The following is a 72,089-nucleotide window of genomic DNA, read 5'->3' on the forward strand; positions in this document are numbered from 1 at the left end:
ACCATCAGTGGCAGTGAGGTATAGAAAAGCAGTTATTGAAGCCACACAAATGGTATGGTGTTCCCAAATATTTCATGCAGGCCTGTTAAACCGTAATCAACACGCCCTCGAGCAGGACATGTGATCGCTCACACCAAACCACTGTGTGTTACCGATAATGATCAGCGCAGCCCCAAAAGAGCTCCCTGAAGCCTTTTTTAGCGTCGACAGGATGTGAGAGTGTCTGTGCTCCCAGCATGCATCGGGACAATGGTGTGGGTGCATTTTCTTGCAGGTAAACAGGTGGCCGTTCCTGCCTGGAATAGTTGGTGAACTGTCTTGGATGTAAAACCTGCAGGAGCTGCATAAACTGGAACCTAATATGCCTTGGATTAAAATATTACTCGTACTGTGCTCAACGTACTATACATGAAGCCCACTTACAATACGGCAAACCCCGATATATTTACATTCAGACACAGTCCAAAAAGATCACGGGGCAGATTTACAAGCCCCTTGTTCCCGGTTTACGCCGCCGTTGCGTCGCTTTTGTGACGCAGCGGCGTCGCAAAGCCAGCTCCATGCTGTGGGGTATTTACAGAGATGCGTCACGTTGTAAAGCCCTACGCCACATGTAGGCGTTCTGACGCAGGGGGGGCCGTTCCGGCGCAGGAACGCATCCTAAAAGTGACTGAGTGAAATCTACAAGATTTCACTCAGTCACTTTTGAGCCCGTGCTGCGTCAAAACCATGCGCCTGCTTGAAGCAGGCGTAAGGATTGACGCAGCATGTTAGGGATAGGGCACCCGAGCCTTGTTGGAGCTGTGTCGCGCTTGCAACGCAACTCCAGCAATGCGCCACATGTGTCACGCATCTGTCCATCCGTGCGGTTCGATGCACCGCATTGTAAATGCGGCGCATCAGTGGTGGCGCACGGTTGCTGATTAGCAGAGATGCACCAGAACTCGTAAATCTACCCCCACTTGTTTAGCCAAAGCGACCTAGTGCGGCAAAATGAGGCTGTAAACTCTCAATTCCAATACATTAGAGAAAGCGAAACGTGCGTGGATAAAATTCCTGAGTGCACATTACCAGCTTATTGAAACTCAGCGACACGTAACAAGTCCCCATGCCGACCCTCATGCAAAGAAGTCAACCCGAGTGCGTGATGTGCACACCTTTTAACAAGCCAGAGTGCGTGACGAGAGCTCCAAAAGACAAGATAACAAAACAAAAACAAAAAAAAGTACATAAAAAAGTCTCTAACCCGAAACATAAAACATGGTAGAATTGAGATAATTCTAATAAAGACCCAAGCATCGGTATTACTTTAAGTTCAAGAAAACTTTATTGAGTAAAAACAAGGTGTCAATGCAAAATACAGAAGAAAAGGAAACAGGTCATAAATGAAACAGTAAATAATCAAATAAAAGCAAGCATGAGGAACATGAAAAGGAATTAAATACAGGGAGAAACAAGTGCAGGTTTTAAGATTAAACAAGACATACAATAGTTATAACTGTATATCAAAGCATAAATATGGAAAACAATATAATAGTGCAGAAATTAGGAACGACCAAGGTGTTTAAGGAGGTTTGAGAACCTCTTGCTGGGTAGGCTGCAACTGAAAGGAACGCTTAGCACAAACATCCAAATAATGCGTGACTGGAAGCCACAGGTCCAGACGTTTCGTTGCCAGATTAGCAGGAAAAACAAAAGCAGTGTCTAGTCTGTGGTTATGACAAACATTATACCACCATGCCTTAAAGGAGATACATGAAAAATCTTTCTAATTAACAGTAATCTGTTGAAACGCAACAGCTAGTAATAAATCAACAATTTGAACATTAACAGAGGTGTCTTCCCAGCAAGAAGAAAGACTACCCAGGAAAACATGACTGTAAGAGAAAGGAATGTGAGTATGAAAAATGTCATTAATTTGGTACCAAACTCCCACCCAAAAACCATGAACAGGTTTGCATGAGAATAGCATATGAAAAAGGGTGGTGTGTGGGGAAGAGCAGGTCCAGCATAAATCAGGAGTGGTGGGAGACCTCTTGCTGAGGGCAGATGGTGTTAGGAGAAGCCTATTGTAAATGAAAAATAGGGATTGTGTCAGAGTAGCGGCTCTAGATGATTTACGAATTTTGTTCCAAATTTTAGTCCACAAAGACGTTGGCCAAGAAGTGGCAAAGTCACATTTCCATTGTTCCTCTACTTTAGTTTTAGGTCTAAGGGACTTTGTGTGGTGAAGGAATTTATAGATGGCAGAAGCTGTTGGTGTGGTGCGTAAAAAGGAGTGAAGTTGTGAAGTAGGAGTAGGAGGTGAAGAGGGACTAGAAGGTGGTGAAAGTCGAGCATATGTGGACAAAACTGCTTCTTTGAGCAAAAGAAATTTCTGAGCGGAGGAGGCAGGGAGATGAAAGGATTGGTGAAAGGCAGGGAAAGACAGTAATGAAGAGGCAGAGAACAGCTGGGAAACCCAAATTAATCCCTGCTGTCTCCACGCCTTCCAATAAAAGGGTTTACCATTGATTAGGATGAGTAAATGATGCCAAACAGTGGAATTAAGAAAAGCATCCGACGTGGTGGCAAGGGGAAGGAAATATGATAAGAGAATTTAGCCGTGAATTTGAGTAAGGGAGAAGATATTGAGGACGGTTTACGAGAAAAGGATAAGTATTCAGTAAAAGAAAAAGGTGATATTGAGAGGCGTTCAATAGTAACCAATAAAGGGCAGGGGTCGTCATGATCTTGTAGCCAGAGAGAGGCCTGTCGCAAAAGGAATGCCTTCTGATATGCCGGGAAATCCGGAAAATTGACTACGCCTTCCAACTTTGAACGCCTTAGTCTGCTGAGAGACATTCGGGACTTCTTTCCATTCCAAAGAAAGGAGGACAGGATTGAGTTGACCTTTTTAAAGAATTTTGAGGGAATGGGTACAGGGATATTGGATATTGTGTACAGAACTATAGGGGAGAGCATCATCGTAATAGTGTCGAGTCAGCCCCACCAGGAGAGGTAAAGAGGGTGCCATCTGGACGTTAGATCAGATCATTCAAATAATCCTCCCCCCTTTCCTAAGCGCCTTGAAACCCTCTGGGTATGTAGTGCGCTATACAAATTTCATGACTTGACTTGACTTGACATTCCTGGATGCATTTGTTCATACATAAAGAAACAGTATCTGAGAGTGAGGGGGTAACATGCAGGCCTAGATATTTGATGTGGGAAGAGCTCCAGGTAAAATTGGATGCAATAAAGTCGGATTTGAAGTTGAACTTCGTCAGGGGCAGGGTTTCACATTTGTCGTTGTTAAGTTTATATCCAGAAATGAGGGAGTATTCATCAACTACGTCAAGAAAGGCAGGTATTGACTCGGAGGGGTCGGAAATAAAAAGTAAAATATCGTCAGCGTAAGCAGCCGACTGCGATGTATGGAAACCATGGATGTTAGGATGCTGACGAAGTTCGGAGAGGAAAGGCTCTAAAGCAAGGTTGAAAAGAGAAAGAAAAAGAAACGGGGATATGGACAACCCTGATGGACACCACGTCCCAGGGCAAAAAAGGAAGAAGTTAGACCGTTAGCACAGACTGCTGCGCGAGGGCTGGAGTAAAGGAGGGAGACCAGAGAGATGAATTTTGGACCAAAGCCAAACCATTGAAGGGCCGCAAAAAGGTAAATCCATTCGACCCTATCAAACGCTTTCTCAGCGTCCAACGCAATTGCTGCGAGAGAGTGTTGTAAGCGCGAGGACTTTGATAGGACATTAAACAGGAGTCTGGTGTTATCAGTGATGAGGCTTTTGCCTAGTCTGGCCAAGGTCTGTGAAAAGGCGGGCACCTTGCAGTTAACCAACTACGTGACGATGTTGGGCACGCTACATCCTGCGCAATCCGGTTTCTGGGCCGCCCACAGTACAGAGTCGGCACTGTTGGAGGTGGCTGAGTCTATCAGGGACTGTTTGGATGCTGGCGGGAGAGCAGCTCTGGTGATGCTGGATCTCTCGGCAGCATTCGACACGGTTCCCCACTCCCTCCTCCTGGATCGACTTACTGACATCGGCATTGCGGGTTCATCGTGGAGCTGGCTGCAATCCTTTTTGGAGGATAGGTCACAGCAAGTCTGGCTCCCTACGTTTGCCTCGTCCCCCTCCCCTCTTTCCACTGGTGCCCCTCAGGGCTCCTCCCTTAGCCCCCTTTTGTTTAACATCTTTGTGACTCCCCTGGTTTATCTGGCGGAGTCACTGGGGGCTAGGGTGATGGCCTATGCAGATGACACGCAGTTATTGTTTACCTGGAAAAGGGGCGAGGACTCGGTCGACACGGCTCAGCGCTGTCTTTCTGCGGTGTTTCGCTGGTTGGCCAATGCACAACTTAAGTGCAATGAGGAAAAGTCGGAGGTGCTCCTGTTTGGAGCTTTTCCTGCGGGTTTTCGATCCAGACTGTGGCCTACTGACTTTCCACCTCCACAATCAGACAAGGGCCTGGCACAAAACTTGGGTGTCTGGTTCAAGGAAAATTTGAATTTGGCGACACATGTAAAAAAAACTGATAGGGACTTGTTTTGGCATACTTAAAACCTTGCGTAAATTCCTCCCCCTTCTCCGGGATGAGGCTAAAGAAACTGTAGTCCGAGCATTGATCCTCTCCCGGCTGGACTACTCCAACTCGCTTTTAGTGGGATGTCCAGGCTATCTGATAAAAAAATTACAGGTAGTCCAAAATGCGGCTGCGCGCCTCCTACGTGGTCTTTCTTCCAGGCAGAGCGTGCGGGTCCTTCTCCGCCACCTTCACTGGCTCCCTGTCGAGGGCCATTTGAAATTTAAAATGCTGGTGATTGTCCCCCGGGCCTTTTATGGTTTGGGCCCACTATATCTACAGAAGCGCTTTTCTTTTTATGTTCCTTCCCGGACCTTGCGGTCTTTGGACCAACTTCTTTTTCAGAACCCGCGCTTTTTACGCCAGAGGCTTGGTGGCTGCTCTTTCTCCCGTAAGGCTGGTTTAACTTGGAATGAGCTTCCTCTTGCCCTTAGGAGGATTGCGGATCCGGCTGTCTTCAAAAAGAACCTAAAAACATTACTATTTTAAGCCTATTTTTCTGTTCAGCTGGTGGTGGGGGTTTAGGGTAGCAGCGCCGGGATACTCTGATTAGCTGAGCGCTTTAGAAATGCAGTATAACATAACAGGCGCCCTTTAACAAAACCCAATTGTTCAACTCCCAACAAATCGGGCAGGAGAAGATCCAATCTTATTGCAAGTGATTTGGCAAAAACCTTATAGTCAATATTAACCAGAGAGATGGGTCTGTAATTTTTGCAATGTTTAGCATCTTTCACTTCTTTGGGGATTAGACATATGTGAGCATCAAAGAAGGAGCCAGAAGATTTACCCAGGGTGAGAAATGTGTGTAAAAGGGAATGTAATTTTGGTATGAGAAGTTTTGAAACGGGTAAGTAGAAATCAACCATGAAGCGTCCGGTCCGGGGGACTTATCTTTCTGGAGATGTTGAAGGGCAACAAGCAACTCTTGTTGGGAGATGTCTGCTTTGAGGGAGGTGAGATCAAGAGGAAAGTGGTGGGGGTTGTGAATGCTAGAAAAGAACTGGGATAAGGATTCAGAGGAAGGTTGAGTATCAGAGGAGTAAAGAGAATTATAGAAACGGGAAAATTCAGTTAAAATGTCGACATCCTTATGTTGAAGATTAGAATCAGCATCATAAATAGACTCAATATTCAACTTATTATGTTTTACTTTCAAATAATTGGCTAAAATTTTCCCAGCTTTATTTCTACCCCCATAGAATTTGGCACTGGATTTCAAAAGATACAAGGAAGCATCTTCTGTGGAGTTTTTATTAAACTGCATTTTGGCCTCGACCAGGGCAGTCAAACTGTCTTGGGAGTCTGAGGTATAATAAACGTGTTCCAACCTCTTGATCTTCTGAAGAAGGTCACCCGTGAATTTCCGGGCAGCCCTTCGTTTTGTAGCTACATGTTGTATCACAAAGTCTCTTGCTGAAGCCTGGAAAGCATCCCAGATAGTGTGCTTAGGAATGGAGGGGGTGTCATTGATCTCAAAAAATTCGGCAACAAAAGCAGTGAATGATGTGGTGAATTTAGGATCCAATAAAAGAGCGTTATTGAATCGCCATCTTTTAGGACCATCTGCCTTGGGGAGAATATCAATAGAGATATGGACAGGAGCATGGTCCGAAAGTAAAACGGGCCCAATCTCAGCATTAGTGAGAGTCTGGGCAATGCTATGAGAAACAGAAATGTAATCAATCCTAGATTGGGAGCGATGGGAAGGTGAATAAAAAGTGAATTATGTTGTTGTCGGATTACAGATGCGCCAAGCATCGGTAAATTTATGTTGCGAAATGGTCTGAGCAAAAAGTTTATGGGACCTATTTGGGATGAAAGAAACGTTGGAATTTCTATCCAGGAAAGGGTCGAGGAGCTGATTACAGTCACCTGCCAAAATAAAATTGTCATCCACAAATTTGGTAACATGGGTGGAAAACATGCGCCAGAAGGCAAGGTCACCACCAGTAGGGGCACAGACATTTAAAAGCGAGATTGGTACTCCTTTGAAAGACAGTTTGACGTGAGCCCATCTACCCTCAGTATCAGATTCCTGAGTTAACACAGTATAAGAAAGGGATTTGCGAGATAAAATTGCAACCCCATTGCGCTTACCATCACCAGGAGAGTAAAAGACGTCACCCACCCAAGTCCTTTTAAGTTTAGATGATTCTACCCCTGAGAGATGAGTTTCCTGCAGAAATGCAATATCCACATTCAGTTTAGCTAAATGAGATAAAATTCTTTGTCTCTTAATAGGAGAGTTAACACCCTTAACGTTCCAAGTAACAACTTTCAATGACATGCACAACAATATAAACAATAATGAAAAAATCGAACAAGTTCAAGAAAAAAACCCGGAAACAGAGAACATGTAGAAGATAAGAAATTGTGAAAGAGAAAGAAGTTGAGTAACATAAACAATGCATTAAGGCACAACGCGTAAGAAAAACATGGTGCAGTGGAAAGAAAAGCGTAGGAGTGAAAAGGAAAAGAGGAGAGCAAAATGAGAAAGAAGAAGTCAAAATGGAGAGTGAGAGACCTGGAAAGCGGATAACGAAGAGATAAACATGAAAAAGAGGAGAACAGAGGAGAAGGGAGGAAGGAAGAAAAAATGACTCCCAGTACCTGAAACCAGTGGAGGAGAAACATACTTACAAGGGAGAAGGGTGTGGGAACACAGTCAGGAGTGAAACCAGACGTGGAGGGAGGAGGGAGTGGAACCACATGGAACAGGCGAGACATCCGATGTCAGCGAGACGCGTCACTGGGAGAACGACACGGGCGAGGAACAAAATCTAGGGACACGGGAGGAAGTAGTGTGGCTCACTGTGAAGTAGTGTAGCTCACTGGTTAGAGGCGGCAGACCCGAGAGCAGAGGACGGCCCGGGACCAGGGTTCGATTCCTGGCGCGGCAGGTTTCTGGACCAGGGTCAGCGGACTCGATAATTCTCTCGCCTCGGTGCCCACTCTGATCAGCGATCACACTCGGCAACTCTGGGCATTAGCTTGCCTCATCTTCACTAACGGCCCCACTAGACCGCCGGGGATGCCTGGTCTCACCCTGGAGATACCCATTAAGGGACCATCTCTCAGGGAAGCCAGGAAGGGTTTCTCAGCGGTCGAAGCGCCTTGTGACCCTACGGGTAAGTAGTGCGCTATATAAATGCCAATACATACATACATACAGGAAAGTGTTAGGAGAGTGCGCAAATGAGCTAAAAACAAGAAGAATATACAATCAATGACCAATTGAATTGGTAGACAAGAACATACAAAAAACAATTGCAACAAGAAGAAAAATACTATCATCACATCAAGGTTTGGAAACAGGTAGAGGCACAGAGCACAATCCGAAGAAACGGAATAAAGGGCAAAGGAGATCAGAGCCAAAGAGAAGAACAAACATGTCAAAAAAGAAGTCAAGGGGGGAAGGAAGAAGAAGGACCATATTCGCTGCTTGGCAGGAATTTAGGAAGCTCTGGAGGCGTACAGGATCCTCATATGTCGTAGTCTTATTATTGGAAGTGACCGTAAACAGACATGGATGGAAAAGTCTGTATCTGGCTCCGATGGAACGAAGAGCAGGCCGCAAGTCTAGGAAGGCTTTACGACGAGTCGCCGTGGCTTTAGCGTAATCTTGCGCAAAAAACAAGGAGGATCCTGACCAGGTGAGACGAGGACATGCTCTGGCAGCTGACAAGACTTTCAGGAGATCAGTGTATTCCAGAAAATACATGATGACGCCTCTTGGTCTGGACGCAGTAGAAGTTGAGGAAGAAACTCGACCAAGCCTATGAGCCCGTTGAATGTTGAGCACAGTGTCCTCTGGCAAATGCAGAAGTTTGGGAAGAAAGGATTTTAAAAAGGCAATGGAGTCAGACCCCTCGCATCCCTCCACCAGGCCGTAGATACGCAAATTATTGCGTCTGTTTCGGTTTTTGAGATCCTCAACCTGCTTATGAAGAGAGGAGATCTGTAAATGCAAATGAGACGCTTTGGTGGGTGATTCCTGAAGCGAGGAGACACTCCGCTCCACTGATGTAACTCTTGCATCCATTTGTGACCAATTGTCCGTCAAGAGTTGTAATTTAGAGTTGGTTTCCTCCATAAAGGGACGGAGAGCTCGTATTTCCTCCAACAAGAGCTCGATGGAGATTGGTGATGCAGACTTTGGTGGTGACGGTGGATCTTTCTTTAGTCTCTTGGAATTAGCCTTTCCAGAGGGCGGCGCAGAGTGCTCCATCACTGACAATGTGTCGCTAGGGTAGGACAACTGAGAGGCCTCAAACTTAGTAAGTGCAGAGAATAGCCTTGAATTTAAAGGGAAGGAGCCCTTAAAAGTTGCGTTAGGACGCAATGACGAAGTTCTGCCCATAAGATATTAATTGGTGCTGAAAAAATACTTGAGAAGCAAGACAAAAAGACCTTTGAACATAAGTCACAGTATTGAGGAAAACAACCAAAAAAAACCAGCAGAGGGATACAAGGATGTGAGGCAAAAAAGTTTAATCCAGTCAAAAGTGAAAAAAAAACTGTGCCAGTGAACAGCTCAGAGGCTGGTCAAGTGATGAGATATTGATGGCCACAGCAAAACTGAGGTGACATTAAGAATAAAAAGTGAAATGCCATTGTCCAGGGGTAAGAGACGCCATATATTAGAGCCACGCTGAATTAAAATGCAGATATTAAAAGCAAAAAGTCAGAAAAATGCTTGAGGAGGCTGCCATGCATGAGAAAAATAGCGGGCTATCAAAAGGTGATGAAAGGAACTTCAGAATTTCAAGAGCAGCTCACCTTGCTTGAGGAAGGCATTTTAGCGGTCCCAATGTAGAGAAAAGCCGTGCAGGAGGCATGAGGATCTAAGGTGCGTGTTTGTTTAGTCAGGACGCGCCTCAGATGCGTCCAGGCGATCCAAAATGGCGGCCACGTCCAGCAAGAGCCGCGGCCGAAACTGCAGCCGCAGCTGGAGCCTTTGTGGAGGTCTCAGGGACTCTAATTCAGACCTGAGACATGTCTGCAGCCTTCCGACGTCCAAGCCTCCCGTCAGCGCGAAGAAAGGAGGACTCGAACCGCTAGTTCTCAGCAGTAGTCACGAAGCGCTCACATCAGCGCCGCCATGTATCCCGGGTGCCAAGCCATGCCCCCCATCGGTATTACTTTACATGCTATGAAATACTCATAACTCAATTACATTTTGCAACAACCAGAAAGATTGCAATGAAATGTAAATAAAGTATTATAACTATGACTTCCTGAAGTAAAGCACCATCTAATTATTATAATATTTTAATGCAACCATGTTTCAAAAATCTAAACATGAAGTTTGAATGAAGATGAACACATGTTCAACTAGACCCCAAGCTTCGGTATGTCGTCGGTGGTGGCGATGGCGGCGGTTTCGGTGCTGTGGTTGCTGTGGAATCCCGATTGGGATGGGTCCATGGTGTTTTTTTACTTGAGGAAGTGGGTTAGTTGCCTGTTAATGATCTTCTCAATGAATTTCGCCGGGAACGGGATTAGGGAGATGGGCCGGAAGTTCTTGAGGTCCTTAGGGTCAGACTTGGGTTTCTTGAGCAGGGTGTTGATCTCAGCATGTTTCCAGCTCTATGGGAAGGTGGCGGATTCGAAGGAGCTGTTGAGAATCTTCGAGAGGTGGGGTGCGATGATGGAGCTTGATTTGTTGAAGATGTGGTGGGGCAGGGGTCGGATGGCGACCCTGAGTGGATGGTGTTGAGGATATTGATGGTGTCGTCGTTGTTGACGTGGTTCCAGGAGAGCACGAGGCTGGTGTGGCTGGGGGCAGTGAGTTTGGGGTGTCGGTGGCTGTCGGCGGGGTCTGGGTGTTGAAGCTGTCGTGGATGTCAGTGATCTTGCGGTGGAAGAAGGTAGCTAGAGAGTCGCAGAGGTCTTGTGATGGCGGGATGTCGCTGGAGCTGGGGTTGGCAAGTTCCTTCACGATGTTGAATAGCTCTTTACTGTTGTGTGCGTTGTTGTTGTCGATGCGTTCCTTGAAGGAGGTCCTTTTGACGGTTCGAATGAGTTGGTGGTGCTTGCGGCTGGCGTTCTTGAGGGCAGCGTGGTTGTCCGGTGTGTGTTTCGTGGCGCTACTTCTTCTGAAGTCTTCGACAGGTCTGCTTGGCTGCTTGGAGGTCGGTGGTTAACCAGCTGGCCCTTCTGTTGATGCGTCTGTTTGAGAGTTTCTTGATCGGGTCGAGAGTGTTGGTGCAGTCGTTAAGACATTGTCTGAGGTTGCGGGTGGCTGTGTCTGTGTTTGTGTGGTCGGTTAGTGAGTCTCAGGCGAGGGTGGCGATTAGTTGATCTTTGGTGACCTTGTTCCAGCTACGGTGGGGGATTTGTTGCGGGTGGTTGTGCGCGACATGATTCCTGAAGGAGAAGTCAATGCAGTGGTGGTCGGTCCAGTGGAGTTCGGTGCGGTGGCTGAAGGTGACGTGGTTGCTGCTGGAAAAGATGGGTTTGAGAGTGTGTGTAGTGGAGTGGATGGGAGACATAATGCGCACCTCAATGTAGCATACCTGCAGGCAATCACGCAAAGACCATCGTGAATATATGGTAAAATGTAGGAAATAGAAAATAAAAGCATTGATAGGAGGTGGGGGGCTCTCCATCAATTTGTCTGTAAAACGTAACTTTTGTCCTGAATTTTTTACAGTCCACTTCCAGAATTTGCCTCCATGAGAGCAGCCAGGCGCGGCCCACACACGGAGGGGAGGGACCGACCCCTGCGCCCCACCGGAGGACACGAGCCCGGTCCAGCCTGGGTCTGTCCAGCTGTTCTCCATTAAAAGACAGGGGGTGCGGGGAGCCCCCCCCGGCCTTCCCCCTCACATGTATCCAGGTCACCCCAAGGGTGAGCCCGGCGCGCACCCCACAGCGCCAAGATTGGCCAAGGATGTGGCCTACGGTCCAGATCTGCCGGCTTTGGAACTGGGGAAGCGGGTTCGAGTCTCGGCGTTGGCTTTACAGCCCGTGATTCTGGGCAAGTCACTGAGCCCCCCCGTCCCCCCAGTGAGGGCTCGTGTACATGACGTCAGTGTCGTGTGAAGCCCCCACTGCCTTGAAAGGGGGGGGGGGAGGGGGCTCCTGCGGGGTAAATACACGAATCTCCTCAATAAATGGATGGGACGTAGAAATGCAAAGGGTCCGCCCTCAGCAGAGGGGCCCGCAGGCAGTAGGGGCGCGGGGTCCAGGGTGCAGCAGGTGCAGCGGCACCGGGGACAGAGACCCCGGACTCTTGCTGAATCTTACCCTTGAGAGGACAGCCAGGGGCCCTTCTCCCTTCTCTGCGTGAGGGCCCCCAGGCCCCCTCCTGCTCGTGTTACACCCTGGAGGAGGCGCAGCCTGCAGTGAGCAGCACTGACCCCCTGCTGGACGGGGCCCCGGCTCGGGCCCTCGCACCCCGGGGGGGTGCCCCCTCTCTGCAGGGAGGGGCTGCACCGGGACAGGAAGAAAGGCGGAATAACCCCCCGCGCTTTATAAAAATGCATTAAATAAACAAATAAACTCATCGTCGGGGTGGGGAATACCCCCGAGGTTTCAGCCTCTCCCCCTCCCTCCGATCCAGCAGGAATGAGGAATAACCCAGCAGGAGGCGCGGCCTCCCTCCCCGGCAGGATCAGTGTCTCCCCTCCGCGCACGAGCGGTTATTCCTCATTCTGGGCTTTAAACGCGCACAAGTCTCCCCCCCCCCCCCCCCCCCACCCGACTGAGGAGATGTTCATGGCCCCGGCTGTGCCCAGGGATGCCCGAGACGCCATCAACAGCATCATCATCTGCAGAGGATCACGTGGCGCCCCCTGCCCGGGAGGGGCTGAGATCAGGTGAGAGCCATCACTGGGGGGCCCTGGGGGGGGGGGGGGGGGGGGGGGGAGACAGCATAATCTGCACAGGATCACCACCCCGCCCGGGGGGAGCTGGTGTCAGGTTAGAACCATCACTGGGGGGGGGAGACAGCAGCATCTGCGCAGGATCACCGCCCCGCCCGGGGGGAGCTGGGATCAGGTTAGAACCATCAATGGGGGGCCTGGGAGGGGGGGGGGGCACAGCAGCATCTGCACAGGATCACACCCCCGCCCGGGGGGAGCTGGGATCAGGTGAGGGCCATCACTGGGGGGCCCTGGGGGGGCACAGCAGCATCTGCGCAGGATCACACCCCCGCCCGGGGGGAGCTGGGATCAGGTGAGGGCCATCACTGGGGGGCCCTGGAGGGGCACAGCAGCATCTGCGCAGGATCACACCCCCGCCCGGGGGGAGCTGGGATCAGGTGAGGGCCATCACTGGGGGGCCCTGGGGGGGCACAGCAGCATCTGCGCAGGATCACACTCCCTAGGGTGACCAACTGGCATGGGTACAAATTCAGGACAAAAGGTACCTTTTAAAGACACATCAGAGGAGGTTGAGCAATAGCATATAAGTAAGAAATAGACAACCACTTAAGTACAAATAAACATAAGGTTATATTAGGTTGAGCAAATTGTGCACTTCATGGTTTGTCAGTGTGCGCGCAGCTTTGAGAAAAAGTGCAGGTCTTTTTGTGGTGACAAAACCGCCCCCCCCCCCCCCCCCCCCTTTTCCAGCCTCCTAGGAAAACGCCCGATCATCCCGTCCGGCTCGTTCGGCCTTGCAACCCCCCTCCAATGGCGCCCCTCCTCTTCGCAAAGACCCTCTCTCATGTGTGTTTAATTTCCTTTATAGTGCTGCTCGTCCCATGTAAGTAGGACAGGGTGTCAGAGTGCCTCACATCACACACATCTTATATAGAGACAATGACCCAGATACATGTGAAAGTCAATGTATAGGAAATGTTACTTTAGATAATGGGGGCTCAAAGGTGTAATCATTCTTTCATCCATCATTCAATCTTTCACCATTCATTCTGTCCTTTTATCTGTGTGCCATCCAGAACAATATTCAACCATAAGCAAACCTATCCATCATCTATCCTTGCATCCATCCATCCATCATTCCACTCATCTATCCCTCCATCCACCCTTTCACTCATCCATCCCCCCATTCATACTTTCACCCTACCCACTCTTCCACTCATCCATCCATTCACTTATCCATCCAGTCATTTCAACTTTCACCGATCCAGCCTTCCTTTCACTTACTCATTCATCCACCCAGTCACTCATCCTTCGACCCTTTCAGTCAACCATCCTTCCTTTCGCTCTCCATCCCCCTTACACTGAGTCATCCATCCTTCCATCCACCTACTCATCCACTCATGAATGCATCCATTGGACCTATCACTCATCCGTCTATCCTTTCTCTCATCCATCTACCCTTTTACTCCTTCACTAGTCTAGCTACCCTTTTGTCCATTGCCCTGCCTTTCACTCACTCATCCAGCCTTACATCCGCCCTTTCACTCACTTATCCATCCATACATTCATCCTTCCACTTATCAATTCATCAATCCTCCCATCAGTTCACTCATCCAGCCTCCATTCACTCACCTATCATCCACCCTTTCACTAATCCATCCACTCATCCATCCACTCATCCATCCATTTACCCGTCCATCTACCCTTCCACCCATACATCCATGTATTTAGCTCAGGCGGGGTTGTACGGTGTCTGTAGCGTGTACCTGTAGATTCAGCAGCAGGACGGGCAGGATTGTAGGGTGTCTGTAGAGTCTACCTCTAGATTCAGCAGTATCACAGGCAAGGTTGTAGGCTGTCTGTAGAGTCTACCTGTAGATTCAGCAGTAGCTCAGGCGGGTTGTAGGGTGTCTGTAGAGTCTACCTCTAGATTCAGCAGTAGCTCAGGCAGAGTTGTAGGGGGTCTGTAGAGTCTACCTGTGGATTCCGCAGTAGCTCAGGCAGAGTTGTAGGGGGTCTGTAGAGTCTACCTGTGGATTCCGCAGTAGCTCAGGCGGGGTTGTAGTGTGTCTGTAGAGTCTACCTGTAGATTCAGCAGTAGCACAGGCGGGGTTGTAGTGTGTCTGTAGAGTCTACCTGTAGATTCAGCAGTAGCTCAGGCGGGTTGTAGTGTGTCTGTAGCGTGTACCTGTAGATTCAGCAGCAGGACGGGCAGGATTGTAGTGTGTCTGTAGAGTGTACCTGTAGATTCAGCAGTAGCTCAGGCGGGTTGTAGGGTGTCTGTAGAGTCTACCTGTAGATTCAGCAGTAGCACAGGCAGGATTGTAGTGTGTCTGTAGAGTGTACCTGTAGATTCAGCAGTAGCTCAGGCTGGGTTGTAGCGTGTCTGTATAGTGTACCTGTAGATTCAGCAGTAGCTCAGGCGGAGTTGTAGGGGGTCTGTAGAGTGTACCTGTAGATTCAGCAGTAGCTCAGGCTGGGTTGTAGTGTGTCTGTAGAGTGTACCTGTAGATTCAGCAGTAGCTCAGGCGGGTTGTAGGGTGTCTGTAGAGTCTACCTGTAGATTCAGCAGTAGCACAGGCAGGATTGTAGTGTGTCTGTAGAGTGTACCTGTAGATTCAGCAGTAGCTCAGGCTGGGTTGTAGTGTGTCTGTAGAGTGTACCTGTAGATTCAGAAGTAGCTCAGGCGGGTTGTAGGGTGTCTGTAGAGTCTACCTGTAGATTCAGCAGCAGGACGGGCAGGATTGTAGTGTGTCTGTAGAGTGCACCTGTGGATTCAGCAGTAGCTCAGGCTGGGTTGTAGTGTGTCTGTAGAGTGTACCTGTAGATTCAGCAGTAGCTCAGGCGGGTTGTAGGGTGTCTGTAGAGTCTACCTGTAGATTCAGCAGTAGCACAGGCAGGATTGTAGTGTGTCTGTAGAGTGTACCTGTAGATTCAGCAGTAGCTCAGGCTGGGTTGTAGTGTGTCTGTAGAGTCTACCTGTAGATTCAGCAGTAGCTCAGGCGGGTTGTAGTGTGTCTGTAGCGTGTACCTGTAGATTCAGCAGCAGGACGGGCAGGATTGTAGTGTGTCTGTAGAGTGTACCTGTAGATTCAGCAGTAGCTCAGGCGGGTTGTAGGGTGTCTGTAGAGTCTACCTGTAGATTCAGCAGTAGCACAGGCAGGATTGTAGTGTGTCTGTAGAGTGTACCTGTAGATTCAGCAGTAGCTCAGGCTGGGTTGTAGTGTGTCTGTAGAGTGTACCTGTAGATTCAGCAGTAGCTCAGGCTGGGTTGTAGTGTGTCTGTAGAGTGTACCTGTAGATTCAGCAGTAGCTCAGGCTGGGTTGTAGTGTGTCTGTAGAGTGTACCTGTAGATTCAGCAGTAGCTCAGGCGGGTTGTAGGGTGTCTGTAGAGTCTACCTGTAGATTCAGCAGTAGCACAGGCAGGATTGTAGTGTGTCTGTAGAGTGTACCTGTAGATTCAGCAGTAGCTCAGGCTGGGTTGTAGTGTGTCTGTAGAGTGTACCTGTAGATTCAGCAGTAGCTCAGGCGGGTTGTAGGGTGTCTGTAGAGTCTACCTGTAGATTCAGCAGTATCACAGGCAAGGTTGTAGGCTGTCTGTAGAGTGTACCTGTAGATTCAGCAGTAGCTCAGGCGGGTTGTAGGCTGTGTGTAGAGTCTACCTGTGGATTCAGCAGTATCACAGGCAAGGTTGTAGGCTGTCTGTAGAGTCTACCTGTAGATTCAGCAGTAGCTCAGGCGGGTTGTAGGGTGTCTGTAGAGTCTACCTGTAGATTCAGCAGTAGCTCAGGCAGAGTTGTAGGGGGTCTGTAGAGTGTACCTGTAGATTCAGCAGTAGCTCAGGCGGGTTGTAGGCTGTCTGTAGAGTCTACCTGTAGATTCAGCAGTAGCTCAGGCGGGTTGTAGGGTGTCTGTAGAGTCTACCTGTAGATTCAGCAGTAGCTCAGGCAGAGTTGTAGGGGGTCTGTAGAGTGTACCTCTAGATTCAGCAGTAGCTCAGGCTGGGTTGTAGTGTGTCTGTAGAGTGTACCTGTAGATTCAGCAGTAGCTCAGGCTGGGTTGTAGTGTGTCTGTAGAGTGTACCTGTAGATTCAGCAGTAGCTCAGGCTGGGTTGTAGTGTGTCTGTAGAGTGTACCTGTAGATTCAGCAGTAGCTCAGGCGGGTTGTAGGGTGTCTGTAGAGTCTACCTGTAGATTCAGCAGTAGCACAGGCAGGATTGTAGTGTGTCTGTAGAGTGTACCTGTAGATTCAGCAGTAGCTCAGGCTGGGTTGTAGTGTGTCTGTAGAGTGTACCTGTAGATTCAGCAGTAGCTCAGGCGGGTTGTAGGGTGTCTGTAGAGTCTACCTGTAGATTCAGCAGTATCACAGGCAAGGTTGTAGGCTGTCTGTAGAGTGTACCTGTAGATTCAGCAGTAGCTCAGGCGGGTTGTAGGCTGTGTGTAGAGTCTACCTGTGGATTCAGCAGTATCACAGGCAAGGTTGTAGGCTGTCTGTAGAGTCTACCTGTAGATTCAGCAGTAGCTCAGGCGGGTTGTAGGGTGTCTGTAGAGTCTACCTGTAGATTCAGCAGTAGCTCAGGGAGAGTTGTAGGGGGTCTGTAGAGTGTACCTGTAGATTCAGCAGTAGCTCAGGCGGGTTGTAGGGTGTCTGTAGAGTCTACCTGTAGATTCAGCAGTAGCACAGGCAGGATTGTAGTGTGTCTGTAGAGTGTACCTGTAGATTCAGCAGTAGCTCAGGCTGGGTTGTAGTGTGTCTGTAGAGTGTACCTGTAGATTCAGCAGTAGCTCAGGCGGGTTGTAGGGTGTCTGTAGAGTGCACCTGTGGATTCAGCAGTAGCTCAGGCGGGGTTGTAGGCTGTCTGTAGAGTGTACCTGTGGATTCAGCAGTAGCTCAGGCGGGGTTGTAGTGTGTCTGTAGAGTGCTCTTGTAGATTCAGCAGTAGCATGGGGGGTTGTAGGCTGTCTGTAGAGTCTACCTGTAGATTCAGCAGTAGCATAGGCGGGGTTGTAGGGTGTCTGTAGAGTCTACCTGTAGATTCAGCAGTAGCTCAGGTAGGGTTGTAGGGGGTCTGTAGTGTGTACCTGTGGATTCCGCAGTAGCTCCGGCGGAGTTGTAGGGGGTCTGTAGAGTGTACCTCTAGATTCAGCAGTAGCTCAGGCTGGGTTGTAGTGTGTCTGTAGAGTGTACCTGTAGATTCAGCAGTAGCTCAGGCTGGGTTGTAGTGTGTCTGTAGAGTGTACCTGTAGATTCAGCAGTAGCTCAGGCGGGTTGTAGGGTGTCTGTAGAGTCTACCTGTAGATTCAGCAGTAGCACAGGCAGGATTGTAGTGTGTCTGTAGAGTGTACCTGTAGATTCAGCAGCAGGACGGGCAGGATTGTAGGGTGTCTGTAGAGTCTACCTGTAGATTCAGCAGTAGCTCAGGCGGGTTGTAGGGTGTCTGTAGAGTCTACCTCTAGATTCAGCAGTAGCTCAGGCAGAGTTGTAGGGGGTCTGTAGAGTCTACCTGTGGATTCCGCAGTAGCTCAGGCAGAGTTGTAGGGGGTCTGTAGAGTCTACCTGTGGATTCCGCAGTAGCTCAGGCGGGGTTGTAGTGTGTCTGTAGAGTCTACCTGTAGATTCAGCAGTAGCACAGGCGGGGTTGTAGTGTGTCTGTAGAGTCTACCTGTAGATTCAGCAGTAGCTCAGGCGGGTTGTAGTGTGTCTGTAGCGTGTACCTGTAGATTCAGCAGCAGGACGGGCAGGATTGTAGTGTGTCTGTAGAGTGTACCTGTAGATTCAGCAGTAGCTCAGGCGGGTTGTAGGGTGTCTGTAGAGTCTACCTGTAGATTCAGCAGTAGCACAGGCAGGATTGTAGTGTGTCTGTAGAGTGTACCTGTAGATTCAGCAGTAGCTCAGGCTGGGTTGTAGCGTGTCTGTAGAGTGTACCTGTAGATTCAGCAGTAGCTCAGGCGGAGTTGTAGGGGGTCTGTAGAGTGCACCTGTGGATTCAGCAGTAGCTCAGGCGGGGTTGTAGTGTGTCTGTAGAGTGTACCTGTAGATTCAGCAGTAGCATGGGGGGTTGTAGGCTGTCTGTAGAGTCTACCTGTAGATTCAGCAGTAGCATAGGCGGGGTTGTAGGGTGTCTGTAGAGTCTACCTGTAGATTCAGCAGTAGCACAGGCAGGATTGTAATGTGTCTGTAGAGTGTACCTGTAGATTCAGCAGTAGCTCAGGCTGGGTTGTAGTGTGTCTGTAGAGTGTACCTGTAGATTCAGCAGTAGCTCAGGCGGGTTGTAGGGTGTCTGTAGAGTCTACCTGTAGATTCAGCAGTATCACAGGCAAGGTTGTAGGCTGTCTGTAGAGTGTACCTGTAGATTCAGCAGTAGCTCAGGCGGGTTGTAGGCTGTGTGTAGAGTCTACCTGTGGATTCAGCAGTATCACAGGCAAGGTTGTAGGCTGTCTGTAGAGTCTACCTGTAGATTCAGCAGTAGCTCAGGCGGGTTGTCGGGTGTCTGTAGAGTCTACCTGTAGATTCAGCAGTAGCTCAGGCAGAGTTGTAGGGGGTCTGTAGAGTGTACCTGTAGATTCAGCAGTAGCTCAGGCGGGTTGTAGGCTGTCTGTAGAGTCTACCTGTAGATTCAGCAGTAGCTCAGGCGGGTTGTAGGGTGTCTGTAGAGTCTACCTGTAGATTCAGCAGTAGCTCAGGCAGAGTTGTAGGGGGTCTGTAGAGTGTACCTCTAGATTCAGCAGTAGCTCAGGCTGGGTTGTAGTGTGTCTGTAGAGTGTACCTGTAGATTCAGCAGTAGCTCAGGCTGGGTTGTAGTGTGTCTGTAGAGTGTACCTGTAGATTCAGCAGTAGCTCAGGCTGGGTTGTAGTGTGTCTGTAGAGTGTACCTGTAGATTCAGCAGTAGCTCAGGCGGGTTGTAGGGTGTCTGTAGAGTCTACCTGTAGATTCAGCAGTAGCACAGGCAGGATTGTAGTGTGTCTGTAGAGTGTACCTGTAGATTCAGCAGTAGCTCAGGCTGGGTTGTAGTGTGTCTGTAGAGTGTACCTGTAGATTCAGCAGTAGCTCAGGCGGGTTGTAGGGTGTCTGTAGAGTCTACCTGTAGATTCAGCAGTATCACAGGCAAGGTTGTAGGCTGTCTGTAGAGTGTACCTGTAGATTCAGCAGTAGCTCAGGCGGGTTGTAGGCTGTGTGTAGAGTCTACCTGTGGATTCAGCAGTATCACAGGCAAGGTTGTAGGCTGTCTGTAGAGTCTACCTGTAGATTCAGCAGTAGCTCAGGCGGGTTGTAGGGTGTCTGTAGAGTCTACCTGTAGATTCAGCAGTAGCTCAGGCAGAGTTGTAGGGGGTCTGTAGAGTGTACCTGTAGATTCAGCAGTAGCTCAGGCGGGTTGTAGGGTGTCTGTAGAGTCTACCTGTAGATTCAGCAGTAGCACAGGCAGGATTGTAGTGTGTCTGTAGAGTGTACCTGTAGATTCAGCAGTAGCTCAGGCTGGGTTGTAGTGTGTCTGTAGAGTGTACCTGTAGATTCAGCAGTAGCTCAGGCGGGTTGTAGGGTGTCTGTAGAGTGCACCTGTGGATTCAGCAGTAGCTCAGGCGGGGTTGTAGGCTGTCTGTAGAGTGTACCTGTGGATTCAGCAGTAGCTCAGGCGGGGTTGTAGTGTGTCTGTAGAGTGCTCCTGTAGATTCAGCAGTAGCATGGGGGGTTGTAGGCTGTCTGTAGAGTCTACCTGTAGATTCAGCAGTAGCATAGGCGGGGTTGTAGGGTGTCTGTAGAGTCTACCTGTAGATTCAGCAGTAGCTCAGGTAGGGTTGTAGGGGGTCTGTAGTGTGTACCTGTGGATTCCGCAGTAGCTCTGGCGGAGTTGTAGGGGGTCTGTAGAGTGTACCTCTAGATTCAGCAGTAGCTCAGGCTGGGTTGTAGTGTGTCTGTAGAGTGTACCTGTAGATTCAGCAGTAGCTCAGGCTGGGTTGTAGTGTGTCTGTAGAGTGTACCTGTAGATTCAGCAGTAGCTCAGGCGGGTTGTAGGGTGTCTGTAGAGTCTACCTGTAGATTCAGCAGTAGCACAGGCAGGATTGTAGTGTGTCTGTAGAGTGTACCTGTAGATTCAGCAGTAGCTCAGGCGGGTTGTAGGGTGTCTGTAGAGTCTACCTGTAGATTCAGCAGTATCACAGGCAAGGTTGTAGGCTGTCTGTAGAGTGTACCTGTAGATTCAGCAGTAGCTCAGGCGGGTTGTAGGCTGTGTGTAGAGTCTACCTGTGGATTCAGCAGTATCACAGGCAAGGTTGTAGGCTGTCTGTAGAGTGTACCTGTAGATTCAGCAGTAGCTCAGGCGGGTTGTAGGGTGTCTGTAGAGTCTACCTGTAGATTCAGCAGTAGCTCAGGCGGGGTTGTAGGCTGTCTGTAGAGTGTACCTGTGGATTCCGCAGTAGCTCCGGCGGAGTTGTAGGGGGTCTGTAGAGTGTACCTCTAGATTCAGCAGTAGCTCAGGCTGGGTTGTAGTGTGTCTGTAGAGTGTACCTGTAGATTCAGCAGTAGCTCAGGCTGGGTTGTAGTGTCTGTGGAGTGTACCTGTAGATTCAGCAGTAGCTCAGGCGGGTTGTAGGGTGTCTGTAGAGTCTACCTGTAGATTCAGCAGTAGCACAGGCAGGATTGTAGTGTGTCTGTAGAGTGTACCTGTAGATTCAGCAGTAGCTCAGGCGGGTTGTAGGGTGTCTGTAGAGTCTACCTGTAGAGTCAGCAGTATCACAGGCAAGGTTGTAGGCTGTCTGTAGAGTGTACCTGTAGATTCAGCAGTAGCTCAGGCGGGTTGTAGGCTGTGTGTAGAGTCTACCTGTGGATTCAGCAGTATCACAGGCAAGGTTGTAGGCTGTCTGTAGAGTGTACCTGTAGATTCAGCAGTAGCTCAGGCGGGTTGTAGGGTGTCTGTAGAGTCTACCTGTAGATTCAGCAGTATCACAGGCAAGGTTGTAGGCTGTCTGTAGAGTCTACCTGTGGATTCCGCAGTAGCTCAGACGGAGTTGTAGGGTGTATGTAGAGTCTACTTGTGGATTCCGCAGTAGCTCAGACGGGGTTGTAGGCTGTCTGTAGAGTCTACCTGTAGATCCACCAGTAGCGCAGGCGGGTTGCAGGGTGTCTGTAGAGTCCACCTGTAGACTCAGCAGTATCACAGGCAAGGTTGTAGGGTGTCTGTAGAGTGTACCTGTAGATTCAGCAGTAGCTCAGGCGGGGTTGTACGGTGTCTGTAGCGTGTACCTGTAGATTCAGCAGTAGCACAGGCGGGGTTGTATGGTGTCTGTAGCGTGTACCTGTAGATTCAGCAGTAGCACAGGCGGGGTTGTAGTGTGTCTGTAGAGTCGACCTGTGGATTCCGCAAGTGGCAAGAGTGGGAGGAACATCAAAGCTCCTCTCCAACCATTCCCTGTTGCTGGGGCACCCTTTGAAAGGGTAGGGATGGACATTATGGGGCCACTGGATCCCAAGACAGCCATGGGCAACAGTTATTGTAGGAGAGTAGGGTCTGCCTCCTATGTTTACCCCCACTTTTTGCTGTGTTTCACTGTTTTTTCGACTGTAATATGGCTGTGGACCTGCTAATCAGGCCAACAGCCTAGCTGTTCTCTCTCTAAATTGATACCATGTACTTTAGGTACATAACAGATTGGTTACAGGGTCACTCTTGTCAGCCCCTGTATCGTGTACCCAGGGCATAGGTGCACCCTAGGCCTTCCAGGGGCTGCAGCATGTTTTATGCCACCCCTGGTTGGACCTCCAGACTGTCACCACAGGTCTGCACCTGCAGCCTAGGTAAGGTGGTGTGGTGAAATGATTCACCTAAGGAGACTGTGCAGTAATGATACAGAGTTACACGAGGCACAGGTAGCAGCACAGAGAGGTTTTTAGAAAGAGGTTACTCGAGAAAGATCATTGACAGAGCGAGACAGAAATCCATGCTGATTAGCCGGTCCCAATTGTTAATCAAATATGATATCTCGGACGAGGTATCTACCAAGGAGCCGGAGGCCAATGCTGTAAACATGAATTCTACAGATCCATTTAGAATCATAATTGGTTATTGTAATTGTTAGAAATGGTATCTCTGGCTGGCCAAGGCTTGCGCCAAGGTCAGTCAGAGACCACCACTCCAAGTCAGGGCAAGGGAGTTACACGCCAAAGATAACCCCAGCTCACCCTCTAGGTAACGTGACACGAGCAGCAAGGCTAAACTCGGAGGCTATGTAGGTTAAGTGTTTGCGTGCGCACCCAGCAACAACACCCAAGGCCCACCACAAAAGAAACTCCACACAAGGTTATATATAAAATTAGCCTTTGTATTACACCAAAACACATTAGATAAAAACACACACTTTACAATGTGCCAACAGGCGCGGGCAGAATTTACAGGGGATTATATGTACATGGGACAGGGCCACATGGACCACTGTCAGGAATCAGCACTTTTAGAACTAGCACTTAGAATATAGAATAGACAATCACTGTAGCACAAAATAGCACACAACCAGTACTCACTGGTAACCGGTAAGTACCACCTACGCAACCCTAACCACCTTAGGAAAATATTACGCAGGGAACCAGGCCCTCACTAGCAATAACTGTACTAGCAAGAAGAACTACCTAAGTATCACCATACATGTAGGGGTATAGGCATATTGCACATGATGCATCACAACACATTCGAGGTGTAGGGAAGGAAAACACATGATGCAGAACCTACATTCAGCGGTGTGAGAAGAAGGCACATGACGCATAAAAACACATTCAAAGGGGCAGCACAGTAGAACACATGATGCATAAACAACACATTCAGAGGTGTAGGGAAGGAAAACACATGATGCATAACCATGCATTCAGCGGTGTAAGGAAGGAAAACACATGATGCCTAAAAACATTCAGAGGTGTAAGGAACAAGGCACATGACGCATCAAAACACATTCAGAGGTGCAGCACAGGGAAACACATGATGCATAAACCAACACATTCAGAGGTGTAAGAACAAGAACACTTGTGCAGATCTCACCTAAGTCACCACTTGTGACCGTCCCTAGGCCAACTGGCTTTGTTGGGGCTAGGACACACTGTGTCCCAAAGTCAGGGGGGCCTAAACGTAGCAGCTGCCCACTAAGTGCTGGGCAGCTGTGTGCCTTCTGGGGCCGCTCTACCACGCCTGACGAATGCCCCCTTGAGCCTCTCTGGGCTCTCAAAACGACTGGAGTGCTCTGGAGCCTCTCGGGGCTCATCAACAACTTTGGCCCCTTCGTTGGAGTCCCCCGTGGGGGGGACTTGAAATACACAAAATGCCCCCGGAGCCTCTGGGGCTCTAAACACTGAGGCCGCTGGGGCCTCTCAGCGCCCACACAAGAAGGCTTGCACCACCTGGGGGGTCGGGCACCGGCAATGTGCCCCGACACCCCCCTTGCATCACGCTGGCACTCACCGGCTCTTCCTGCGGCGGCAGCTGCTTCTCCTTCTCGGCGGCGGTAGCGGGGCTCTCCCGACCCCTGGGAGCCCCGCCCGTCAGCGCCTATGTTAACCCTGTCCCCCATCTCGGGACCGGGACTCAGGGTGAGGCGGCCCCGGGGCTCTCCCAAGCTCACAGGAGCCCCGGGCCGCGGGAGGACTCTGTTTCCCCTTCCAGCCAGGCAGGCAGCCAATCACGGCACAGCAGCGGGCGGGACTTCCCTCGCAAACAGGAAGTCCCGCCCAACATCAGGCACGCCGGGGCCTGGATTCCTACTACGGTAGGGACTGCATGTTTGTGGACGGCATAACTGTTGGGATGGTGCCTGACTGATTCCATGCACCCCCTCTGGATGTGTTGTCCTTTAGGCCAGCTAATTCACAGTGCCACCACAAGCCCCTCTAAACCTAGACGAGTCGGCATTCCAATGACGCCTGCCCATCACAAGTTCTTCCAGTTACCTGTTTAGATTCTCTCACTACCTGTCTGCTCTCTCGTCTGTCCAGACTCCTCTTTAAAGTAGGTCGACATGTTTGGCCCCACCATTCTGGTTTCTGCCAATGGTATCTCTGAGAGGTTGTTGTTCGAGAGCAGGTGCTTCCACTCTTAATCTGTTCTACGTTTGAAACACAAAGTAATCAGTCATTATTTTTACAAAACACTTAAGTGTAGAACTTAAGGAGCCGCATTAGACTGGATGCAACATTTTGCCTTCATTGTCTCGTTTTAAAATGTTTCTGTTCTTTTTTCATCCCCTTTGCAGACACTGGGACGCAGACCTTCAACATTCAGAATGTGGAGAGCGCAGGCTTCAGAAAGGGACGAAAAAGTCCCAAATTCCCCTGAAGGTCTAAGAGCAACACTTGCAGCCTTTCCAAGTCATAACTTCTCCGCTGCAAGACCACGACCTCAAGATCTCCACAGGCCTGGTGGCGCAAAGAACCTGGGGTCCCAGATCTGTGGATGGACCGCCCATGAAGAGTTTGGAAAGCTACCAATGTCAGACACTCTGATTTTTGGGTCCTGCCATGAAAGCATCCTCATAAATGCTTTGGAGAAGGATGTGAACAACTACAGCACAACTGTCAGCAGGACCCGCACACCTCCTAACATGACCTCCGATGCGCACAGTCGTCCAAATCCAGAGTCCCATATGGGGCACTCCCCCACTCTGGTCGTGTTAGCCATGCTAGAGCGGCTGGAAGCCAAACTCGATAACTTGCAGGATTCAGTGGGAGAGGTCCCTTCTCAAGTTGCACATCTTATGGAAAAGATCTGGGTAGAAAAGGGTCGAGATTTCCTAGAAGGCGGTGCAGTGTCTTTGGAGGCGGTGAGTCCAGCAGGCATCGGAGATTGTAGCTTCACCAGGTCCTCCCCAACCTCTCGTCCAGCGAGCCCAGGGGAGCCTGGCCCGAGTCTACAAGCATTCTTTCCTAATAATCATGACCCAACGCGGGTCCCCTGCTTACCACCAGTGTTTTCAAGTGAGCCGGAGTTAGATGAACCCTTGAAGCAAGAGCCATTGTCTGTTGATAGTTGGGACCCACAAGACAGCCATTTCATGAAGCCACCATCTCCAGGGGTGCATGACTCGCAGAAGGACCAACGACCAGGGCCCGTCTTTCAGACTCGGCTGGACCAGCAGGAGGACCTGTGCCTACAACCAGGTCAGCTGGGGGGGCAAGACCTCCGCATGCAACGAGTGCTTCCAGCTGGACAGGGACTGCAGCGGCACACATGCAAGGAACCAGGGCATGAACCACAGCAGCACCACAGCTTGCAACGAGTGCTTCCAGATGGGAAGGAACCAGATGAACACCTAAAGCCAGAACCATTGCCCGTTGGTGACCGTGGCCCACAGTGGGACCAACGCACGCCGTCGGTGCGTCCTGAAGCCGAGGAGGCAGATGTGGATTACAAGGTAGTGTCACCATGTACTGATGCACACAGTCCATCCGTGCCCACATCATGCCTCGGGCAGGACACTCTCCGTGCAGGTGGGACTGCTCTCACAGGCTCATTGGAGAGAAGAAGTCTGGAATCGGATCTACTACCAGCCATGCCAGGTATTTGTTTCTCAGTCTGTGTGTACGCAGAAGGGTGCATGGCTGTGTGGTGGTGGTTTGTTGGTTAATGTGCACACTTCATGGTGGTCTGTAGGTGCAAGGCATGGTCTGCGGGTGCTGGGACAGGCAATGCGCACCCTACAAGAACCTCTGAGTACAAGCCAGTGCCTGTGTGATGGTGTGTAGGACAATAAGTCCAGTGCGAGGGTCCTGGAAATTAAGAAGGGGCAGTGGTTGTGGAGTGGTTTCGGGCATTGTCCACTGTACAAGGGGGTCTGAAACCAGGAAATGTCTTTGGCTCTGTTCTCGGCCTGGCAACGTGCTCAGTGCACGTTCATCTTTATAGCCAAACTGGTCATAGTGTTGGAGTGGGAAAGTATGGACGAGACCAGATCCTCTGAGAACAAGATAGTCTGTGTGTTGTGGGGTCTGCAGGAACCCATAGTGTACAAGGATACTATTGTACCCTGTGACACAAGTAGACGCTGGTAGCCAAGAGGAGTTCATATGTACCTTTATTCAGTGGCTGGTCCAAGTACATCAGATAGATAATCCAGGTAAACTGGTGATGGTGCTGTAGGTCTGCCTGTATCATCCCTTCCTTCCATGTAACAGCAACCCCACCAGCAGCAGCCTGCCTGCGGCTCAGTCCATCTCTAATGCTCATTCCTCACTGACACAGACAGCCAACGTTCCGTGCATCACTGAATTTCCAACATTCGACACTAAACACACATTCTGGCCGAGCAGCAGGAAGATTGGTGAACTTCAGAATATGGGTAAATTATGCGGGCATAACACCCCCCCTCCTTTTAAAATGAAAAACGAAAGTTGCAAAAACAAGTAAAAATTAACAGAAAAACTATACACAAGAAAAATTACAAAGGCAATAAATAGGTCAAAACCCAGGGATGTGCAATTATGTAAACATCACGAGAGGTCAGTGCCACTTGAAACAGAACGAATGGATACCTTCCAACCAATAAAGAGTAAAATAACCCATCCTCGCCCAATAAAATAAAATGTGAAAACGACGTTGCAAATGGCAGAGGGCAAAATTTCACCCTGCAACTCCGATCCTTACTGCAAGGGAACAAATGAGTGGACGAAATTCCACTCGTAAGGAAACCTACGTACGTTGCGAAGATGGAGCTAAAAACCCATCTTCGACCCCTCATATGAGGGACAAACACTTGGGACTATGACTCATAAAGTCAACCCACCTGTAGGGGTCTAAGACTTTAACCATGTATATGAGACCATAAACAATGAAAACACACCCTGTGTGGGGGAACCGTACCCATGAAGCAAAACCAACCCAGTGTAAGGGAACCGTACCCATGAACCAAAACCAACCCAGTGTAAGGGTTACATGTAATATTAATTGGAACAGACCCAATAAACGGGGTATGACAAACCATTTGCAAACCCGAAGAGATGATTCTCCACAGCAACGTACCAGCACAGGCTCAAGCATCAATAAACTTTATTTAAACGACAACGTGGCTGGCAAAACAGGGACAATGAAGCCTTTAAGCTGCAGGAATAGACATCGATCGCTCCAACTGCAAGATGGCAGCACGCACTGGTGACGCCCCGCTGGATGGCTCCCGACATCACCGTGCGCCAAAACGTCACGAGGCATCGCCAGAGGTACGTGTAGAGCTGGAAATGGAGCAGTCACAGAAGAGCTGCCCACGTCACTATGCAAGTAGGTGCGCGCACTGGAGGTGACACGTGCCACTCTTTTGAAAAAGAGTGAAGCAGTTGAACTGGCGCTGGCTCAAAGGTGGCTCAAATGATGCCAATAATAATAGACAAAAACGGCTCACCTCAACAGTTCAATCCAATGCTCCAACGCCAAAGTACTCCATGCCTCTATGCAAGTAGAGTGGATATGCAGGGCATAACAGATACTTTAATGACAGGCAGTACTGCTGAGGCATGGCCATGTGCCCAGTATATGGGTGTCTGAAGACAAGACCAACTGTGTTGAGCTGTGGAGCAGAGCAATGTGCAGAGTACAGGGCCCTACGGCACAAGGCAAACACTGTGCTGTGGTGTCTGTGTCTTAGGTGTTTGTTTATTTTATGTATTTATTTATTTTAAAGGGTTTATATAGCGCTGGCTAGACCCAAAGGTATCCGAGCGCTTTACATGAGTGTCAGACTATAGTTGCAGGTTACATCGTTACAAAGCTTACACTGTTATTAGAGCTTGGCAAACATTTTTTTTCTTTTTTGTTGAAAAACCTTTATTTTAGCATTCAATAAAAATACAAGCATGGGCCTACAACCGCGGGGGCCGGCCGCTAGACAAATTAAAATCGCCGATATCACAGTACGACACAGCTCATCAGCCGACAACCCAGAGGTCCGGCAGCGATTCAGGATAAAACTTGTATTAGAATGCACAACTGGGTTCCAGGATGAGACAGAGGTTTCATTTTATATTATATAAGAGAGGATCAGGTGCCATACAATCAAACAGAAGAATGCGGGGTCAGGGTAAGAGACATGATATGCATGTAATAACCGCTATAATGGAGCATTTGCGCCAAAGCATATAGATCGGTACAAGCGACAACACAATATACATTCAATGTTGCGCCAGTACTCGGGCCTGCCCACCCAGAAATCAGGAGTTCATAAAAGCATAAGCACCAAATACGAGCACACGATAAGAATCCAAATGATTCGTAGCTATACTGATCCTTTAAAGAAAGAAAGAGAAGGAAAAGAAAGGCCATAAAAAATAAAAAAGGCAAAATAAAAAACCCCCTCCAGCCCCCCACCCTGCACCCCTGCAAATGGCTACAGCCTGACCCCACTAGCAGCGTGCCTGTCGCCCCTAATAACTAAAACCCCAAAGGTAGGAAAAAGAACAGAGGATGGCATATCCATGTGTGCTCCCAGCCCCTTTAGACCCCCGCCTGAAACAGCCACCCCCTATCACTAAAATACAAACTTATGACATCAATATAGAAAAAAATTAGAGGGTACCGTGAGACACCGCCCAGCCTCTTAGAGCAAACAGTTGCAGGTCCAACACTTATGAAAGCCACTACAACCCTTCCCGACCCAGTCGATCTTAACCTTGGCCCTTCCGAGCGAGAACACGACCCCCCCCCCCAGCGAGACCCAAAGGCACACAGAGAAGCAATAAAGTAGAAGAGAGTCATCAGAAGGCAGTCCATGGCTACTGGCAGGCAGTGAGTCCACAGGAACTGTAGACGCAGAACAACTCCCTCCTAGATGAACAGTCCCAATGTATCTTGCACAGGAGTCGTAGCGTCACCAGGAAAGGAGAAGATGTCCACAAAATGAATGGAAAGTCACAAACAAAAGTCTCCTGGAAGGGAACGCCTGACGATATCTCCAAAGCCGGTAGTGGTGGAAGGTTCAGCAATACCATGACATCCTCGGGAACACAGTCTCCCAGGGCACCGTCCGATGGTTCCAATACTTGTTTCCTCACGGGGTTCTCGCACAGAGTCAAAATGGCCGCGTTTTGAATGGCTGCAGATTCCTGTTCCAACAGTGAGGCCGGGTCCGGTTCCACCAGGAGCATCTCAGATAGGCGCGTGTCCAATTTGCTCAACAAAGTATCCACATCCTCGGGGAGGAGCCAAGATGGCGACCGGGTCGGACGTGTAGTCCCTCGGCTCCGCCGATCGATTCTCTCATCGCGCCTATCCTGTCACCGATCCTGCGCTCAATCGGCACGATGCGGTAGCCGAAATGCCCCGGCGGCTAATGGGGAAATCCTGGAGACCGCGCTCCTCTACAACCGGGAGAAATGCTCAATTGAAGTTCGAGGCCTGCGGCAGTCCTCAGACCGGGGCCTCGAGTAGATGTTGGCGCCGGCGGTGGAGTGAATAATATCGGACGTCGGCAGCTGTACCTCGCCGGCCGGATCACTTGAGGAACTCACGGTCGGTTCTGGGCCTCCCGCTTCATCGGACTGCAGGTAAAGGGTTGGTTGTGCCCGGCGCCTGTGTCTGGAGTCTTCCTAATTGCGGGAACCCTTATCGTTCATGGCCGATTGTTTGCCCTACTGCTGCCCTGCTGCCAGCGATAGGTCTCCTATCTATCTACCCCACCGACTCCAAGCGGAACGACTGGCTTGTGTGATGTCGTCAACTGTTGCTTCCTGGTGTCTGCTTGCCACTGTATCTGGGCATAGCCCTCCTGCGTGTTGCGAGCGACCGGTCCCTGGTTTGGAGGGCTTCCATGTGCAGGGAATAATGGCACACAATCCTGAGGATTCGGGGCTGGCGAGTGGACACGGATGCGAAGAACTGGGGGATGCGAGTGGCTGTGAGCGTGGGGGCACCCAAGACTATGGTGCTCTAATGGCGGCCATTGTCTCCTTTTGTCAAGAAATTACCTTCTCCGTGCTCACCCTGATTGGCAAGGTTGACGGTATACTGCTTGCACCGGGGTGCTCAAACATGGCGGACCTGCTGGACCACAGTGCAGCGCTTCTCCATGGGACCGACTACCACAAGATGGCGGCCCCGCATCACAGTGGTTGCATTGAGACTTCAGTATCAGGGGAGGCCCTTGCAATGAACGACGCCAGCCTGGACCGTTGCCTGACCCGTGGCTTGCGATTGAGACGTGAGTCTTCTCCCAGTGCCTTGCCCCTTGAAACCCGGAGCTCGCTCCAACAGGAGCTGGACATCGAGACTCTCCTCCCCCGCTCGGCCCCGAAGTCTCCTAGGGGGGTTGTGCACTCCTTTGTGGAACCGTTGGCCCTCAGTGTCCTCGCCTTGGTGGAGTGTGGGATTGGGTGGTTGAACCGATTTGACATTTTTGGGTTGCTGTTCACGTTCTTTTGGGACACTTTGGTAAGCTGTGGTGAACGAGCCAAAACGGGACAGTATTGACTGATGGGTTCCTCGTTGCTGACCGAGCCAGATATGCGATGTTCTGATTTCTCTGATTGTGCAATGTGCCGGTTTCGTGCTTTGTAAATTGCCTTGCTAGTAATGTTTCTTGTCACCGGCCTTTACGCTACTATTGAAACTACGGGGGGTTATACCGGGGGACTGACATGTGGGATGTGAATTGCTACCCTTCCTTACGCTGTGGGCTGCTTTTGTGCTTTCAACTTCTTTTGCTTGTAATGCTTGCCGCCGCCGGACGCCATGCTGTGTGCTGTTATTGGCCTTACGGGAGGGTGGAGCCGAGGGACGGGTGGTGGACTCCTCCCCGCCTTTCTTTCTTTATTGAGAGTTTTAGATTAGGATTCTTTTCTTACTCTCTATATTTCGGGACTCCTTTTATTGGGCGACAGGCACACTGCTAGGGGGGGTTAGGCCGTAGCCATCTGCAGGGGTGCAGGGTGGGGGGTGGACGGGGGGGGGGGGTTTGTTTTTATTTTTGGTTCTATGGGCCTTCTGTTCTTTTTCTTTTTCTTTCTTCTGGGTTTAGACGTTTATCTTCTAGGTGATGCGCAGCGATTCTGGCATTTTTGTTGCATTGTGCATTTGTCTATCCTGATCGTAATGGGCCGGATCAACCTGTTGTGCTATGATATCCTGCTTCTGTCTATCCTTCGGAACAAAAACCTTAAAATTAGACCTTAATACTCCTGGACTAGATCCTTTGCGCTTCCTGTGTTGCAACGTATTGTATCTGTGAGCCCTTGGGCTCTTTGATTTGTTGTATTTGCGATTTTCTATCAATAAAGGTCTTACAAAAATTAAAAAAAAAAAAAAAAAGTATCCACATGTGAGCGACATGCCCAAAGTTCTGCCAGTATTGACCTCAGCGATGGCTCATGCTCCGTTCGATCCATATTCTCATGTCCGATATCAATCACAACCACCTCCCCGGGTGAATCTGGCATCCTCGGGGGGGACAAACAGGATTACGAACGTGCAAATGCGAAGGGTGAACAGTCTTTGTTTGCAGCCACGGTCTACCCGTTTAAGGCCGCAGGCCAGAGACCCCGAACCCCGGCGGGCGCAAACCGGGTCCGTGGGAGGGGGGCCCCCACCCGCAGCCAGCAGCAAGCAGAATCACTCCTCCATCGATGCTGAGCAATGAAAATGATCGCCGCCAAATTAGGGCTTAAACAAAGCATCCACTCCGGTTGACCGGACCCAGCCTGATTCTCCTGGCCGATGTTGTTGCACTACAGCCTGGCCGTGAAAGTACTCCAGGCCCTGGCTTCACTGCTGGAGCAGGCCGCAAACTTCAACTCGATGAAACTTCGTCAAACAAGCCGATAAAAGTTTCCGGATTTCACCATCGGAGTGCGGAACAGTTCATACACACAGAGACAAGGCGTAAAGTCAGGATAATATACAGGATATCGTGGCAGGTTACGGAGGTCGGCGGAGCCGGGAGCCTAAGCAGCCATCTTATTTGCTGACGTAGCTCCTCCTCCCTTGGCAAACATAGTTACATGTAAGGTCGAGACAAACAAAAAGGATATATACGTAAGGGAAAAGTAGGAAAGGGGAGAGATTCAGGGTAGGGGGTATGAGCAGGGGAAGAAGACCGAGTGGAGGAGGGAAAGACACAGCATGGCAAGAGGAGAGGAGGGTGATGGGGACACAAACCGGTTGACGAGTCAAAGCTGCGTCTAAAGTCCAGTAAGCTGTGATCCCAAGAGAAAAGGTATCATTTCCCCATCTCTGTTGCAAGAAGCTCGCTTTAAGCAGTGGACTCTCTCAGAGGGGTTATTATCAAAGAAGGGGGGGTGGAAAGGGGCTATTTCCACTTATCAGAAGTGGGAAGTCCAGCACAACCAGGTGCCCCAATCAAACCGTCAAAGAAAGATTTGTGGTGCTGTTCCTCTGGAAGGGGTTTTGACAGTCACTAAAGAATAGGGACCCACTGTGTCTCACTTGGATTTACAGGGGATTCGGCAGTGTGGGTAGGTCACCAGGAGCCACACAGGTCTGCAAAACCTCTACATATGTGGGAGGACTAGCCTGATGTGTTGACTGCCGGGTACTGTTGATGCCTGGATACTTGATACTGTTAGGCAGTGTATCACAGGTACATTCACACTTTAGAAATGTTCTAATTGTATCCCTGATGAACACACCAGCTAATAAATAACACATATACATCTTAGTGTAGATAGTTCATTTTCAATCGCGAGTCAATTGACACATACCCGAGAAACATGTTGACCGTCCAATAATTTTCAATAACTGACATAGCAACACTGCTTTTAACTGAGGCAGGAGACCCCCAGAATAAAAGTATTTTCCATGTACTCCCAGCCCCATTTTTAACTCCCTATCAGCTACACACTTTTTCTGGCCCCATACCCGCACTTCACCAAATGGCTGTTGGAAAAAGAGCTCCGGTAAAGTGCCCCCCTTTGAGGTGAGCCCGTTGGGTATTGCACCGCTGTCCCAACGAGGAGCAGCCCAGATGATTAAGCATGACACCTGTAAGGGTGTGTGAGTGCATTCAAATCCAAAATATGGTTTTCCCCTGTACATCCGAGTGAGACACAGTGGGTCCCTATTCTCTAGTGACTGACATAACCCCTTCCAGAGGAACGGCACCAGAAATCGTTCTCTCAGAGGGGTCTCTGAGATTCCAAGGCCTACATACTGGATCCTTCCCCAAAAAGGGAAGAAGGAGTGCTTTGGCAAGGGGTGCCATAACATACCTCAGCTGTGAGTGGCTCCCTTGGCGCTGTGGACTCTCTCAGCGGGTACGCTGAGACTCCAGATTATAAATATTGGAACTTGCCCCAACAAGGGGAGAAGGAGTGCTTAGTCAAAGGGCACAAAAGGACAGGGGGCTAGGCAGTGTAGCAGGCAAGGGGAGAGATTCAGGTGAGACGAGATAGGAGCAAATGAAGTGGCCAAAGAAAGAAAGAGTACTAAATGGGAACAGACCGCATCAGTTAGGGGGACAGACTGTTTTCTCTCTGTAGCCATGAGTTTGCCCCATCTCTAAGGTAAAAACCTACACAGGCCATTCCAGAAGCTTTGCCATCCAGGACATGAAGCACACAGTTTGTAATTCGAATTATTTTTCACAATTCACAGAAGTTTATAGTACGCTGCACATCAGCAATGCAGATGTTTTTCATATTCAGTTCTTGGGTGCAGAGGATGATGCTCAGAACTAACCGTGTTTAACCCATTCCTATGATATACCTTTTGCACTAACGTGCCTCTAGCTGCCTTCTTACTGCTTATATTGCATCCAATTTGCTGCTTGGCCTGTTATTTGGCTTAAACTCTTTACACAATTTATTTATTTATTTTTTGGGAGGCTCTTGCACTATTTACATGCTTTAAAAGTTCTTGTTTCTGGGAATTTTATCAACCTCTGTGGTGTAAAGCCAGGGATGGCGCTTATTGATTAAATAAGTACAAACATTGAGATTGCACCAAGTCTCTGTAGCATGAGCTCAACCCTCTGGCCTATCTTACTAATGCTTGCTGATCATTGTAGGCTCCCGCCCAATGTAGGTTGTGCTGGGCACCCCCAGGGGTCAGAGTCCGCAAATATGAATAGGGGGCGAACGATGCCTCCCCCCCCTCCAATTCCCACTGTATAAGGTGCTATCCGCACCGATTGCTTCTGGGTGGGGGAGACTTCCAGTACGTAGGTCCAGCATGGGTCGCCATTTTAAGGCCAGGCATAGTCAGAGTTGATGCAATGTCTGGGCACATGTAGGCATGCGGTGGCCCCTCTCTAGGGGCAGCGGACGTCTCTGGGTATGGCAGCCTACCTCCTCATGGTTATCAGAGTGCTCCAGTGATGGGCTGCAACATTCCACTCTGCCGCGATGTATGGGGGGTGCCATTTTGGAGTCAGGCGTCTGTGAGGGATCACTGGTGCCAGAATCCAGGTTGAGGCCGTATCACCAGTGCCCCTTGCCCACTGATCTCAGCAGGAAAGATGGCTCCTTGCTGCCGCGCCATCAGCCAGTGCGGGTCTGAATCCTTGGGCTATAGAGGATGTTTGCGGCTGCCAGTCCGGCTCCGCTCTTTCCCGTAGGCATTGCAACTTGCTCCTTAGGTGCAGACGGTTGCTCCGCTGCCTCACCGCTCCTCAGGGGGGAGTCTTTCTCTCCATAAATTGTGCTGCGGGAGCAACGCGATCAGTCGCGGGCTCCGCGGATCGGGCCAGGCTCTGGTGGTAGACGGCCGGCATCTTGTTTTTAGGGTCAGCAATAGATGGAGGCACTTTTTCTCGAGAGCTCGCACCAGATCAGGGCTCAGCTTCTACCTCCAGGCTCTCTCCGCATTCATGCGCTGGATCGCCTGTTTTTGGCGTGATGTAGCGGGCGAGTTTCATGCCCGTGTGTGGGGCCTCAGCAGATCATGTCCGCCACCCCTACTACCCAGATAAACCGTTGTAGTGTGTAGGGCACAGTGACCACAGAAAGTGAACTGAAGATCCGACCAGGTCTGCGTGGTGCATGGGCAGAGCACCGTGCACAGTACGAGGCCCTATGGGGCAGTCGGTGCGTTGTGGTGTCCAGGGCAATGTACAAAGTATGAGAAGAGTTGAATATCAGGCGTGGTCTGCAGGGTGTTAGGAGAGGGTAATGTCCCTCTGCAAGAGCCTCCGAAGATAAGACCCTCTCTGTGGAGTGGTGAGTAGGGCGCGGCACAAATTACAAACAGATCTGAAAAGCAAGCAGAATGTGGCCCCTGAGTGTGGAGGGCGGTCTGCACAGTACAGGGGGTCTCACGACTACGACCGACCGTGGCCTGAGGTGTGCTGAGCAGTGTCCAGAGGGACAGAAGCCAGGAGATCTGCCAGTGTTTGCTCTGCTGAGGCCAACAGGGCAATGGGTACTGAAGCAGGTGTGAAGACCCCACAGATTCGGTCTCACTGGACCAGCGCTGGGAGTGGGAAGACGTGCGAGAACTGCAAGTTCAGGAATAGATCGGGCAGAACCGGTGCTGCAGGAATGTTTATGCAAATATACAAAGCGGGGGTTAGGTTTTCCGTAATTGCCACCCCCCCCCCACCAGGAACACTCTTCCCCCTGACATTAGATCTTCAACCAGTTCAGTGGGGTTTAGGAAACTCCTACAAACCTGGATGTTTAGACAAGCTTATGGCTAACTTTGAGGGTTTGTGCACCCTATGAATTCCCTATAACATAACTAAGTCCAGGGGATCCGTCCCGGAGGAGTGTGCCGTGGATACGGAGATGTGAAGGTCCAGTTGTACCTGGAGGCCTGGTAATGGGGCTCTGTCAGTAATCCTCGTGAGCTCCGGCCTGGTCTGAGATACTGGAGTGAGTAACAAAGGGCGCGGATGACACAGATCTTGTTGGATTAGACATGGTCACATCACGCACTCCCTTTCTCCATTCCTCATTCGCAGTCGCTCTACTAAAATACTCTTCATTACTAGTGCGGCATCTTTAAAACTCACACAGAAGGTCAGAGAGAAGAGTAGGTCTGCCTCGTGGTCTCCAAAGCTACTTACACTCAATCCATAAACGCCATGGATGGTATATTCTGTCTCTCCTCATCTCCCCCACAAACCACAGGGGTCTGATTCTCTGCAAGAGCAAGTTGCCAACTTCGACAAGACTTCACTGGACAAACCATCCTAGGCCATAGAGACAGCAGCCTAAGCGATTGTGGGGTTCCATGAGGGACTGCCTGTTCGAGTTGTACCCCTGGGACAGTCGAGCCATGCCCGTGGGACAGTCGACACAGCACATGCTGAGGCACTCCAACATAGCACCTTCCATGGGGCAGTCCAACATAGCACACGCGGCAGTCCAACAGAGTGTTCCATGAGGCACTCCAGCATAGCACACGCTAAGGCAGTCCAACATAGCAAATGCTGAGGCACTCCAACATAGCACATGCTGAGGCACTCCAACATAGCACACACCGAGGCAGTCCAACATAGCACACGCTCAGGCAGTCCAGCATAGCACAAACTGAGGCAGTCCAACATAGAACACACAGAGGCAGTCCAGCATAGAACACACAGAGGCAGTCCAACATAGCACACACTGCAACAGTCCAACATAGCACACGCTGAGGCAGCCCGACATTGCACATGCTGAGGCAGCCCAACATAGCACACGCTGAGGCAGCCCAACATAGCACATGCTGAGGCAGCCCAACATAGCACATGCTGAGGCAGCTCAACATAGCACATGCTGAGGCAGCTCAATATAGCACATGCTGAGGCAGCCCAACATAGCACATGCTGAGGCAGCCCAACATAGCACATGCTGAGGCAGCCCAACATAGCACATGCTGAGGCAGCCCAACATAGCACATGCTGAGGCAGCCCAACATAGCACATGCTGAGGCAGCCCAACATAGCACATGCTGAGGCAGCCCAACATAGCACATGCTGAGGCAGCCCAACATAGCACATGCTGAGGCAGCCCAACATAGCACCTTCCATGAGGCAGTCCAACATAGCACATGCTGAGGCAGTCCAACATAGCACCTTCCATGAGGCAGTTCAACATAGCACCTTCCCTGAGGCAGCCCAACATAGCACATGCTGAGGCAGCTCAACATAGCACATGCTGAGGCAGCCCAACATAGCACATGCTGAGGCAGCCCAACATAGCACATGCTGAGGCATTCCAAGATAGCATACGCTGCGGCAGCCCGACATAGCACATGCTGAGGCAGTCCAACATAGCACATGCTGAGGCACTCCAAAATAGCGCATTCCCTGAGGCAGTCCAACATAGCACATGCTGAGGCACTCCAACATAGCACCTTCCATGAGGAAGTCCAACATAGCACCTTCCCTGAGGCAGTCCAACATAGCACACGCTGAGGCAGTCCAACATAGCACATGCTGAGGCAGTCCAACATAGCACATGCTGAGGCATTCCAAGATAGCACCTTCCATGAGGAAGTCCAACATAGCACCTTTTATGAGACAGTCCAACATAGCGCATTCCCTGAGGCAGTCCAACATAGCACATGCTGAGGCACTCCAACATAGCACCTTCCATGAGGAAGTCCAACATAGCACCTTCCATGAGGCAGTCCAACATAGCACCTTTTATGAGGCAGTCCAACATAGCACATGCTGAGGCAGTCCCTCATAGCACACGCTGAGGCAGTCCAGCATAGCACACGCTGAGGCAGTCCAGCATAGCACACGCCGAGGCAGGCCCTCATAGCACATGCTGAGGCAGTCCAGCATAGCAGACGCTGAGGCAGTCCAACATAGCACACTCCGAGGCACTCCAACATAGCAAGCTTTAGTTCTGGCGGCACCGTTCCAGAAGATCTCCCTTTCATAGTTTGTTTTAAACCGCTGCCCTCTGGAACCAGTCGACCGCCACAAGGCCTCAAAGATGTAGAGTGAGTGCGCAAATGACTTTATTGTTGACCGGTGCAACATGACAATGTGACCTACAGATCGTTTCTGGAGCTGCGAATAAGGTCTACGCGCTTACACTTGGACACTGAGAACCCCCTTCTCTTGGTTTGGGCCGGTGTAGTGGCCGCAGTCCAGCCCTGGTGTCGTTGTGTAGATTAGAAAGGAGCCCTGCAGGGGTGTGGCAGCGACATTAAAGGGCCATTAGCATTAGTGAAAGAGCTCACTTACACTCTTCTGTTGTGCACTAAACCTAGTTAGTGGCCAAGTCACAGAGGTACAATCACTTGTGTAAATCTACTCCTGCCCCAGGTGCAACTCTGCACTTGTTTGGGGTTCACCATTCCTGAGTGTCATTTACATCTATACGTTCACTTACATGTCTGCACCCCTCAAATTAGGGGTGAAGCTTTCGTCAAAACCAATTACAAGGGTATTGGTCCTAATAGTAACTTTTCACACTTAGGTGGGGTCTTTGCCCCTGTGGTGGAAATCTCCCCATAGGAAAGTGCTAGGAACACTATTAACATGTATTGTTCTTTAAAAAAGAATGAGCAATATGTATTTTTATTAACCTAGAACTGATAAAATGAAATGTTCTAGCAGAACAACTCATCATATTAAATGTTTATTAAATAACTGATTTAAATATATTAGTTTTAATTCATAAGTAACGATGTAATGATTGTCTTTAAAAAAACCTACCCCTACTGGCATTTTTAGTTTTAAATATTACTTATTCATTTAATTAGAAGCCATTTAATTTAAATAATTTATTTGGTAAATGTTTTTATTTATTTTTTATATTAGGTTTATTTTTAACTTTTATAATAATATTAATGCTGTGCTCCTAACAGACTCTATGGCTGCCTACTGTGTGTCTTCATTAAAAGAGACAGAAGATCTGAGGCCTGCTGATGATGACACCGAGAGGAAACATGGCAGTGACCGTCCCTCAGGTGAGTGACACGTGGTGGAAGTCTCGGAGCACAAACACACACGTGTTCTCACATGACACACACACGTCCTGATGAAGACCCGCGAGTAAGGATCCATTGTCCTACACCTTTGGGTCGAAACGTAGACCATCATCTACTCATACGAACTCCTTAACCCAAGATTGATAATAATAATCATCACGGGAGTTTCTGTCTCATGTGATATGTTCTGTTTAACATGTGTTTTTTCTTGATCTCCTACATATGGATCAATGATAATGATGGTTTCAGTTGTGGATTTGTGCTTAATGATTTTTTGATTAGTGATGTTAACTAATTGAAATACACCCCTTCCCTTGCACTCCTTCCCCCTTCCTCTGTGGGCGCACTTGAATTTTGTGTACTATACTAGCGAATGCATAACCAATGTATGTTTTTTTGGTGCAGTGATAATAAAAACACTGTCCACCATTATTTTTGTGTTGATTCTATCCAAATAATTAGGTGAAAATTAAGTATTTGTTGTGTGTTTGGTCTGGGACCCCTTCATATATCTCAACACACACCAAGGAAGCATACCGCCTGCTGACACCTGGGGAGGCTCTCTGAGGGTCCTGTACGGGTGTCAAAAAAAGAGTTCTGTCTAAGTATAAATAACCTGAACAGTAAGAACATGTGTAAGAGTGCCAGTCCTATGGGAGGATACAAAATTCTAAAAGCAGGGACTATTCTGTGTATTCACCAATGAAAAGACAGCATTTCTAAAGGACAGCAATAGGACCCAGTGAAAAAGAGGGGCGTTTTTTCAATCTCTTACCCAAGATACTGCGTGTCTCGAAGAGACAGCGGAAGCGCTGCCTAGACGAGACCTAAAAACAGGATGACGTATCCTCTGCTCTTATTATAAACATTACAAGTCACAGAGGACTTCTCTTGTGAAACAGATGAATGAGGCTGAAGGGCAAGTGGTTTTGCAAGATGACAGAACTCAGAGGTGACTTGAGTTATGAGACATGGGTAGTACATGTCTTTATTTTCACGAAACCGATTACATTAATACAAGTTTGAAATTTCTTGCAGACACATTTAATCAGTTTAATGTCAGTTGGTTTTGGCTCCCCTGCTTTGACCTCTACCGGTGAAATATATACAGATTATCAGGTAAAAAGGGGTGTGACGAGCTGTCTTCCATTTAATTATTTAAGCACATTTTAAGTGTTTTGCTTTCCTCGCTGTCGTCTGCTGTTACTGCTGGGTGGGGGCGTGATTCAGGTGAGACCGGTGTTTGTACACAGTCCTCAGCCCTCCATGTTTTACAGGAGGTTAAATGCTTCACCAACTAAGATTCAAACTCCTGCTCAAAACCACCCCAGAAAGAGTATCTTTTTCACCCCAGCGACTGATGTGTTTATGTTTCTGGGACTTTTCACAATCTGGGCACCTCTGTTTAACTGGAGAGAGTGAGGGATGTGGCAGCCTCTGGTTTAAAGACGAGAGGTTGAATCCGCATCAGAAAAACCTATTCAACTCCAATCTAACTCCAAAGCTGACACCCCTACAACAAATCCTATAAACTAAAGATACGAACCAAGCTCAGGCTGAAATTAACAATAGCCTCATTCTGATTGAACGCTGGATGCATCACAACATCGCAGCAGACACTTATTGACGGTAACTCAGGCCACGCTTAGGAGTGAGAGAGGAGTGTGTCGATCCATCGTTCAGGAGGGAGAGAAGGTTGGACTTTTAGGAGTCTGCTTCAGAGCCAAGATGCCCGTGAAGACCTGGGGACGCTTTTTTAAATGTGGTGCATTTTCCTTGTTAGCGCCGGGCGCAGCTTTTAAAAGGGGTGCCAGGTGCAAACCGGGAAAGTGCGCCCTATTAAAAGGTGTGCCAGGTGCAAACCGGGAAAGTGCGCCCTATTATGTTGAATGCGCTGCCCCCCGGGGCAGCTGCAAACTCGTGCTGCCCTGGGGGCTGCGCATTCAAGTGAAATACAGCTCAGCTTTGAAGCAGCCGCCCCGTGTTTCACTGTACAGGTGGCAACCTGAATGCACTTTTAAGAGGGGAAAGAGACCACCTTGCAGGGGGTGCAGTGAATGACTGCATCTGCCTGCAAGGGGATGTCTGGGGGATCCATACACCCCCCTTTCCACCCTCCAGAGGGCTGCTATCCGGGGGTGCACTGACAGTACACCACCTTTCTAGGTGGCGTACTGTCATAGCGCCTCCTGACACCTTCTTTGCCTCCGCGCCCATGTCTATAATCATACGCGGGCTCAGAGCCAAAGAGATTCCCTCTTTTGCAAGAAGCCACGCCCCCATGCAAATGAGGGAACGTCCTCTGGTGATTTCACTGGCACTATATGTACGTCAGCGCTATCTGTATTACAGAAAGGGTCGCACAAACTTCTGCGGCCATTCCTGTGATGCCAAAGTGCCACAGGAGCATGCAAAGCCGGCGCGCATGCCCGTTGTGCCCCAGGATACGTTTCATAGTACGGCGCCTGCACGGACCCACTTTTGGGGGTTGTGTAAAGAGTTCCTTTTCCCTTCATTTTTTGCTCATCAAGTTCAAGAGTTGTATGTTCCAGTTGTGCCGAGTGTTGGAACTTTATGCAGTGAGTCAGCAGATTTCACACTCTTGCAGACAGTATATTGAAATGGAAATGTTGTAATTCTTTTTTGGTTTGAATTAATTTTAGGCTATGGGACGGTGACAAATATAATTTCGGTCGTCATTAAAAAGGAGGAGGAGGAGGAGGAGGAGGAGGAGAGCCATCCCACTCCCTATCCGAGGCCAGAGGAAACACAAAACGTCAGTCGTGCTCCAGGTAAGAAATGGTGCTTTCCTACATAGAATCACACAAAGGCGGACAGCTCCAGCTGGGATTAGTGTCGCATGCCTCCAGTAAGCGCCTGCCTATCCTCACTTCTGGTATTTGGGGAAGACGTGCATCAACCAAGCACCTGGCCCCCTCCCGAGGCCTGCTATTATTGGGCTTTGCTCCTCAGCGGGCCGGGGCTGCAATGCCCGACAGGCTCACCGTAAACGGGGCTCTTTGCCGGACGAGGCACGAAACATGTTGGCCCAACACACTGCGACAGCCCGTTAGGAACGTTATATCCTCATAGGGCGTCCACTCTTTTTAATTAGGCTGTATCTACCTAAATCATTAAAATTGCTTGTGAACAGGACTGATCCAGACTTATTTTAAGATCCACTTCACGTGCACTACACTTTCCTTGCACTCTTACCCGCACGCACCCCACAGCTTCTTCATAAAGATCTCCGGCATTGAGCCCCGTTTACGCTGAGCCCGTCGGGCATTGCAGCACCAGCCCGACGAGGAGCAAAGCCAAATGATGAAGCATTACATCTTTCGGGGTGTGTAAGGGCATCATGAAGAAAGACCTGTCTCTCCCCTTTCACTTTAGGAACTGCATACCCCTTTGCAGCACAGTTCTCTAGGAGCCCTGTGTGCAGGACCTGTTTAAACAACGGCTCCCGGTCCCACCCTCCCTTCTCTCTCAGATGACTGTCATGGATCTGTCACATTACTGACATGGGTCTGTCACATGTCTGTCTCACTTGGGAGTGTCATATAACGGTCCTTCATGTGCTTTTTACATGATGCCTTGACATTTGTCTATCACATGTCTGCCATGGTCGTTATCATTTTACTGTCCAACATGAGTGTGTCATACCACTGCCCAATGTTGTACATCTGCCGCCTCCTGCACTGACTCCTTCCCCGCTTCACCCCAAACACAGCAGCACAGCAAGATCCAAACCCCAGGACACTTGGTACTGGAACACTCAGGAAGATGAATCACCACTGCAAACAACTGGAGAGCAAACAGAGAACGAGCCAGGACAATGCAGACAGGAGCACCTTTCAAATCCACCTTGAGACAAGTCCACCAAATGAACTAGACCACCAAACGTGCCGCTCCGGTGGATCGCATCAATGCCAGCACCAACAGAAGCAAAGAAAAGTTCACCGTTGTGAAGGGTTTGACCTCACAGGCGGCTGCCTTCAACTCAATCACCCCCGCGCAGGACCTCTGCAAAACTCTTTCAGTTCTTCAGCAACAAAATCACCACAATCTACAGCAACTTCAACCCTAAAATGAACCGGACAGACCTCTCCAAAGGACTCCCGATCTTATCCAAATAGCTTATGCTCGCCATCACCCCATGAGAACTGCCCCCATCGTGAAGTCAATCAACTCAGGAGCCCCATCAGAACCCTGCCCCCACCACACCATCTGCAGAGGACTGCAATCTATCAACGCCATACTCACACCCATTCTGAATGCTTCCTCCTCCTCCACAACCTTCCCAGATGCTTGGAAATAGGCACTGGTCCTCCCTTTGCTGATGGAACCCCCACTGCCCCGTCAATGCTTACCAACTGAAGACCAATCTCCCTGCTACCGAACCCGCCCAAGACCTTAGAGAAAATCATCAACCCACTCTTCACGGAATACCTCAACGACCACAAACTTCTCAACACCACTCAGTCTGGTTTCAGACCCATTCACAGCACAGAATCTGCCATCATCGCTGCCACACATGACATCCGCATGACTCTGGATGGAGGAGACGTGGAGCCCTCATTCTCCTGGACCACTCTGCAGCATTTGGCTCAGTCTCCTACCCCTTCCTCATCCAAAGCCTGCACATCATTGAAATCTAAGGACACACAATCTGATAAACCTGCTCGTTCCGATTGGAAGGACCCAGGCAATTAGCCTGACACCACACACCTCGGATGCCGGTGACCTCATCTGCAAAGTTCTGCAAGGATCTTCCATGAGCCTGACTCTCTTCAACGCAGACAGGATCTCTCTAGCCCTGGGAAACATGTGAAACGATAAATTTATAGACTAGAGTACCTAAAGAAAAGAAATAAAAGAAATAACAGGCAAAAGCGATTTGTAGTTACTGTAATTGTGAGCTTGCTATGATATGTAATTACGTGCAAGCCACAAAAATGGCTCCTTCGCTTTTGCCTGTTATTTCTTTTATTTCTTTTCTTTACTCCCACTACCCTTCCTATTTTTTGTTTGCTTTTTGAATGAAGGGTACAGGACTGTGCCCTATCACTTGTTTGTATATAATCTGTTGCTCTGAAAACCATACCTATTAAAAAATAAATATCCATTGCCCGGCTGGGTATATGGATTTAATTTATAGCACTGACTCTAGTCTATAAATTTATCGTTTCACATGTTTTCCCACTACTCGGACCTCTGTTCTTTGTAGTAATTGATTACCCATGGTCCTAGCTTATCCATTGGGTCCCCTTGTTTGTAAAAAGATGATCTCTCTAGCCAGCACCATCCACTCTCCCAACATCCTCTCCTTTGCCAACGACACACAGCTCAAGCCCTCCCACACAGACCAGAATGACTGAAATCCCCCACTGGATGAAGACCAGTAGTCTAAAGCTGACAAGACTGAAATCATGATCTTTTAGAAGAGCACTTCACCAGGGGCTTTACATGGTGGGCAGTAGTTTTTAGACTGACACCCACCCCCACCATCCACACCAAGAACCTCTGGCTTGTCCTCGACATCAAACTCGACATGACTGCTCAAGTCAATGCCGTCACCACCTCATGCTTCCATACCCTGAAGATGCTGAAGATGATTTTTGAAGGCTCTCAATCAGCACCAGCAAAACGTCATGCGCACCCTGGTCACAAGCAAGCTGAACAACGAGAACATCCTCTATGCCAGGATCAACAAAAAACTCACAGAGGCCTGCAGACTATTCAGAACTCTACGGCCAGTCACTCTCAACCTCCCATGCCAAACTCACATCATTCCACATGGGAAGGACCCCCTCTGGTTCCCCATACACAAACGAGCACAATTCAAACTCCTCACCCACACTTTCAAAGCACTACATAGCACTAGCCCAGCATGCCTCGACATTTGCATCTGCTTTCACAAACCTTCCAGACACCTCTGCTTGTCCGCACTCCTTGCTCAAATCCCACAGACACGAAAAACCATATCCGGCAGTCACACCTTCTGCTACTTCACTCGTAAAGTGTAGAAGGACCTGTCACTACATATAAGAGCCTCCCCCTCACTTCTTGAATGCAACAATAAGATGAAGACCTGGCTTTTCGAGTAGTCCCACGAGTCCATATGTTTGGCTCGACTCAAACCTCCTCAGGGCCAGAACAGTGCCCTCTACAAATCTACATAACATGGCATACCACACGGCTGTCCAACATGTGCCCTTCATTTGACTGATGTGGGTCTGTCACATGACTGACATAAGTATGTCTCATGAGCAACGTTATCTGTCTGACATTACCTGAGTGTCCAGCATTTGTGTATCAAAGGAATCCTTGGTACTGCCTCTCATTGTAACATGCTAAACATTCCTGTAGCAGTACTGCCAACCACTGACTTAATATCACACATTGGTACTCATTTATGTAAACTATTTTCTTGTTTTTTTACATTTCTTTTTATTCAGTAGCCCTCCAGTCAGAAGAAAGAAGTGTAAATGAGGGAGAGACCAGTACATCCATGGAGTGTAAGATGTTTACTGACAATTTCATCCTAAATCAACAACACAATCTCCAGGCAACAGAAAGACGCTTGACCAGCAGTGAGTGGGAGAAGGCATATAGGACTAAGATATTTTTTGCAGCACATCAGAGACCCGACAAAGGGCTGAGGCCCTTTCCCTGCACAGACTGTGAAAAACGCTTTACTCTAAAGTCTGATCTTGTAATTCACAGAAGAATACATACAGGAGAGAGGCCGTTTCAGTGCACTGACTGTGGGAAAAGCTTTACTCAAAAAGGAAATCTCCTAAATCATCAGAGAACACACACCGGAGTACGGCCATTTCACTGCACAGAATGTGGGAAAAGGTTTACGGAAAAGGGACATCTTCTAAGACACCAACGGATACACACTGGAGTGAGGCCCTTCAAGTGCACAGAGTGTGAAAAGAGTTTTAGAGTGAGAACAGCTCTTACACAACACCAAAGAATACACACAGGAGTGCGGCCCTTTAGCTGCACTGAGTGTGCAAAATGTTTCACCGATAAATCTGCTCTATTACGGCATCTAAAAATCCACAAAGGGATTAGGCCCTTTCACTGCACAAACTGTGAGAAATGTTTTATTGATAAGACCGCTCTTTTACAACACCAAAGAATTCACACAGGAGTGAGACCTTTTAACTGCACCGAGTGTGATAAGAGTTTTACTGTGAAACCATCCCTCGTACAACACCTACGAATACACAGAGGTGTAAGACCCTTCAAGTGCACTGTGTGTGAAAAGAGTTTCACTCTGAGCACAACTCTAATACAACACCAGAGAACACACACTGGAGAGAGGCCTTTTAATTGTACTGAGTGTGAGAAGAGTTTCACTGCAAAACAATCTCTTTCACGACATCTGAGACTCCACTTGGAGAAGAAAGATGGAGTTGGTGTAACGGAGAGTGCAGCGCCTTAAGGGCACAGATCCTTTAACTGTGCTGGCAACATCCTGTTTTCTGCTAACATTCATTGATCTTATGTTCTGCACTGACGTACAGCATCGTTTTTGTCCCTTGATTCATTCAGAGAAAGATCTTCTGACGTTTGACTTCTCCTTCAAAAGAGTGAACTATCATTTTGCAAGGATTACATGTAATGTTGTACTACCCTAGGTGGTCTTTGTACTAACTGCCTCATAACACTTATCTTTTTTATCTGTTGTGTCTTACTAGGGAATAATTGCATTTAAAACAGTCTTTCTCTGCCTCCTGCAGTGCAGGTTAAAAATAATTTCTTTGTTCGGAATTCTTTTAAAGAATTTCAAAATGGGCCCTTTGGCAGTTCCTGATAATCTTGTAATAGAACCAATCACACCTTGATTTAAATTCATATAATTTGCTAAGAAATTAATCAGTTTATAAAGTACATTTCAACCATGTATGTCTAATGTATTGCAAATATAGAATGGACTGAAAATTCTCTCTTCTTTTTTTATTTGTAATAGGTCTTCCCTAGTATAACATATTTGTTGACATTACCACTAAACATTGACACTTTTCCACTGGCCCAAATCCACTGTAAATGGATATACATTAGATTTCACTTTTGCCTTGAACCTGACATGCTGTAGAATATGTCATGTAAGTAACACACATACATTACAATTATCACACGTACATTACAATTATCACACATACTATACAAGTAACACACCTACATTACAAGTAACACACCTACTTTACAAGTATCGCAGGTACATTACAAATATTTCATGTACATTACAAGTATTTCATGTACATTACAAGTATTTCATGAACTTTATAAGTATTACATGTACATTAGAAATACCACATGTACATTACAAGTACCACACGTACATTACAAGTACCACACGTACATTACAAGTATACATTACAAGTATCACACATACATTACAAGTATTACACGTACATTACACGTATCACACATACATCAGAAGTATTTATTCCAAGTTTCACATGTACATTCCAAGTATCACACGTACATTCCAAGGATCACACGTACATTCCAAGTATCATACGTACATTATAAGTATGTATTACAAGTATCACACATACATTACAAGTATCACAGATACATTACAAGTATCACACGTACATCACAAGTATATATTACAAGTATCACATATATTACAAGAATTTCACATACATTACAAGTATCACACTTACATTACAAGTATCACACGTACATTACAAATATATATTACAAGTATCACACATACATTACAAGTATCACATGTACATTACAAGTATACAAGAATTACACATACATTAAAAGTATACAAGTATTACATGTACTTCACAAGTATTACACATACAGTACAAGTATACACCTACATATCATGTATATAAGTATTTCACCTACATTACAAGTATATAAGTATTTCAGATATAATACAAGTATTACATGTATTTACAAGTATTCAGGTACTACACGTATATTTGAAGTATACAAGTATTACATGTACATTACAAGTATTCAAGTATTTCACGTACATTACAAGTATTCAAGAATTACACGTACATTACAAGTATAAAAGTATTGTGTGTGCAGAAATCTATCTCATTGAAGTAGGAGTCACCGCGTGTTCTTTCCTCCTAGCAACGTCCATGGCTACTGGTCCGCCTAAGGCACAAGCCACACTGTGCATGTAATCCACATTTTGCAGTCATTGGAGACAGTTCATATTAAAATAAAGCAGTTGGATGAATCTCCATCACTTGGGAAGAAGAAACTGATAATGGAGGTCATTCAAGGGTATTATTCAAACAGCTGATTTACTGAAGGGAGCTAAGTTCTTGTCCTTCACTTTGCACAGAACGTGTGGATTGCACATGTCAGAGTGTTGGCATTGCAAAAAATGGACTCCTGTGTTGCAAGGAATTCTTCTGGCTTTAGTGAGTGGACCTTAGTGAGAGAAAAATATCTGCTGTATTTGTAATGGTCTTCACACATGCCATATACGGTGAGTGATAGCTAACCTGTTGCATTTCTAGAGGAAAATTGGTGGGATTGTTTATTTGTAGTTAATATTTATCTGTAAGTATAAGTTCATTGTCTGTTTCTGTAGTACGGAGGGATAATATAACAGGGAGATTCATACAGCAGAACATATTTTTCAGGATGATTTGAATGCTGGCACTGATAAAGTAAAACAATTTTTTTTCGGGCATGTACCAGAGAGGCCTCACTCTGATGTTATAAACACGTACTTATGTTGGTGCACACAAATAATATGAGAGGGACCAAAATATATCTTTGTGAACGATAATAGATAATATTCCAGAATTATTCCTCTTGATTTAGTCGTAATCAGTGCCTGCAAGTCTTTCATTGTGCAGCTGTTTATCAGGACAGCAGTAATTTTGAAAAACAACTGTTCTCTGTTGCTAAAATGATCGCAATTGAACCTGTCATATAATATGTCTGGCTAAAAAGAAACATCCTGGTGATATACTCTTCGTTAACTACGAATATATAGTCTGAAGGTCAAACCAAGATGAATCGACAAAAGGCAGTAATTCTATGTGAATACAGGATGAATGTCATTACACTTTTACACTCTCAAGAACACCTTCTTGCATTATAATAGTGACGATGTGTCCTTTCCTCCATGTTCTCTATATGCATATGGCCAGATGCTCACTTAATTTACCACAAAGAGCTGGGCACTGATTTGACTGTGACACAAATGGGGCTTATCGGGCATGAACAGTCTTTGGCGTCAAATACATTGGCTACCGTGGTGATTGATAGCCGTGTCTTGTGGCTTAACCCTTTGCCCGCGGCCGGAATTCTGCTCGTTTGCGGCACATTCCGATCGCTGGCGTGGTCATGACGGCCCCCAACTGTGTGCAATGATGGCTGGGGGCCGTCATCAGCGTGGAAGGGGTTAATAGACAAATGCAAAACAACAATTGATGGACAGAATGCAGAACAATGTCATACATTCACCCCAGTGCAGATATTTGGGCCTAAATCCTTCGTTTTTTAGCACACCACACCAGTTCAGACATGGCCATATGCAAATCAGCCTTGACCCTGTGCCTCATGGGAACAGTCCAGCCCGAACTGCCAAGCCATGTCTTTCCTGCACCGGAATCAAGCATTCTAGGACCGGTTTCGGGGTTTCACCCCTCTTCAGCCAGGATAGCTTGACTCCAGTGGTATGGAGAGCATGGGACTCACGTCTGAGCCTACCCATCCCACTCGGAGAGATGTGGTGGTATTTTTGTGTGCCAGTTAAGAGCCGATAGGGAGAACAGGAGGGGACCCATAAACCGAGTTGGGATGGGTGTACTGTATAAACAAAAACAATTCCCAACAGGTATTATTAAGAGACAATTTCAATTGTGCATGCCTAAAGGCATTACTGAGAACAGAAAACAAGGAGTCAAAAGGATTTTAGAGGAACGGTGGTATTATTTACCAAGGACAAGGGTATTCAACATATGTTTACAGTTTTCAACAGCACTGTAAAGATTAGATCTTATGACAACCCAGTGGCACTTGGTGCAAGGTGCTATATACAGTTTCAGTGAAGTGAAGTGCAAGTGCTTAAAAACAGCATTGGTGGCGCATAGATGGTGATATATACATCAATTGCAGCTTCAATTAAAATCGACAAGTTACAATCACTTGAGACAATTATTTTCTTGAAGAAAGCTGAAAGTGTCATATGCGTCATTTGATTCACGCTGTGTGGTCGACGGCGTTTCGATCCCCTTGATTCGGGATCGTCATCAGGACGGGGTTGTTCTTAGTGAATACAGTGAAAAACCATACAAGGATGTGTGGTTTGCAGCTTACGAATTCAATGCGTGCTGGTCACTGGTGGCGTCTTGTCCTGGGACTGCTCAGACCAGTGGTCTGCCGCTGCATTAAGTGCAACACAGCCACGCCAGATGAGCGATCGCCCTCTGTGCCTCTCCTCCTCTAAGGAGCTGCCCTAACTCGTGAGCAGTCCCAGGACAAGACGCCACCAGTGACCAGCACGCATTGAATTCGTAAGCTGCAAACCACACATCCTTGTATGGTTTTTCACTGTATTCACTAAGAACAACCCCGTCCTGATGACGATCCCGAATCAAGGGGATCGAAACGCCGTCGACCACACAGCGTGAATCAAATGACGCATATGACACTTTCAGCTTTCTTCAAGAAAATAATTGTCTCAAGTGATTGTAACTTGTCGATTTTAATTGAAGCTGCAATTGATGTATATATCACCATCTATGCGCCACCAATGCTGTTTTTAAGCACTTGCACTTCACTTCACTGAAACTGTATATAGCACCTTGCACCAAGTGCCACTGGGTTGTCATAAGATCTAATCTTTACAGTGCTGTTGAAAACTGTAAACATATGTTGAATACCCTTGTCCTTGGTAAATAATACCACCGTTCCTCTAAAATCCTTTTGACTCCTTGTTTTCTGTTCTCAGTAATGCCTTTAGGCATGCACAATTGAAATTGTCTCTTAATAATACCTGTTGGGAATTGTTTTAGTTAAGAGCCGAGCAGCGGAATTGAGGTAGCCCTAGGAGGAGCGGTCATCACTCTAGGCAGGCCGCAAAGTGTTGTGCTACCAAAGTCCAGCTTTGAGATCACTAATGCCAGTACTGCAACCTTGAGGTCATGCGCAGCGAGGACGTGTTTGAGCTTCCTAAGTAAGCTGAGTTGGAAGTTCGCTCCTTTGGTGATGGGCTTCTGCATGTTAAGGCTTTTGTCTAGAATGACGCCCAGAGAAGATGCAGAGTCCATGAGGTGCGATCTACAGTTAACAGCAGTCAGCTGATTCAACCATTGTTCCATGGCGAGGGATTGGTTGTGGGGTGAGAGCAGTAGGAATTCCATTTTAAGAGCATTTAGTTTCTGGTGGTTACGTGTCAGCCATCTTTGTGTTTCCAGCAGGACTGAGTTGAGGGACTGAAGGTCTTTGGGGGAGGTGATCTTCAGGTATAGTTGGGTATTGTCCGCATACATATGATAATGAATGCTGGATGATTTTAGAATTTAAGTCAGAGGCTCTAATAACAGGTTAAAGAGCGTGGGGGACCAAGCTGAACCTTGGGGAACCCCCAAGGTGACCGGTGCAGGACGGGACAAGGATTGGTTGACCTTGAAGCTTTGGGATCTGTTATGAAGGAATGCAGAGAATCCGTTTAAAACCGGCCCAGACAGCCCCATCCTGTGTTGCAGGAGGTCAATTAGGTGATCATGTGTGACAGTATCAAATTTTGACGAGAGGTCAAGAAGGATCAATAGGCACGACTCATTGTGATCCAGCATTCCAAGAGCATCATCCACGATGTGCGTTAGAACTGACTCTGTACTATGACCTGGGCGGAAACCAGATTGGCATTGGTCCAGGAGATGGAAATTGTCGATGTGATGACAAAGTTAGGCGAGCACACATTTCTCCAGGAGTTTAGCCAAGGTGGGGATGTTAGTGATTGGGCGAATGTTAAGAAGGTCAGTGGGATCAGCATTTGGTTTCTTTAGGATCGGGGTAACTTGACCTGATTTAAGGCAATCCGGAATCACACCTTGCATAAGAGAAGCATTGACGATCGTCGTCCAGAGTGTTAGTAAGGAGGATCCCACTTCCGGGAACAAGTTTGATGGCAGAGGGTCGTTGTAGTGATTGGAAGGTTTCAAAGTCATCAGCATTTCGCGTATACTGGATTCATTCAAGGTTTGGAACAGACTCCAAGATGCATTGTTTTTGGGGAGGAAGGGCTGTGAAGGGTCAGTGATATTCGACTCTGAGGGGCGTAGGGTGTTTAGCGAACCGCTCGAGAGGTGATCATGGGCCAAGCGTAATTCCGTCTCAATAATAGTCTTATCAGTGAAAAAAACAGCTAATTCTTCGCAGTTCGGCAGAGTCCCTTGACCCGGAGACAAGCGGTTAGGATGATTGTTAGCTTGGGACTTGATGAGTTCCACAGTTTTTTTTAACTTTCTTTGCTTGATCTAGTTGAGTTCTGAAGAAGGTGGGCTTCGAGCATCTGAAGCGTTTATTGTATATGCTTCACAAAGATCACAAGTGACAAAGATGTTCAAGGGAGGGATACAATCACCAGTTCCTTTCTTCAAGTCTTAGATTTCTTTTTTTGGCATTAAGACTATCATTGAACCACGGTTTGGAGAGTTTAGAGGACACTCTTTTAGGCTGCAGTGGTGCCACTGAGTCAAGTACATTAAGCATTGCAAGGTTGTAGTGAGGCCGTCAGATCATGTACATCATACATGTTCATGGGGGGCCAAGATGCTATCATAGAGCGCCATCAGGTCTTGCGAGTTTATTTTCCATAAACATCTTGTCAACTGTTTTAGGTTCTTTGGTTGTGATCTGCTTGCTCTTACCGATTGAAGGACGAGGAAGGTGATGCAGTAGTGGTCTGTCCAGTCACATGGGAGGATCGACCCCAGGAGGAAAGAGTTGGGTTTACCAATGACAAGATCTAGTGTGGCAGCTTTGATAGGCGTAGGGCTGTCACAGATTTGGATTAGATTGAGGTCTAGTAGGAATAATTTAAGGCTGGTGACCACCACGTCATTTACATCATTACAGTGAAAGATGAAATCTCCCAGGAAGATCTGAGTACCATGGAAATCCGCGTTGGCCGAAATATTGTCCATGATCTTATCTGTGAAGGGAAGGTTGTCGTGAGGGGGGTGGTGGAACGTGTGCAGTTTGCATGAGTGATTGTTGCCCCCAGTCACTTCAATGTATAGGTATTCACAAGATGGCAGGAGGGCGGCATGAATGACTTTCACTATTAGGTTACTACGAGGTAGGCATGCGATGCCTCCCCTTTGGCCACTAGTTCTGTCCAACCTATTGATATCAAAGTTGGGAGGCATTAAAAGGTCCAGGATGGGAGCGGCTGAGTAATTTAGCGAAGTTTCCGTCAACATTACAAGGTCAAGATCCTGGACAAGGATGAGATTGGCAATGTCAGCTGCATGTTTAACAGCCGATCTTGTTGAGACTAACGGGGGTGTCCGTTGGTGGAGGTAGAGTGGGGGTGACTATCGTGAGGTTTTTCTCATTTAATGTTCTTGTGTTTGGCTTAGGTTCCCTGAAGGGATCCGTGGGGATGGATTCAAGTAGTTGCAAGTTTGATGGGGCGGAGGGAAGTGCCAGATCGTATGAAAGTAGGAGAGAATGAATCACTATCAGACAGTGAGGCTCTACGTCTGGAGGGGCGAGAAGGGACGTTAGGGTGTGGAGCGGAGGGCCAACTATAGGGTGCGCTGGTGGATTGGGATGTGGTTCGCCTAGGATGGAGGGGAAGGACGCCAGGTACAACCGCATTCTGGGAGCGAGAGTAGATGGAGATTGGTCATAAAGGAGCAGCTTAGTCTGGAATTAACTGACAGATCCCCAGTGATGTGTGATAGGCTACGAATATCTGCCTTAAGTTCTTGTAGACAGAGTGCAATCGGCTTCCAATGAAGTGTGTGAATGGGGATGTGAGGCTAGGTCCCGGGTCCCCTGCGGCTAAGGATTGCTCATGGGGAAGGGACAAGTAGGGCAGGTTGCGACTGAATGGGCCCTGGGGCAGGGGATTCTGGGAAATGGAACTGCGTGCTTAGAGGGATGTGTAGGATAGGGATGAGGGGACAGACAGCTGGCGACCCTTGCCAGCCTGCCGGACCAGGTCGGGAATTTGCGGGTTGGGCTGGGGGAAGGGATCATGGGAAGAATCCGGGCAGCATTGTGAACAGTGGAACTAAGAGGTTGAATCCTTCGTTCTTTTGCTCGCCACGCCACCCCAGTTTGGACCCAACCATATGCAAACCAACCTTGACCCTACTCCTCATTGTAACAGTGCAGCCCGAACTGACAGGCCAGGTCATCCCCAGACCAGTAACCAAGCATCCTAGGATTAGTTATGGGGTATCACCCCTCATCAGCCAGGCTAGCTTGAATCCAGTGGCATAGCAATCACTGGGGGTGAATGTTTGACATTGTTCAGCATTCGATCTATCAAATATTCTTTTTTGCATTTGTCGCCCATAGTGGGACGGGTGTGCCCAGATGTGGTTCTCCAGGTGCTTCACAAGATTTACAGCTAACTCCAGAGGGGGACTGAAAGTGAGCCAGTTCAGTCTGTAATTTACACTGAATTATCTTGTGGCATGATTAAGTCACAAACTGTCATCAAATGTTAAGGATGCCACTAATTTGTGCTTCACTTATGAGTTATGGCAAAATACTAGTTTTGTATCAGGAGTTTTCTGATACCTTTCACGCTGTAAAAGCTGGTATACCACCAACGCTGTATTGATCTTCAGCCAGGAAATGTTATCATGCTTTCGTTACTTTAAGTGAGCAAGAAAGCGAGTTGACGCTCTGCTAACAGGAATTGTAGGACATTCACTGCTGCCGGTGTCTTCATCAGGAGGCCTCTGCACCTGTACTAGGAATTAAACAAAATTATAATTAAGCACCACTATTGTATCCTCTGCCTTTAAGTGTTTTTGGATCAGGTATGCAAAGACACCATTTATTCCAAAGTGGACTTGCCCAGGTTGTACCATCTTATCAGATCTCAAGATAGAGGTGAGTGGAAGACCACATTTTGGACTAAATATGGGCTCCAAGAGTGAGTGTTATACCTTTAGGCTCTGTAATGACTGGGCTGCTTTCATTTTTTTATTTTTTTTTATCATAAATGACTTCTTTCAATATTTTTTTGTGGTGTTTATTACTGTGTATTTAGTGATATTTAATATATCCATAATTGGAACAAGAGCATATTGTGCCTGTTGAAGACATTTTGCAATGCTTGAAAGAGCGCCCTCCTTACGCCAAAATAGAAACTGCACATTTTAAAGAAATGCATTTAAATTTTTAGGATTTCTGTTACTACTCTGAAATTCAAATTCAAAGTTACTTTAAGTCCATCTAGTGGAATGAAACAAATTCAATTTTAAGAATAAAATGCAGTTTATTGCAGCACGGTGAAAGAGGTCATCAGCATACAAGCTTCAGATGTAACTGAACCCAACAGTAAAAAGATGCAACTCTCAAACAAATAGAATATGGAATCACATTGAAAGGGTAACATGTCGCATGCAGGTGGCATGCGACCGGGTGACACATTAACGTAAAGTGACCATGTACATAATAAAGAGACGTAGGATGTTACACCATCTATTTTATAGAGGATTTATTGAACGTTCTTTCAATCTTGTGACTCCCCATCACACAATTTTGGTAAAATAGGGTTCTCTCCATGTGGCCGACAGAAGCGGAGCAGGTGTCTAAAGGTTAAAGGAGAAGTTGGCAATCGTTTCAGTGTGGCGCATCTGCACCCAGCGTTACATTTCTGGTGGAAGCTTCTCAGTTTGCCGTTGGATCTCTCTTTCTTGAGAGGGATTCAAAGTCTGGACATCAGCATCCAGTGTCGATCTTTCCAAGAAACTTCTTCCCAAAGACCAGAATTACCCCATCGGAGAACACGCGTTATTACTGATCAAGATGGCGTTCCAAGAATGGACGTATCGCCTCTTAGGCCTAAACTGTTTGTACCACATGAATTTACACCTTTTGTGTTCAGATGCTTTGGATGCTATTTTGTAGGGAATTTGATTTTATTGTACCTTCTCAATCAGGGTCTACGAATGGCCAAGCCCGTGCCTTATTGAGGATTGGAAGTTTTGAGAAACAAGATGAACCTCACGTACCACTGTCTTTATTACAAGAACTGTAATAGGGTTGATTGATATGGACGCATTTCTGGACAAAAAGTGATTAGAATCAAAATAACTAAATTCAGGTGAGTGGTGGAGATACTCAATTCTTAATATTAATGATGGTCTATTTAACGAATGACAGAATTACAAAAGTAAACTTTTTAATAGTGTCATCCCTCAGCTCAGGCGGGTCATTCTGTAAAAACAAAAACATTACAGACTTTATTAGAGATGGTTTTAGTGAAAAACTCAGTTCAAGGATGTGCATTAATTCATTATACGATGTTTGCAATTGCCAAACAGTCTTACACACCGCTATTGAGTCTACTCCAACTCCTACCAATATCACCTAGTTCATTGCATGCAATCAGCATGGTTTTTGTGACTGATTTCTCTAAAGCACGAGGATTCGCTGCAATTAGAGTAGTAGTTGATTTACTGATCAAAAAGGCACAAATTGTGCCTTTACATAAAATATGCAGCGGTAAAGAATTAACTAACCTCTCCTTACAAGGTGCGATTGGGTTACTTGGATTACCTTCTGTGATAATCACGGACCATAGGCATGAATTTGTGTTCAGATTTTGGAAGGCTGTCTGTATATCATAAAATTGATGCATGTTTATCCTCAGATTATCATCCACAAACTGATATACAGTTGGAACGTGTTAACCAGTCCTTAGAGCAATCTGTACTGTAAAAGACATGTTAACGACTGCTATTAGTGGTAACACAACATGCTGAATTTATTTACAGTAATGCTCCACGGAGAGCCACAGAGGTAGTCCCATTTATTGCTGTTTTGTCCACCCAAAATCACTTCTGATGAGTACTGGGAAAAGTAACACTTTGGTTACAGTTGTTGTGACCATCATAATGGACTGATCCTTTCAAGAATGTATGTCAAACGTGTTTTTAAGAGAGAGCGCATTCATGCAGTTTTTTACATACATGGTTTGATTCTTGAACATGCACTTGAGGTTTTATTTGCTACTGAATCTAGTAACATGTGGCTTCAACCCCCTCTTGCTTTTCCATCTCATTTTTGTATCGCTCTCATCTTTATTTTGAGAAAACCAGGGGCGTGCTGGCAGTCATTCACAGAATCTGCTCAGGTCCCCTCAACACATTCCCGCATGCTAAGCTCTTGAAGTCTCTATTCCTCACTTTTCTGTCCAATAGTACATATGACCCGATCGGCCTAGCAATACTCTTACTTTATACATTTTTGATTTATTAATTCTCCTACATTTAGGCCCCGCACGTCTCCTTATTTGAGGTTAGCTGCATGCACCACTACAGACTTTATTGACTCGTACTCTTCGCGGTCTCTCCAAACTTGGAATGGGCACTGCTCAAGTGGCGGCTCATACGCTTAACCTGATCTTCGCCCATCCCAAGCAGATGCACACTCTGTCCTGTTGACACTTCTCAGTGCCCGGTCACTACTTCAGGGTAAGCACCACTGCTTCAAATTCATCACTCTAATTTTGAAACTATATTGCACATTTTGTGTCCTCCATTGAAGTGGGACTTCATTTGTGGTCCAAGCGGGCTGGAGTGTGTTCTCCTCCACTGCCTTCGCGCCCCTCATTTGCACCATGGTGTGCACAGTACCAGGGGCCTCAGGCTGCAGAGCGAGACTTTGTCTCAATTCTTTTTAAGAGAGTTGGAAATATCTGTTGGGATCTTCCTCAGATGGCTCCTTCTACCCTCTCCCTCTGGCTCTGGTATTAAGACTGATCCAGTTCTTTCCACCTCGTTCCTCTGAGTCGAGGACATGTCTCTGTTTTAAAAACAGGAGCTGCACTTGACATGTGTCCTGCCTGCAGTTTCCAGCGCTTTCTGCCTTGTGTCACAGACACTAACTATCTAACTTGTTGATTTCTAGTTCTAAGGCTTCTTGAACTTGGAAGCAAGCCCTTGCTGAACCACTGGTAAAACAAGCATTGGCAAATCCATCAGGTTTCGCCTGTGTAAAATCTATTCGGTTTGTCAATGTTTTTTTACATATCACATAGAAATCAATTAATTTTATAGTATATTTTGATGAACTGCTAGGGCAACTACAGCTCATTCTATTGGAGAGGGTTCTATAGACTGACAGCATTCAAGCACATGCAAAGCGGCTCCATCTACATATGACATTTAAAGATGTTTATGCTCTTAATTATTATATATATACACCCAGGATGCTTTCAAGTCACTGAACCCTCATGCCGGCTCAGCGAATATATACCAATGCCATAGCAGGTTCCCTAAGACAGATAGGCCTACACGTGTGTTTGCAGCGAAACTGAAATGTTAACACCCTACAGTAAATCTTCTAAGCGGAGTTTGGAGGTTATCAGGTGAGTTTAGAGAAAAATAAAATACCCAGCTTGAAAAATAACTCAGGTCCCCTTGAGACCCTCACGGGTGAGTAGCGCGATTAAAATTCCCTGATTGATTGAATAAAAGCTAATTACTTATGGATTCTGACAAGCAGTTTGCCAGAATTACTAAATGCAATAAAGTAGGGGGTCTGTGAAGTTGGCAGTTAACGCTGCACAGGAGGATGGTAGTCACCTCGGCTTGTGGGACGCAGCAACAATGGATGACTAAGCAAAATGAGGTCTGTGCATGGGAAGAGGTAAGGGGGCAGGTGCTTGCAAAGATATCGGAAGAGCACTGAGAAAGAGAGGAGATGGCAAATGCACTCGTATGGAGTGCTAGATAACAAATAATAATAATAAGTACTTTCGGAAGAGCGTAGCCAGTAGAAGGACACAGGACAATGACCAGAAGCGGTACTTGGGCCATGTTTCGCAGCATGAAAAAGCAAAGCCGCAGGAAAATGTGCAAAGTGCAAGCAGATGACATGCTGACTAATCTGAAGCAGGGAAATTAGAGTGACGTTGAGTCCAACGAATGGTAAGTAAAGATAATTAATGGGCTAGTTGCATGTACCCTTTTTGACTCTTTTTTTTTAGAATACAAGAGATTTTGCAAGCACTGTGAAGGCGAAACCTAAAAACGTCAGCTGACTCCATTTCCTCAGTAATATTCATTAAATGTATCTTCTGCCCTTACACATTCAGATCCTGAGAGATGAACTTATCCTTTCTAGAAGACAGTCTCATTCTAAACTTCCATCAGTCTGGCTTTTGCCATCCTCACAGCACACAACCAGCCGCGGTCTCTGTTCTTAATGGACTGCGGCTGATTGTGTATCAGGGTCACGCTCTAATCCTTTTTAGGTCTCGACTATTATATCCCGCAGGGATTACTAGGCGAGTGTATAGGAGGCGAAACAAACTCTTGACCAAGCGCGGATTATGTGCAGTTCATGTGATGCACTTGTGTGAGACGCGCGTCAAACCCATCAGGCTCACACCCATTTGCTCCTCGAGCCAGGCATCAGAAGCATCAGACTTCAAAGCAATCCCTTCCGCTCCCCCGCCCCGCCACACCAGCCACGTCACACCACCATTTGTCGCTTTCCTGCCTCGGCTACGGAATTTGCTTAACTTAAAGTGCACGTACTTCGAGCTCACACAAAGGAATGTGCTCCCCAGCTCCCTCAATGCCGAGAGCTTGTTTTCTTTGAATCTTCCATTTGCAGATCGCTTGTGCCGTTAATAATAAGTTTCTCATCTCACCAGTTTTTGTAAATAGTCTTCCTCCCTCCTGCATTTGTATGCCTGTTGCAGTAGAAATATGTCAAATACGACTATTGTATGTCAGCACATAGCCTGTAAAAAGTCTGACGCCGCTTGTTTTCGTGCATTTCCTTGCTCGGGGAGGGTCGGTCGTTTAACACAAGTATCTCATGGTAACAACAGCTTCGAGGTACGCACCTTCGGGTAATCACGTCTGTTCTGGGAGCTAGATAAGCAGCATTTGTTGGTTTTACTTCACGTCACTTATTTACACACCTTTTTACCCATCAGCCCCCCAAAACAGGGAAAAGTGATGGGTTCAGAATTGTTGCCGCCATTTGTGACAGTTATTTTACTTAAGATGTAGGGTTAACGTTGCTATTCATAGCGTTCAAATTAGCCCGTCACCAATGTAGTTCAGTACAACATCAAAGAGGTACAGAGCACGCACTGTTGTCGGTATTGCTAGCGCTTGTGATGTCGTTCAAGGCACTCCCTCCCTGTGCACCAAGACCAGCAACAAACTCTGCAGCTGCAGGCACAATATCCATCCCCATCCTACACCTCGTCTGGCCAGTACTGATCCCCCACTAGTGCCATGCCTAACCCCCACCGTGTTGCACAAGCAACCGAAGGACACCAGCGGCTCCCCCCATCTTCCAAAGCCCCCGTCTGCCATAGATACTCAGCTGATATTACAAGGAGTCACTGCTATCAAACTCGCGTGGCAGTAGTGTGTACCAAGTAAAAACTGCTCAGGCTTATAGTGAAATTGTGTGAACGTTTATAAATTTGTTCTGTATTATGTCGCGTAAATACAACACATATTGCATCACAAATGCCATAGGTATCACATTTGGGAAAGTTATAACTATTGTCATTGTAAATGACAAAGCTATTCATTTCACTTTTTCCAAAACCAACACATAAATAAAAAAATTGTCATTTACAATACCAATAGCTCAAACTCTCCTAATGCGAGACCTATTGCATTGCAAATGCTTGTTTTAAATTATATTTTAATTTCCATTTACATAAAAAGCACATGCATGTGGAGAAGTGTGGCTCAGGGGTTAGAGGCGGCAGACCCGGAAGCTGAGATCGGCCCTGGACCAGGGTTCAATTCCCCACCTCGACGGGGGTTGGGCTCAATAATTCCACGGGCTCGATAATTCTCGCTCCGGTGCCTTCTCGACTCACGGGTTCACACTCTGCGACTCTGGGCAATAGCTTGCTTAATCTCCACAACGGCCCCTCGCGGCGGGATGCCTGGCTTTCACCTTGTGGATACCCTGCCGGGGTATCTCACAGGGGAATACCAGGACGGGTTCCCTAAGCAAGCGCATAGATACCTGCGATGTGGGCGATTTGCGCTATATAAATACATGTACATTTACATTTACAAGCGACTTGACAACGTTATCATTAACTCATGAAAGACAAAACAGCAAAGCAGCTGATCAATCACTCAGACATTATTTACATAAAAGACGGTGCAAATGATCCGCACAAAACACAGATTAGTGCAATACAATGAGATCAAAGATAAAGTGCAAATGCAGATCCTGATGGTTCAAGGGCTTCACTACAAGCAAACAGATCGGGAAAGAAGGAAAGGGAAGGAAATCTCTCTATCAACAACGGGGGAATTTAAAAGATAGACGTATAGTATGATTAACATTCAATACCGATAGCGCAATAAATGACAAGATTAAATACCTTACTATGAAACTACATTATCTAAGGATACAATTCAGTCATTATTCCATTGAGAGACCGACGGCCATATCCGGATCCCCCATTCCTGAGCTTTTTGCTCCTTACACTCGTACAACTTTGGGGCATATTATCAAGAACGGCGATAAAATTATCGCAGCTTTTATCGGCAGGAAACTGCTGCTAAAACGGCGATAATGGGCTTGATGATATGTCTTTGTGAATTCCTATAGCAGCCCAGGTTCTGGTGTTAACCTGGGCTGCTATGGGAATACACAAGGGCATATTATCAAGCCCATTATCACCGTTTTAGCAGCAGTTTCCTGCCGATAAAAGCGGCAATAATTTTATCGGCGTTCTTGATATGCCCCTTAGTTTCCAAACTGTAAATCTCAAAAACTCCAGATCTCCACTCGTAAAATGTGGGAGGTTCTGGGTTAAGCCAGCTTCTATCAACGCACATCCATGCCCCTGCCACAGCGATGAATCACATATAGCCTTCTTTTGTAGCCAACTCGTTTCCCTCTGAGTCCTCTACTACTCCCAATACCACCACCGTAGGATTGATTATTATCTGGCCTCCGATGATTTGTTCTAAAAATGTGCCCATGTCACGAAACAGAGGCCCTAGTCTTGGACAAAGATAAAACAAGCGAACAATTTCAGCTCCTGAATCCCCACCTCGATGGCCGCGATCACCGTCTCTTCTGCCCCATTTAAACACTTTTTCTGGTGTATAAAATAGATCAAACAGAGATTTAAAGTGTTGGCTCTTTAGGCCAGCAGTTAAAAATACCTTATCACCGATATCCAAGGATTCTTGCAGTATCGAACCCTCTGTCCCTAACCTATCTTCCCATTTAGCATTCGGAGATTCTAAAATATCCCATAGGTTTCACATCAATAGGTCATAAATAACACCAACCTTAGCTACCTTATCGATTGCCTCAATAATAGACATTCAAATCATTGGCCCGGAGGTATTCAACAACTTATTTATAAAATCCAGAAGCTGGAGCTATTTAAAGAACTACTGATTAATAATCCCAAATTTCTCCCTAAATCTCCAAATGAGTTTATATATTCTCCAGAAAATTGATTGCCCAACCGTAGGATTACATTAGGCAACCAATTCCTTACTATCGAGTCGCAGAATTTCACCGGTAGCATGGGTGTCCCTCATAGTGGCGCATAGTAATTATATTTCGGTACATTTATTATCTTTTTACATTGTCACCTTACTCGAAAAGCCCCTAACAAGAACTTACATTTTGTTTTTTTTGTAGTAGCTTGGTTCCAGATTTTTCAAAAACAAACTAATCTTAACTAATCTAAACCTACCTTGCCGTCTTGTGCCAGCACCTTTGTCACTGCTGGGGGAAATAACTGGTGCTGGGTTCCTAATCCCCTCACCACGGCACCGTCGCCGCTTCCGGTCTTCCCCTGCCGCCGCTGCTTTTTCCAAACTCAGCGCGGCCGCAGAGGGGGGGACCGTGAAGGCAGGACTCCAACTCCCGGCTGGGAGGAAGCCGCAAACAGGGGAATCCGCGTCAGGAGGCGCTTAAAAGTGAGCTACATCTCCGCGTCGCGGGAGCGTCCCGGGAGAAGCCCGGGACAAGGGCGGGACCGTCCGAGGCCGTCACAGGCCGGAAGAGGCTGGGCTGGGCCCATCCCCTGACATCTGCCATCTGGGTTACACCAGCTAGAAGGTACTGATATTCATAATTCTTGACAATGACTAAACGTAAGGGTGCAGCGGGAACATTGGATGATTTCCTTGTCAGGGCTGATAATTATCTGACGCACGAAATTGAGCTTACTGTACGGCGTCTGTCTCTGGATGCCCTAACCGCTGAAAGACGTGTATCCCTAGACGCATTAAATCAGGGTGATACTCTTTACCCTCGTCTTTCTTTAACGCCGAACTTACAGCCATTGCCTGAGGCATCGTCCCCTCTAACGGGCGTCAGGTAATCTTTTCTTATTTCGCAGGGCCATCAAGACTTTGTTATTTCCCTGAGTCTGTTTTCTTTTAGTCTATTGTCTGGTTGTTGTGTTGTGTAGGATACCTTGTCAGGCGCCAGGACGCTCCTTCGCTGGAGCAGCTGTGCGCTGAATAAATAATCCTAACATAACATAACATAACATAACGCCAACGTTATTGATTATGGACACTCCGCCCATTGCTTCACCCAATGGGACAAAACTTGTAGCTCGGGCATGCACTCCCAAAACTATGGCCTCTACAAAGTTACAGGAGCCCGCAGCAAAGCAGAAGCGAGTTGTCCCCCGAGTTTTAAAAAAACCCGATGTTGGACAGGCCACGTGAAGGGCTTGCTCCCTCCCGCATGACAGGGCCCGAGCCCCGGCCCTCCCGGTGTTACCCACAGAAGCAACCCGCTCCCCGTCTCATACGGGACTCCTGCCCCCGGACATCTCTGCATCATGGGGCCGAATCACTACCGGCTCCCTCACCCGGCCTGGCCGCCATCTTGGACACTGCACCACGAGGCCGCGTGGCCTCAGATCGACCCTAACCCTGGGCCTGGCCAGGCCCGACATCCCGGCACCACTATCCACCCCGGAGGTGAACGGCCCACTTGGCAGGTCAATGGGAGAAAGAAGTGTCGATGGCTCTCCCCCGCCAGGTGCTGATCGCCCCCAGCTCCCCCGGGCGCTGGCTCCACCCCCCTGCTGGGTGTCTGGACTCCCTCATCCCGGACCTTCCGACCTCCCAAGTGCGAGGGTCCGGACATCAAAGGGCGCCAGACCTATAACTGGGGCAGCTCCAGAGCAGGAAGGCAGTTGTATCCTGGAGTCGAGAGACGCAGTGAAGAACTCATCCTTGACGGACTACTGGCGCTGCCGTAGCCCTGCCTTGTGAACTATTGTCTTGCCTGCTGGTGCTGCCGCAACCTTCTGAAACCTTCATCCTCGTCGGGACCTGCTGGCGCTGCCGCGGACCGTTGTAATCACCACCTTCACCGGGACCTGCTGGCGCCGCCGCGGACCGTCGCTACCGTCGATCATCTCGGGACCTGCTGGCTCCGCCGCGGCCCGACCATCTAGAACGCTGAGCTCGAGGATTGTGAGCTATCCATCTTATCATCGCATCTACCAGATTGGTAACAAGACTGTCCCGCTACCCCCTTTTCCCCTCCAAGAGACTAGAACCGAGGGGACCCCTGAGTCCAGACCTCCTTGTACCATTCTACCGTACTTAAAGATTGCTTATAAAGAACGTTAAACCTTATCTTTGTGTGGTGTACATCTGTGGGGGGGAAGTTACTCGTCTGTACGATCGCTGGAGACGGCTCTCCCCGGAGACCTCTCCCCTTGTCCTCGGCCGACCCTCCTGGTCCGTCTAACATTGGTGGCCAGCGGCGCGATCCGAATCAACGCGTAATCGTACAGAGAGTAGCTCACCCCACGACGAAACCACAATGACAACCAAAGAAAGCGGATCCACCGAGAAATTCCAGATGGAGAAATTGGAAGAATACAGCCATCGTGAGTTGAAACAATTCTGCATTGAACTAGGCATCGCTACCACCGGTCTGAGTACTAAAGACGATTTCAAGCACCCCATTGAGTCATGGGCAGAAACCGGGGCCGTCAGACCCCCGGACCAAAATGTTGCAGCATCAGAGAGGAACACCACGGCTCCCGAGGAGCGAAGAACGGGTCTCTCGCAGGAAGAGATCCAAGAGAGAGAAAGAAGCAGACTACATGAGTTAGAAATGGCCCGGCTCAAAATGGACGGTGAACTCAAATTAGCCGAACAAAAACTGAACCTAGAACATCTGCGGCTCCGAGAAGAACGGGAAGAAAAACAGAGACAAAGAGAACTCGAAGAAAAGAGACTAGCGTATGAACACGAGCGCAAGCTAGCAGAAATAGACTTACGTAAGCAGAACAAAGAATTGGGGGTGCCCGAGCAACCGCGCACTCCAGGAGCGACAGAAAAGAAAGTACACATCCCCAAGGATGTCGTTCGAGAGTATTTCCGAGATGACGACATACAACAGTGGTTCAAGGCCTACGAGATCGCCATGACCTCCCACCGGATCGATCGAAGTGACTGGGGAGCCGGTCTATGGGGGAGGTTCGTCAATGAGGGCCGCGATGCCCTGTTACAGCTCCCAGACCACCTGATGACCTCCTATGACCACATGAAGGCTACCCTCCTCACCCGATATGGGCTCACACCCGAAATGTACCGCCAGAGGTTCCGAGACTGCACCCGGATCCCGGGTACAACTTGGGTGGAGTATGTAAACTATTTCAGCCGAGCCTTCGAGGGTTGGATCAAGGGAAGCAATGTAACGACCTACGAACAACTCTTTAATCTCATGGTGTGGGAGCACCTCTCTAACAACTGCTTCGTCGAGCTCAGGCAGCACCTCCGCGACAGTAAATTGACTGATCCACGGCAGCTCGCCGCCGAGGCTGACCGGTGGGAGATTACCCGAGTAGGCCGGAATGGGCCACATGAACAGAACCGGAACAACCAAGGTCAGCACCGTCCCCGAGGAGGAGGAGGCCAGGGACGAGGAAGAGACACCGCCCCGGCCGCTCCCGCTGCCAGCACACCGCCCCCGGCCAACCGGGGCAACCCCCCGGCGCGCCCGGGGTACAGAGCCAATGTCACGTGTCACCGATGCCAGCGAGTCGGCCACTACGCAAATGACCCGAACTGTCCACAGAACCAGACTCCGAGACCCCGCCAGATGGCTGCCGCCGCCCTGGGGGAAGAACAAATCTCCGAAGAACAAGAGGAGTGCGAGCAAGAACACCAGGAGTGGGAACCAGCCGCCATGGTTCTAGCGTGCCTAGGGGGAAGAGACATGGTCCCGCGGGCCCCCCTACCCGCCAACACCAGGAAATATAGTCAGTGGGTGAACATTAATGGGCGCAGGGCCGAAGCCCTACGTGACACAGGGGCCAGTGTGACAGCCGTCCGCTGTCACCTGGTGACCCCAGAACAGATCCTGCCGAACATTCTCTGCCCTGTCCGTTCAGCCGACAATTCGGAGAGTCTATGCCGGATGGCCTATGTCCCCTTCGAGTGGGGAGGAGTCTCCGGCATGTTGAAGGTGACGGTCCGAGATGATGCCCCCGTGGACTGTCTCCTGGGGAATGATCTTGAGAGTTCCCCGTGGGCCGCCGTAGAGAGAAGAGAGCACCTGGGGATGTTGGGCCTCCCGGACTGGGCGTGCGTAACCACCCGGTCCATGGCTGCCCGTACCATCCCCCGACCCGAAGAACCTGAATGGCCAGCACCTCCTCCCCCGGTCGCTCCAATAGAAGACACCGACCGTGCCGACCCCCCAGAGCAAACCCCCGAAGGGCTCGCTCAGCTCCAGGACCTTCCCGACCTGGCTCAGTGGCGTCAGGAAGAGCAGAAGACCTGTCCCTCCCTCGAGGGACTCCGCCAGCAAGCCCTCGCCGAGAGCGCAGGGGATACCTCCGGAGCCCATTGGATCTATTGGGACAACGACCTGTTGTACAGTGAACAGAGAATCGCGGAGTTAGGGGCCAGTTGAGTGCTAGTGGTGCCCCTCCGCTTTAGAGACTTCTTGCTAAACCTGGCCCACGATGTCCCCTGGCTGGTCACCTGGGTCAGGACAAAACCTACAGTCGCCTGGTGACCCACTTTTTCTGGCCCAAGATGAGAAACGACGTACTCAATCACTGCCGGTCTTGCCCCACGTGCCAGGCCAGCGGGAAGAGCGGCCGCAAACTTAAAGCACCTCTGCAACCTTTCCCAGTTGTCACCACCCCGTTCGAGGGTGGGGATAGACATTGTGGGGCCCCTGGACCCCCGTACAGCACAAGGACATCGGTTCATCCTGGTACTGGTGGACCACGCCACCCGCTACCCCGAGGCTGTTCCCCTGCGAACTGTGACAGCCCCGGTGGTCGGCCGGGCCTTGATGGGGATCTTCTCCCGGGTGGGCTTTCCCCGAGAAGTCGTCAACGACCGAGGCACAAACTTTATTTCAAAATACATGAAGTCCCTCTGGCAACAGTGCGGGGTCACCTACCGATTCACGACCCCCTATCACCCTCAAGGAAACGGACTAGTCGAGCGGTTCAACCGCACGCTCAAAGGGATGATTGGGGGGTTGGAAGAGCCCCTCCGTCGCCAGTGGGATGTGCTACTGCCGTGCCTCCTCTTTGCATATCGAGAAGTCCCCCAGAAGTCCCTCGGCTTCAGCCCGTTCGAACTCATATACGGACACCCTGTGCGAGGGCCCCTCAGACTAGTCAAAGAAGGTTGGGAGATGCCCCCCCTAAAGAACCCTCCAGATGTCTTCAAGTACCTCCTGACCCTACGCAATCAGACCAGGCGATTCAGAGAAATGGCAAAAGCGAACCTTGAGGCCAGTCAGGAGGACATGAAAAAGTGGTACGATCAAAATGCCTCCTCCATCGAATTCGAACCCGGCCAACAAGTGTGGGTGATGTCCCCCACCGAACCATGCGCCTTGCAGGACAAGTGGACAGGGCCCTTCAAAGTGGTCGAGCGCAAGAGCCCCGTCACCTATCTCATCGATATGGAATCTTCACGGAACCCCCTCCGGGTCCTCCACGCCAATAGACTCAAACCCCACTTCGTGCGTTCGGAGCTCAGCCTCCTGATGGCTACAGACAGCGGAGCCGAAGAAGACTCCGAACCCCTCCCTGATCTCCTAAGGACTCGGGAGAAAGATGGTTCCGTGGACGGGGTCCGACTCTCAGAGGCCCTCACCCCGGAACAGCGCCAAGGCTGCCGAGACCTCCTGCTGCAGTTTGCGACTCTGTTTTCCCTCACCCCAGGGGTCACCCCCTGGTGCTTGCACGGCGTGGACACTGGGGACAGTCCCCCTATCCGACATCGGGCCTACCGCGTACCAGATCGGGTACGGGCCTGCATCCAAGAGGAGGTGTCCAAGATGCTCACGCTCTGGGTCATCGAGCCCTCAGACAGCCCCTGGGCCAGCCCAGTGGTACTGGTCCCCAAAGCTGCCGCCCCCGGCACCACTCCCGAGCTCCGATTCTGCGTCGACTACCGGGGCTTGAACGCTGTCACCAGAACCGACGCGCATCCCATCCCCCGAGCGGATGAACTGATCGACCGCATGGGAGCTGCCCGCTACCTCAGCATCTTCGACCTGACAGCGGGCTACTGGCAGATCGGTCTCACACCCCGGGCCCAAGAACGATCCGCCTTTTCCACCCCTGATGGCCACTACCACTTCAAGGTCATGCCATTCGGCATGAAGAATGCCCCAGCTACTTTTCAGCGACTAGTGAACCAGGTCCTGGCGGGACTCGAGGAATTCAGCGCCGCCTACCTGGACGATATCGCTGTGTACAGCCGCCACTGGTCCGACCACCTCCACCACCTCCGAGAGGTCCTGCAGGCCCTCCAACAAGCCGGCCTCACGATCAAGGCCAGCAAATGCCAAATTGGTCAGGGGTCCGTGACCTATCTCGGACACCAGGTGGGAAGCGGTATGGTGGCCCCTCTTCAACTCAAGATCGCTGCCATCCAGTCCTGGCAGCCCCCCATCACACAGACCGAGGTCCGCGCCTTCTTGGGGCTCACAGGCTACTACCGGCGGTTCGTGAGGGACTATGGCAGCATTGTGGGGCCCCTCACGGAACTCACGTCCAAAAACCACCCAAAGAAGGTCAACTGGACCCCAGACTGTCAAGCGGCCTTCGAGAAGCTGAAGGCCGCCATGTGCTCCGCCCCGGTGCTCCAGGCCCCCGACTACAGTCGGGAATTCATCGTCCAAACGGATGCCTCCGACCATGGCATTGGGGCAGTCCTTTCCCAGTTGAACCCCGAAGGACTTGACCAACCAGTGGCCTTCATCAGCAGACGTCTCCTGGCCCGAGAGCAACGCTGGAGCACCATCGAGAGGGAGGCCTTTGCAGTGGTGTGGGCCCTCAAAAAGCTCCGGCCTTATCTCTTCGGTATCCACTTCCGGGTGCAGACAGATCATCGGCCCCTGCAGTGGCTAATGCAGATGCGGGGGGAAAACCCAAAACTATTGCGTTGGTCCATCTCCCTGCAGGGGATGGACTTCACTGTGGAACATCGACCTGGGCAAGACCACGCCAACGCAGATGGCCTGTCACGCTTTTTCCGCCTCGACGAGGAGAGTCCCCAAGAAGATGGTTGACTCTCCCCGCCTTCAGCTGGGGGGGACGCATGTTGGACAGGCCACGTGAAGGGCTTGCTCCCTCCCCGCATGACAGGGCCCGAGCCCCGGCCCTCCCGGTGTTACCCACAGAAGCAACCCGCTCCCCGTCTCATACGGGACTCCTGCCCCCGGACATCTCTGCATCATGGGGCCGAATCACTACCGGCTCCCTCGCCCGGCCTGGCCGCCATCTTGGACACTGCACCACGAGGCCGCGTGGCCTCAGATCGACCCTAACCCTGGGCCTGGCCAGGCCCCGACATCCCGGGACCACTATCCACCCCGGAGGTGAACGGCCCACTTGGCAGGTCAATGGGAGAAAGAAGTGTCGATGGCTCTCCCCTGCCAGGTGCCGATCGCCCCCAGCTCCCCCGGGCGCTGGCTCCACCCCCCTGCTGGGTGTCTGGACTCCCTCATCCCGGACCTCCCGACCTCCAAGTGCGAGGGTCCGGACATCAAAGGGCGCCAGACCTATAACTGGGGCAGCTCCAGAGCAGGAAGGCAGTTGTATCCTGGAGTCGAGAGACGCAGTGAAGAACTCATCCTTGACGGACTACTGGCGCTGCCATAGCCCTGCCCTGCGAACTATTGTCTTGCCTGCTGGCGCTGCCGCAACCTTCTGAAACCTTCATCCTCGTCGGGACCTGCTGGCGCTGCCGTAGACCGTTGTAATCACCACCTTCACCGGGACCTGCTGGCGCCGCCGCGGACCGTCGCTACCGTCGATCATGTCGGGACCTGCTGGCTCCGCCGCGGCCCGACCATCTAGAACGCCGAGCTCGAGGATTGTGAGCTATCCATCTTATCATCGCATCTACCAGATTGGTAACAAGACTGTCCCGCTACCCCCTTTTACCCTCCAAGAGACTAGAACCGAGGGGACCCCTGAGTCCAGACCTCCTTGTACCATTCTACCGTACTTAAAGATTGCTCATAAAGAACGTTAAACCTTATCTTTGTGTGGTGTACATCTGTGGGGGGGAAGTTACTCGTCTGTACGATCGCTGGAGACGGCTCTCCCCGGAGACCTCTCCCCTTGTCCTCGGCCGACCCTCCTGGTCCGTCTAACACCCGATCATCCTTCTAAAACTACAAGAAGCATTGTTTCTCCCACACTCACAGTGATCACCTCCTCCATTGGCACCCAGACTGACGATGTATCACCCCCACTAAAAACAGATAACATCATGGATGCCCTGGAGTCTAGCATGAGAACTATGGTGAGTTATGTAAAAGCACTTTTTGAGAAGAACATTAGTTAACTCCAAAAAAGACTGGACGATTTGGAACGATCGATTACATCAGTGTCTGTCACGAACAATCCTGAAGATCGTGCCTCTCCTTTAATTACTGATCATACCACGGTGACTATGGCAGCTAGTGCCAGTAAATTATGCATTAATGACCAGGATGGCACTACCCAAGAACCCACTGCCGATTCTGGCCCTGGGTTGGTGGACCATAACAAGCAGCTTTCATCTTTGATATCTTCTAATGTTGGGGGGCATAAGAACAGTCTGGCTAACACAAGAGTGTTGCCCACTTGTAAACATACTAACACCGATGTCTTGAATCTCCCCCCGGCCTCTTGTCCCTATGTTTTGGTTTTGGCAGGCGTTCCACGTTTATCACCTAACGGAAGGGAGTCATGGGTTGACCTGCGGAACAAGTGCGTGGATTGGCTTAAGAATCATAAAGGTTTTAATCCTGCCAATTTGCACGAAATTCTAATGGTGCGTAGAGTGGGGTGGGTTGGTTTATCCCCCAAAAACATCACAGGGGATTGTATTGTTATTCATTTTTGTAAACCTCAGATAGTGCGTAATGTTCTCTGTTCACAGGAACAAACTTTCGGACCATTTACCGACATTTGTGCTCTCCCTCTGGGCTACTTTTATAAACCTCCCACCCGTTTGCATTCTAACACACCTGCAGATTTACCTTTGGTTAACCGCTTCTCTGCTTTGTCAGATTTGGATATTCCCGACTGACCACTATCTCCACAAACTCATCATGTAGAGCATATGCAGAGATCCCCGTTCCTTATCCCCACCCTT

At 48.7% G+C, this 72,089-nt stretch overlaps 1 protein-coding gene across 2 annotated transcripts; it reads left to right on the forward strand.

The window, feature by feature from the left end:
* The first annotated feature begins 12,236 nt into the window (after positions 1-12,236).
* LOC147736734 (uncharacterized) lies at positions 12,237-47,205 on the forward strand. Of its 2 annotated transcripts, none has more exons than XM_086953445.1 (5): positions 12,237-12,407; positions 24,641-25,943; positions 39,124-39,225; positions 41,910-42,038; positions 45,711-47,205. In XM_086953445.1, exons 2-5 carry the CDS (start codon positions 24,671-24,673, stop codon positions 46,703-46,705), a joined length of 2,499 nt encoding a protein of 832 aa, XP_086809571.1. In that variant the 5' UTR covers positions 12,237-12,407; positions 24,641-24,670; the 3' UTR covers positions 46,706-47,205. The 2 variants fall into 2 exon arrangements, with proteins under 2 accessions (XP_086809571.1, XP_086809570.1); XM_086953444.1 differs by having other exon boundaries at positions 12,284-12,407; positions 45,708-47,205.
* Positions 47,206-72,089: the final 24,884 nt, after the last annotated feature.

This window comes from Lissotriton vulgaris, chromosome 1_2 (assembly GCF_964263255.1).
Source record: "Lissotriton vulgaris chromosome 1_2, aLisVul1.2, whole genome shotgun sequence".
In the NCBI taxonomy this organism is placed as follows: Eukaryota; Metazoa; Chordata; class Amphibia; order Caudata; family Salamandridae; genus Lissotriton; species Lissotriton vulgaris.

Excerpts from the sequence above, each read along its gene's own strand:
- LOC147736734 (XM_086953444.1), top strand. The coding sequence starts at position 24,671 with ATGTGGAGAGCGCAGGCTTCAGAAAGGGACGAAAAAGTCCCAAATTCC. Across the intron at positions 25,944-39,123 it reads TCTACTACCAGCCATGCCAG|ACTCTATGGCTGCCTACTGT; the intron begins GTATTTGTTTCT and ends TGCTCCTAACAG. Across the intron at positions 39,226-41,909 it reads TGGCAGTGACCGTCCCTCAG|GCTATGGGACGGTGACAAAT; the intron begins GTGAGTGACACG and ends AATTAATTTTAG.